This window comes from Pelodiscus sinensis, chromosome 3, assembly GCF_052426305.1.
Source record: "Pelodiscus sinensis isolate ZL-2025 chromosome 3, ASM5242630v1, whole genome shotgun sequence".
NCBI lineage: Eukaryota > Metazoa > Chordata > Testudines > Trionychidae > Pelodiscus > Pelodiscus sinensis.
The window spans coordinates 85,997,221-86,068,947 of NC_143054.1; the positions used below are offsets into that span (position 1 = coordinate 85,997,221).

A 71,727-nucleotide genomic window follows, 5' to 3' on the forward strand; every position below is an offset into this window, starting at 1 on the left:
GATGGGGCTTGGGACCTGGAGGAGAGGGAGAGCGGGAGAGCCAGAAGGAGCGGAGTGGAAGCTGGTTGTGTTTTCCCCAGCAGGCGACCGGAGGGATGTGGGTGAGCCGAGAGGACCCCAACCCAGAGTGCCCAGCCCCGTCCAGAGCAGAGCAGAGAGACCGGAACCCAGGAGGAGAGTCCCGCTCGGACATTGAGTGACGGGTACAACCGGAACTCTGGGACATAGACATTGGGGGAAGGGAGGCCATACAGGGAAAAGAAGCATAGAAGGGACAAAGCAGGGAATACAGCACGGGTCGGACCCTGGAAGCTCAGCTGCTTCTCACTCTACACCAGCCCAGAGCTGTTGGTGTTGGTCAGAGGCCGGGAGGTGCTCCCAGGAGCCGCATCTCTGACCTGCACCATCTGGCCCTGCAGTGGTCAGGCTGCTGTGTGCCTGCAGCTCAGCCTCATGCTTGTGGGATGTTGGTAGCGGAGCTTGCTGCAGGGCCTTCCTATGCAGGAAAAGAGCAGCAGGGGGCACAAGGGATCCCAGCCCTCCCTTCTTTCCTTTGGTATTTGAATCCAGTCAGTCCCCTCTGGTCTTCCCACCCTGGCAACTCCAACTGGCCCTGTCTTTTCCTCCTGACCTTCTCCAGCTTTCTGCAGATCACTTCTCCACCAAGTAACCCCAGCTCCAGAAAACTAGCTGGCCCTAGCCTACAATCCCCCCTAAACTATCCAGCCACACCTGAAACCTTGACAAATCTAGCTTCCCTTATATACCTCTCATATTGACCCCACTATCACCAATCTGCCACAGTCTCCAGACACCTCCATCTTCTACACAAACCTGGCTTTCTCCCCACACAGCACTTCCCACCTTCCCTGAAGCCCTTCAGCATGCACTCATCTGTCACAGCTGACAAATTTTGTGCAGCTCCATGTTCTGTTCCTACCACTGTTTGGGGAAGAGTTCATTGACTTGAGAAGCCACAGTCATGGTCATATGCGTATTATATGTATAATTTAATTAATGAGCTATACTACATCTGTAAGTTGCATAAAATGTCACACATTGAAATGCACAAGACTTGGCAGTTATGTCTGTTTTGTGTATCAGTTTCCACATCTGTAAAATCTGGTTACCTCACAGGAGGAATTAATGTTTGTAGTACCTTGAGAACCTTGGATAAATGTGCTGAAGAAGAGCAAATGCTTAGTATTGTTACAATATCATTACTGTCTGGTAATTACCAATTGCCAAGAACCAGCCAGTTCAAACACCTAATTCTGCAATCCATATTCAAACAAAAACTTGATTTCAGGAAGGAGATATTCTACAGAGTGCATACTCCATGATTAGGTTCTGATTCAAAAGGGATAATTTTGTTTGTGGAAGGACTGAAGATCCAGTCCCAGACTTTGATATTCATGTGCTACCATCTGTTGGTGGCCAGAAGTAAAGGTATGTATTGCAACTATTTTCAGAACTGAGATTTAAGATATAGAGCAGGGATGGCCAACCCATTCCAGACAAAGAGCCACAATAGTAGTGGAGGCAGCATGAAGAGCCAGGGCAAAGTTGTTGAGAGAAAGAAAAAAAAACCCCGCCATGCGGACACTGTCCCACAGCTGCTTTGTTTGTTTGTTTGTTTGTTAACAGCTTTTCCTCCAGTCTTCACAGCCCTGCCTTTTGTTTGTTTGTTTGTTTGTTTGTTGGCTCAACAACTTTGCCCTGCCTCTTCACACTGTCTCCACTGCTATTGTGGCTCACAAAAAAAGCACTGGGAAGGGGTGAGAGGTGCAAGCTCTGGGAGGGAATTTGGGTGCAGGAGGAAGTAGAGAAGAAGATGCTGGCTCAGGGAGGGGGCTCCAGGCTGGAGAGTGTTGGGATCAGGTGGAAGGTTGGGGTGCTGAGCAAGCCGCAAGCTTGTGGCTGTGAGGGTGCAGGAGTTTGGGCTGGGGTGCATGAGGGGCTCAGGACAGGAAGGCTGGGAGTATGATGGGCTCAGGACCCAGATTTGCAGTGTGTGGATGGTTCAAGAGTGTTGTGGCAGAAGACTGCGGCTGTGGGGGTGCAGGAGTTTGGGGATGTGAGAGGCTCAGGACAGGAGGTTCCAGTGTATGATAGACTCAGGTTTGCGGTTTGGGGGGTGCAGGAGTGTTATGATGCTGCAGCCAGATGGGGGCTTGGCCCCAATTGGGGGCTTGTTGGCCAGGCTTCATTTTTAAATAAAATATTATGTCAAACACAAAATGTTTCAGCGTTGTCTTTATTTATGAGAGGGGTGGGGTACCTGTTTTGAGTCAGGGGTCACTGACCCACAGAAAAGTCAGTCGGGCCACACAAGCGAGATGCAAAAAAAATCCCCTCCAAAACCCCCGAAGCCTCACTAATGTGGCCCCAACTGTGCTGGTGGAGGCAGCAGACAGGGTGCTGAGGCAGGGTGCTGGGGAGGGGGGATCTGGCCTGGGGGAGAGGACAGAGACAGCTGGAGCCAGTACCTGGGGATCCCAGGTCTGAGGAAGAGCACAGGCTGCTCTTCCCCTCCCCTAAACTGCTGGTGCACTTCCTGAAATGCCTGGTCTGTTGCTCTGCCAGGGACTTCCCAGGGGGGTGGGAGTAGGAATCCTGGTACTGCTTGCCAACTCCAACTTCTCAGGAAGTGCATGCTCTTCCTCTGCTCCCCATGACAGCTGCGTGCTTCCTGAGAAGTTGGAGCTGGCATGCAGTCCCAGGATTCCTACTCCCACCCCCCTGCACAGGCAGGCAGCAGGGGTAAAAGTTCCTGGTGGTGCGACAGACCCGGCATTTCAGGAAGCAAGCCAGCTGTTTAGGGGAGAGGAAGAGCAGCCTGCTCTAACCCAGTCTCCCTCCCCTTCCCCAGAGCCAGGCACACCCCCCCAACCAATCCCCTTCCCCCCGCTCTAACCTAATTCTCTGTTACCATGTGCACGCCCCCCCCCCAAGCCAGGCATCTCTCCTCCCCCACAACTCTATGCCTGGTTCTCAGTAGCGAACTCAGCCCGCTTGTGCAGGATATGACATAGTGCGTTGGGGGCCATGAGTGGAACGGCACGGGCTGTGAGCATGCATGTGGCTCACAGTGGCCTGGCCGTGAGCACAGGTGACCTGAGCAGTTCCAGGTTCCGTCCTGGTTTCATCAGGAGCAGCAATTTTTTTCTTCGGCTCAAAAGCCTCAGGTTGGTCACCCCTGATATAAATGTTTTGTGTCTAATCAGTTCTGAAGCCACAGTGAACTAGCCACACTCAACCGGCCAAATAGCCAAATGTGGCTAGTGGCTAGCATGTTGGATACCACAGATATAGAGTCTCTGAAGTATAAATATCATAAATCCAATGAGGATCAATTATCTTAGTGGTTCAAAAATCAATACCTTTTCTTCTCTCGCTGATTTAATGGTGAGGTTTCCCACTGTTGTCCTTTTTGTGAACAACTGGACAACAGAATGTTTAAAAAACCTTCCCTGACTTCTGGTGCACCCTAGCCAAAGAAAGATCTCTTCAAGAAAAATTGATTAGTTTTTGCATTTGTGCTACATCTTGTTTTTAGAATTTCTCCAAATCTTGCTGTTTTTTTCAGAATGAGATATGTGAGATATTTGATTTTAAAAAAGCATTGTATTTACTGTGAATCTTCATCCATAAATAAACCTGAGCACATCTAAGATGCCCAGTTAGATCTGTTTATTAATAATAGACCTCTTTTTAAAGGGGAGAATACTCTCTCCCTGGTAAGTCTGATTAAGATTACAGTTCTGTTTTACTGATCCAGGATGAAAATATTAGATTCCTCATTGTCAGATTTATTATGTAGTGGAAATTCCACTGTGAGCCAAAAGCTTTCCTGCTGTAAATTGCATTAATAACTAGGGATGTAAAATCCTAATTACCCAGTTAAATGTTAGTCAAACTGTTTTACAACTCTATTTGACTGAAGACAAACTAGTTTGAAATGCTCCTGTATGCCCTTATAGGAACTGGGTCTAACTGACCTCCATCCAAATAACTGCATGTTTCAGAACAGCACTTTACAGGCAGTCCGCGAGTTACGCGGATCCGACTTATGTCGGATCCGCAGTTACGAATGGGGCCCTCTCCCTGGTCTCCAGCAGACCAGGGAGAGGAAGCAAAGCGGCGGAGCACGAGGGCAGCGGACAGCCCAGACGTGTCTGGGCTGTCCGCTGCCCGCGTGTTCCGTCGCTTTGCTCTGCTTTGCTCCCCGTCCCCCTGGTCTGCAGACCAGAAGGACGGGGAGCAAAGCAGAGCAAAGCGGCGGAACACGCGGGCAGCAGACAGCCCAGACACGCGTCTGAGCTGTCTGCTGCCCGCGTGTTCAGCCGCTTTGCTCCCCGTCCTTCTGGTCTGTAGACCAGGGGGATGGGGAGCAAAGCAGAGCAAAGCAGCTGATCAGTTTCAGCAGCAGCTGATTTGGGGATGCCTGGGGTTCTTAAGTTGAATCTGTATGTAAGTCAGACCTGGCATCCAGATTCAGCCGCTGTTGAAACTGATCAGTTTCAGCAGCGGCTGAATCTGGACGCCAGTTCCGACTTACATACAGATTCAACTTAAGAACAAACCTACAGTCCCTATCTTGTACGTAACCCGGGGACTGCCTGTATTTCAAAATTACTTTGAAATAAACTATGCAATTTGCGTAGTGCAAACTGCATAGCTTAGTTTGAGGTAAAGGTGCTGTGTAGATGCACCCTTAATTCCAGACATTGTTAGTGGTCAAAATATCAATATATTTTTAAAACTCCAGCTATGGCATCTGTTTTGGTGGTGGTCCTAGTGGCAGTGAATCCCACAGACTATGTATGGCAGAAAGAAATATTTCCTTTTAAGTTTGGAATTGCTGAATTACCTTCCCTGGGCTTTAAGAGGATTCCTGAATAACATACATGTATTGAAGAAGGTATTTTTCCTCCCTGTGTATGGACTTATACATACATGTTCACAGGAGAATATACTCAGTTACCTTATTGTTCCCTTGAACTAGTCTACACATGACATTTCTGTCATCACTCCTGGAAGCTCTAAACATGAAAGTAAATAGGATGTAGCCATAAAATTCAGTTGTTCATAGGACAATGATATCATAACTAGAGATTGGATAATGTTATATAAGCCTATAATTCTATAAGTCTGTAATTTGTTTTCTTACTTTTATATTGATGCAGGTATGTATTGTGCTCACTAAGGACTAACCCCCCAAAGGACTAACAGACTAATGGCACAGGCTGAAATGATACAGAACAAACATTACCACGTAGAGACATATACACACCAACATCTTTATGAGACTTGTCAACATTAAATTAATTAATTTAAAAGGTTAACATTTTGAAAGACTTACTGCTTTCTCTGCCTTCTGTCCAAAATTAAAAGAGAAATAGAGTGTAGTGAACTCTTAACATTGTAGAACACACCTGTACTAAGGAGCTAAAGTAACAGATATCTCAGAGCATAAAAGGCAAGAATTGCTTTCTTTTTCTTTCATCTCAGTTAAGGCTGAGTGTTTCCAGTCTGTTTCATTTGCTTATAATTTCCAAAAGCTTTCACTGTGGGTCTGGAATTCTCATGCCTGGTGTCTTTCTGAGGATGCTTAAAAAACCCTAATTTTGAGCAAAAGTTGGCCTGATCATGCCCACTCAAAATCTACATGCAGAGGGGAATCCCAGACATGGATTTTTCTCTTCTCTGTGGAAAGATGGCTCAGCTGTCTTCAAGGCAACACACCCCTCAATTGCCACAGGTAACATGAGGGACACTGTAAAGTTCCAGAGATCTGTTTGGAGGGGGAGTGGGCCAAGGATGGATCTTAGCTCTCAGCATAGGGGGAAAGACTTACAAATTGTTCCCCATCATTTGCACTAGTCCTGCAGAGCTCAAAGCAGAAATGTAATACTGCTCAAAACATAGCTCTGACAGGAAGTCATAGGACTTCCTTACTTTGTGGATCCCAGAGCCAGAAGGTAGTGAATTGACCTCCACAGCTTGTTCTTTAGGGAACATGATTTTCCTCTTTAGTTTCTATCCACCTGGGATGAGACAACAGGACTTTAAATTACTAATGCTTTCTTGGGCCTACACCACTGAAAAATGTAGTAAAAGTTTTCTCAAGTGCTTCACAAATTTTCAATTCCAAAAAGAATAAGTATCCAAACTTTGAATTCTGTGACAACTTTCTCCACATTATAGTTAATGCAAACCAGAAGGTAACCTTTCAAATACTATTGTCATCAAACTTTATAAGAACTTGTACCACCCTGTGTCTCTGAATTGCATCCAAAAGTTCAGAAAGTTAATTCGCTATTTAAAAAATAGCTGCTTGTTTTCATTTAAATAATGTGAAGGGAAGGAAAAGAAGCTGTTCTGGGTAGAGTGATTTTTTTAATGTTTTAAATACAGGGTCACAGAAGATACAGAGGTTTTATAGCCCCCCATAAAACAGCACTTTATCTCTTTTTCCACTAATTCCACAGTGTCACATTTAACAAAACTAGGAAACTGCAGATAATATGGATGTTTGCAGATTAGACATCAGGCAATAAATAACACTAATATCACAGGCCTACAAATATAAATGTCCCTTATCATTGTTTAAGCTTCTTACTCTTTGTAATGCTTGCTAACACTTTAACCCTAGCAAATGAGGGTATTGTTTTTGCTGCCTTCTCCCAAAGGCAAAGCACACAGTCATAATATCCTTTTATCAGATTTCCTGGTATAAAAGGACTTTTGATTCCTAAATTCATGCTGTGTTGCTACCAACAGGGTTGGTTTCAGAGTTCCTGTTTCGGAAGATGCATTTGTATTATGTTTTAATCATTTTGTTTCCTCTTTATAATAGTCTAAGTACCCCCTGCCCCAGAAGATGCAACTGCGACTCCATGCAGTCAGTGCAATGCTACAGGGTCCTACAAGTACCTAGAGAGATTCCTGCAACCACAAGGCGACTTTACATCAGCCACAGCAAAATCAAACACCTTCAGGTAGGATAAATACCAGTTTATATAACTCCCATTTTCACTTTAAATCAAATGACCTATGATGTTTCTATATGGTGGTGACTTCAAAGTCAAACTCAGTGAGAGGTTTATTCCAGCTGCTAATGGTTGGGTACAATTATGCCAGGTCTGAATTTGATTCTCCTATTCTTTATGACTACTAATTAATTATTGTTGTTATTATTATTATTAACATCATTTATTTATTCTGTTTCCATAACCATGGTATCTGACCTATTTTTACTGCTTGGCTGATTTGGTTATGCAATTACTAATCTAGTTATTAAAATCATACTGATCTTACATATATACATTTTATTAATCAATAAGAGAGCCAAATCCTAATCAGTTTTTAAAGAGTCAAACTCTCATTAACTTCTAGAGCTACCGTCTATCTTCACTTAGAAGATATGTTCTTAAATGTAATCAATTCCTTCTTCAGATAAATAAAGAGTCTTACATAAATAAGATAATTTTCTGTGATGAATGTAACAATACTTTCCTGTGAGTAGTACATCTACTATTAAAAACTGCATGGTGAAGGTTTGACTACTCAGGGCCTGATCCTGCATTTCTGAAATCAGTGGGGACTTTTGCATTTAATGTCAATAAATTGTGCCCTAAATGATTTTACTAAACAAAAGCAATCTATAAATGAAGTTACTATCTATTATTGTGCTGCTCATAAACTGTACAACCATCAATACCAAATGATACTTCAGAATGTGCCACAAGGAAGTATCTTTTCTTTAGTTCCGCAGCAAAAATATTGTTATAATAAATCTAACTTACATGGATAGACAGTAGGGAAATAAAACCATCCACTTTATACATGCTATATGTGCCAGTTGTGTATGAATAACTTCCTGAGAAACTGTTTAAAAGAGATACATTTTTATTGAGGTTCCTATTTTACTTTTATTTTTAAGATTCAATAAATTGTGCTAATAATGTCTTGGGATTCCTGTTGTTCAGACTGAAAATAATCTCTATATTGAGAGTAATATTGCAGTTTTACTAGACCACACAGTTCACATTTGCTGTTTCCCAGCCATTATTAGTCCTCCAAATTCCTTGGTCATAGATCCAATATCTAGAAGAGTCAAAGCTCACTAGTATACTTTTGATGTAGTGATATAGCCCAGTTAATTAGTTCCCTCTGCAAACATGTCTGTTTGCTCTTTATTAAGAAATATAACAACATACATGTGAAAGAAAAATTGTATTTACATTTCAAGACAAGTAAGAAAAATTGATCATTCTTTATCAGTTTAATTGCCCATTTCTGTCAAGCTAATGCAGACTTGGGCTATGCCTTTTGAGGAAAAAAACAGGTATTCTTTATAAGACATTTAAATGTTTGCTGTGAAACACGTAAGACAAGCAGCTATGCTGCAGTGTAATGAAAAAATGCCAACAAATTATGCCTGAAACCATTTGATCATGCATTTTGTCATTTTATAAATTTCCTGTGCTGAACAATCAGAATACCTTACTTTTATTATTAGGATTGCAATGAATATGGTATAAATTACAGCTTAATAGAATAAATATATTATTTGGGCTGTTTAATTAGGATTATTCTGAGCCTTGCATATCTCTTTCATTTTCCTTTCCTTGTGGCAAACTTTGTTTAAAATAAAACGGAGGCCCTGATTTTCTAAGCACATATGCCAATAAATTTCCATATATAAAGTTACATATTAGAGTAATTCCATTTGGGCCACATGTAAATTTTTACAGGGTATTGGTCCAAATTTTGTATTTAAACTAAATGCTTTTTTTCTATAGCAGCTTTAAAGGAAAGCTAAATTATTTTTGATTCCTTGTCTTTCTCACTTTATTGAAATGGAAGGAATTTAAAAAAAATTGAATATACATTTTTATTATTATTCTGTTTTTTCACCTTCTGCATTTTGCTCAGCATGAACAGTGATTCTAGACTGGCTGCTTTCATTTTAATTCATACTCCATTTCTAACTAGATTAATTTATGGTTTACATCTACTTGCATGATGTTACTCTCAGCCCATACTGCCAGGGATTGTGTTAGAAGAATTTCTTTCCACAACATAAAAGTAATAATGAAAATGTTTTTATTCATATGAAGTTTTGTAAAATATTGTTTTCACAAGAGCTAAATTTTTGGATCTCAAACTTGTTGATGATGTCTCTTCAAATTAAAGACTGCTTAGTTAAGCAATAAGAAGCACCATGTACCGAAGAGGGAGCTGGTACTATTTCAAATATGTCTAGATTTATTAACTTTCATCTGTTTGGTGACTGCAAGAAAGGAGCAATGTATAAGTGTCAGAAACAGAACTACAGATAATGATATTACCAAAGCACACCAAATGGATGCAAAAGACAATTATAATCCATGTTAAGAACCATAATATCTTTCATCAGAGAATGAATGTCTGTGCACTGAAAAAAAGCAAAATGTACTTATTTACTTAACTCTCTCACCTACTAAGATGAAATTAAGCTTAGAAATCTATAGGAATCAACTTAGCAAAAGCTGGAAAAAGTGCACTTGGACCAGAGGAATGGACAAGATATGTCAAGTTTGTGAAAGTTCAGATTTATTTTGACGTCAGTAATGAAGTAGGGTGACCATATTTCCCCATGCCAAATACAGGACACCAAGGTCGGGGACTGCTGTTGCTTGGGGCTTCAGCTCTGTGGGGAGGCAGTGCTTGGGGCTTCAGCCCTGCAGTGGTGGTGGGGCACTCAGGGCTTCAGACCTGCAGAGGAGGGCTAAGGGAGCTGTTGGTGCTCAGGGCTGCAACCCCACAGGGGAGAGGGGGGAAGGAGCTGCCAACACTCGGGAGTGCTCAGGGGTCCAGCCCTAGAGTGGTTGGGAGGAGGAGCTGCCGGCACTGGGGCTTCAGCAGCTGAAGCTCCAAGTGCTGGTGGCTTCCCGCCCACTCTGCTCAACTGAAGGGATGAAGTTCAGCCCCGCAGCATTCAGGGTGGGGTGGGAAGAGGAACCGCCAGTGCTGGGGCTTCAGCTGCTGAAGCTCTGAGTACGGACAGTTCTTCTCTGTCCCCTGTTGCAGGAGAAATAAGGATGATGTGCTAGGGTTGCCAGGTGTCTGGTTTTGAACTGGACAGCCCAGTATTTGAGCTTTCTGTTCAGGAAACAAATTGAGAATATATAAATGTCAGGTATTTTCTAAATAAGAAGTAATGTACACTGTGATGTAATGTCAAGTGTGTCTGGTATTTTTGTTTAAACCATCTGGCAACCCTATAATGTGCCTGTTTTTTTTTTTTTTAAAGTAGGATGCCAGGAACAGCCCTTAAATACAGGACTATTCCAGAAAAAACAGGAAGGATGGTCACCCTAGTATGAAGGGCCTCTATAAACCCTTAATCATCTGAGAGATGCTATTTATTTCAATGGTACACCTTTTGATTAAGGGAACAAGCTATTTTATGGTGGTAATTGAACTAACAGGAAGCTGATGGGAACATTTCCATGCTTATACTCTTTCAATGACTCTATATGAAATTTGTAGTCAAGGAATGACTTTGTAGGAGAGTCATTTGGGAGCTCATTCCTAAGCAGTTGGAAGTTAGCTGACAATTTTGATGAGAATGTAGAATTCAGGCAATATAAAATCTGGCTCACCTTTCAGTAACTCTGTGGTGTTAATAAAAGTAAAATTTGGATTTTGGAGGTAAATGGATATGATCCAAGGACACATAGGAATTAGATATGAGTAAAATGGTGTGTGGTTATAATTGTTTTTCTGACAACAGCTTTACTTTAAGATGCACAATGAATGTATGACTGTAGCCTGTCCTGTCAGGTTCAAAGAACAGAGAGCATAGATACTACCCAGTACATCCTCTGCAAACAATTCCTATTGACCAAGGCAGGATTTAACAGGGCCAGAGAGATGTGGTGTGGAGCATGTTTTTCTGAGTAGGAGCTAAGAGTATCTCTAACTAGTGAATCCTTGGAGAAGTGGTGTGCTTATGTCGCATTAGTTGGACATCTCTACCTACTGCTCTTGAACCAGCCACAAATTGGACCGAAATAATAAAATAGCATTCCAGACCTGCAGACAAGCAGCAGTTGAAATGCACATGTCTGCAGTAATATCTGTATTCATTGTGTGTTGTTTTCTGTGCAGTTTATCATTAATCATATTGTAGGAATAAACATTAGCAATAGTCAGATCATATACAAAAGTAAAAGCTAGTAAGGAGGTTCCATAAACTGGATAGTATATTATCACATTAATTTGCTCTGTTTTCTTTTTTCTTCTAAGATCACTGACTTCAGCAAAATATCTTGCCTGGAAGAGCTTATCTTGTCTTGCAGTGGAACAGAATTGGTAGAAGATAATACGTTCAAAGCTCTGAGCACCTTGAAGAGCCTAGAACTCTGGAAGAATAAACTAAGGCGTGTACCCACTTTCCTCCCATCAAGCCTTGAAATATTAAAACTTGGTGGCAATTCAATTAGTGTTCTGCATGAATCAGACTTTGAAGGTTTAAAGAAATTAAGAGTGCTTGATATTCAAAACAACTTGATTTTGGCAGTCTCTTTCAGCACACTTTCCCCCCTTTGCAGTTTACAGAGTCTGACTTTGGATGGCAATAATATAGAATCTGTGTCTGGGCCACTTAAACTTCCCAGACTGAAGTATCTGAGTATGGAAAATAACAAATTACATTCTTTCTCAGGCAGCTTCTTTGCATCACTCCAATATTTACAGTTTCTCAGATTAACTGGCAACCTTCTGACTAAGGTCCCTCTTAACCTGCCTAAGTCCCTGCTTTCATTAAAACTAGAGCGAAACCAACTCAAAGTGATACGATTCCGAGACATGAAACATCTGGAAAACCTGTCTGAGCTTTTCCTCTCAGAAAATCAGCTCTCATCAGTTGATGGCGCTCAACTTCTTCCTAACTTAACCACCCTGGAGCTGTCCAGGAACCACCTCCAAACCATGCCACTCAGACTACCAGCCAGACTACAGAAACTTGACTGTAGCAATAACTTCATTCGGAGAGTGACAGCCCAGGGCTTCCAGGATCTACGAGACCTCAAGCATTTGTTTCTTGACAACAACACAGTCAGCATGTTTGAGGCTGGAGCACTTCATGGGTGTGCACAGCTGTCTAACCTGGCACTGGAACAAAACCTGCTTATTTCTATTCCATTAAGGCAAGTGAATTGGAAGACTGCTGGGATTGAAGGTTGTCATCTTCTCTCCACATGCTGCCTTACTTGGCAGAAATGGGTTGGTAGTTGTAGAAGGTGTGGGAGCAGCAGCTCCCCTGCTTCTCTCCCCTCACTTCTGAAGTTTGGTTTCTATCACTATGGAGTGGGGAGGAAGGAGCTGCTTTTTATGGCATCATGCCCCTGCTAAGCTATTGGGACTTATCTGTGAGAGTTAATGCTGACCGAGTTGGTGTTAGCTCTCATTGTTCACCCCCTCTAAGACTTTCCTCTACTGTCCTGAAGTCCATGGCATTTCTCATTGATCTTTGGACATCTATATGTTCACTTAATCTCTTCCTCTTCCTGCTCCACAGATGTATGTGGGATGGGGAGGAAGCTCTGTCTCCTGATAACGAAAAGATCTGCAGTAAACTTGATAAACTGAAGTTAGTAGTTTTTTGGGACAAATGTAGGTACAGTTGAACCTCTCTGGTTTGGCAACATGTTACTGAATCAGAGAATCCTGGTGGCAGCCAGCAGGGGCTGGCTGGGAGTCCAGGAGCAGAGGGACCAGTAGCTGAAGCAGAGGTGGGCTGGGCGGCCAGGAGCATAGCTGGGCCAAGAGCAGAGCTGGGCTGGCAGCAGGGCCCATTTGGCAGCCTAGCTGCAGAGACCCAGCTGGGTCTAGCAGCAGGATTGGCATCTGGGAAGGGAACTTAGGAGCAGGGGCTGGCAGCCAGGAGAAGAGCCTGCTGGGAAGGCTGACTGCTCTCCACGGGTATGTCTACACTACCCTCCTAGTTCGAACTAGGAGGGTAATGTAGGCATACCGCACTTGCAAATGAAGCCCGGGATTTGAATTTCCCAGGCTTCATTTGCGTAAACTGGGCGCCGCCATTTTTAAATCCCTGCTCGTTCGAACCCCGTGCCGCGCGACTACACGCGGCACGAACTAGGTAGTTCGGACTAGGCTTCCTTGTGGAATGAGGAGTAACGGTAGTTCGGACTAGGAAGCCTAGTCCGAACTACCTAGTTCGTGCCGCGTGTAGTCGCGCGGCACGGGGTTCGAACGAGCAGGGATTTAAAAATGGCGGCGCCCAGTTTATGCAAATGAAGCCCGGGAAATTCAAATCCCGGGCTTCATTTGCAAGTGCGGTATGCCTACATTACCCCACTAGTTCGAACTAGCGGGGTAGTGTAGACATACCCCAGGAGAGCCTGGAGGTCAGCAGCATAGGTATGGGAATTGACCTCCCCTGGTCCAGCAAAATTCCTCATTTGGGACTGGTCAGGTCCTGAGAGTGCCGGACTAGGGAGATATTTAGGCAGGGATCTGTGAATCCCTCATAACCGTTAGCTCAGTAGTCAGAGTTCTTACCCTGCACATGGGAGATGCTGTTTGTAATCCCCTCTCTGCCTGATGAGGTGAAGGAAGTTGAACAAGAAATGTTCACCTCTCAGGTTAGTGCAGGGACAGGCAAAATATAGCCCATGGGCTGTATCCAGCCTGCCAAACATTTGGATCCAGCCTGCCACGCTATTCTGGGCTGCCAGTGCCCTGCAGCCCAGTAGGACCCTTGTGCAGGCTCCCTGCCTGCCACAGCCTCACACATCACCCAAAGCTCTTGGGGCCAGCATGTGCATTTCTGTGTGATGTATGCCATGGGGGAAGGGCCATCTTCATGACTTGCTTTCATCCACAAACAGCCCAGGCAGCTCCCATTGGCCAGTTTCTGCACCCCAATATCTTCCCCCAGGTCAGAATCCCCTCTTTCTCCAGGTCACAACCCAAACCCTTTGCACTCCTTCCTGGACCCCCGCCCCTGGTTACAACACCACTGCTGTAACCAAAAGGGTCAGGGTGGTGGAGGAAGCCTCCCTTGCAGCCGTTAGCCCAGTGGTTACTCACCTATAATGTGGAAGACCGCTTGTTCAAGGATTCTGTCTAATGGGAGCAGTGGGGAAAGCCTCCAGTTGAGCAGTTTCCTGTGATGCCTTTCCCCCAGCCAGGAGGAGGGGAAGCAGCAGCAGCGCATGGAGCCACTTCCTTCCCCCTGAAGATGGCACACATCTAAACGAGGCCCGCAAGGCTTGGGGCTCCCCCTATGCAGCAGGAAGCTAGCGCTGGCACTCCAGCCTCCGGGGGGGGGGGGGGGGGGGGGGCGGGTGTGTGTCAGTGTTCCCTCTAAGATTTTCCATCCATGAGCAGAGTGAGTTTTGTCTTGTGCACCAATACTGAGGTCACGTGCACTTGTTTAGATGTGTGCCATGGTGGCATCCACTAGTGACACTGCTTCCCGAGAGACTCTTCCAGCGCAGAGACCTCAGCCTGCCCTCCACCCGTTGCTGGGCCCCCAAGCTCTGTTTCCCAGGCAGCAAACCCCTCCACCGCTTAGGGAGAAAGCGAGACCTGTTTTCCCTTCCCCCCAGGGCAACCTAGGTGCAGGGAAAGGGCTGTCCTAGGCTGCTCCCCACGGGGCTGGCTGCAAGTCCCCACCTGGGCCAGAGTGGAGCTGCTGCCAGTGCCCAAGGTTTGCAGAAAGGAGGGTGCTGGAGCAGCAACATGTGGGGACCTGGAGGGGGAGAGGAGCCAGCAGGGGGCTGAAGAGGGCAGATGGCTCTGAGAGCCAGAGGGCAGTGATGGGGAAAGAGAGGGGAACAGGGATGCAGGGAGCCTCAACCCCAGGAGCAGCCACAACCAGCTCCACCCCCCACCCTGGCTCCAAGAACAGCCACACCACAGCCCAGCTCCAGCTCTGGCAGCTGCCTGCCATGTGGCCCACCCCAGGAGCAGCTGGGCAGCCACCATGCAGACCTGACCCCAGCTCCAGCCCTTTTCCCAGGGCTACCCAGCTGCTCCCAGGACAGAGATGCGTGGCAGATAGCTGCCCCATGAGCTGGGTCTGGAGCCAGGGTCGTGGTGTGGTTGCTCTTGGGGCTCAGGCCATAGTGAGGCCCAATGGGGAAAATACACTGTGTCTTCAGCCCCAGGAGCAGCCACACAGCAGCTCTGGCTCTGGATCCAGCAGCTGCCATGCAGCCTACTCTAGCCCCCCAGCTCCAGCCCCAGGGAAGGGCTGAAGCTGGAGCCAGGGCTGCATGGGGGGTGCCCAACAGCCCTGGCCCCAAGGGTGCCATTTTGGGAGGTTGGAGGGGGGCAGCAGCCCTGCACTCCGGGATGTGGCCAGCTTTTCATCCCGTCCTCTGGACGCTAAGGGAGTGAGGGAAAGTGCTTGCAATCCGTGCATGCCTCTTACTTCTGGTTGGTGAGTTCCCTTCACCAGCCAGGTATACCGGTAGTTCGAATTAGAGATCCTAATTTGAACTACCTATTCCATGCCGCGTGTAGCCACGGGCACGGAGTTTGGACTAAAGGGGATTTAAAAATGGCGGCGCCTGGGAATATGCAAATGAAGCCCAGGATATTTAAATCCCGGGCTTCATTTGCAACCCCGGTTGCCCTCATTTGCTTACCTAGCTCGAACTAACGAGCTAGTGTAGACATACCCTTAGTGTCTGGGGAACGGGATGAAAAGCTAGCCATGTTCTGAAGTTAACAGCTGCTGCCCCAACTTGCCTCTCAAAATGGTACCCTTGCCTGGCCCCCCACTTTCCTACCAAGCCCACCAGCAGCAGGTCTCTATCCTCAGAGACCAAGGAGAACAATTTTTCTCCCTCCTCCTTGTAACACCTTTTTCGATACTTGAAAACGGCTATCATGTGCCCTCTCAGTCTTCTCTTTTCTAAACTAAACAAACCCAGTTCTTTCAGTCTTCCCTCATAAGTCACATTCTAGACCTTTAATCGTTTTGTTGCTCTTCTCTGGACCTCCTCCAGTTTCTCCACATCTTTCTTGAAAAGTGGTGCCCAGAACTGGACACAATACTTCAACAGAGGCCTAATCAGTGCAGAGTAGAGTGGAAAAATTACTTCTCCTGTCCTACTCACAACACTCCTCTTCATGCATCCCAGAATGATGTTTGCTTTTTTTGCAAACATGTCACAAAGGTGAGTGCTGCTGTGTGGTTCTGCTGAGGAGGTGGGTGGGATTAAAATTCTTTGTGCAGGTGCACAAAGAGAAAACTTAGGTGTGTCTGGAGCTAGAGCATCAGTTTGTACTCCCTGCTGCAGGGATGGGAGCCCTGATCCCACAGCCCACCTGCAAGATAGTAGTAATCCACAGACAACGTAATTTTAAAAAGATATATTGGAGATTTTTATTTTTAACTGTGCAGTGAACATAAATTCCAGGGGAACACTTTAAAAACACCGATAGGGAGGATGAGTAGACTTATATTCTATATGCTTTATTTTGTGCACCTATCACTTAGTACCTGAGTATATGTACAAAAATGAAAATAAGATTTTGATGGTTATTACAATGATGATGACAGAAAATGCCATACTGGAAGTCTGAATATGTAGAGAGCTGATGACAACCCCAGTTCAACACTTTAGTATATGCTTAATAGATTTCAGCACTTGTTTAAGGCCCAGACCGACAAAAGTACTCAGATGCATAACTCCCATATTTAGGGGCCACTGCAAGCCATAATAAGATCCTGCTTAAGTGCCACCTAAGTGCCCCTTGCTTAAGTGTCACAGGCACCTGAACTCACTCAGCATCTAAGATTTTATAGTAAAAGAGTATTTCTGTAGGGTCTGTGTATTGTTGTCTCAATTTCAGCATTGGATGGTAATCTGTCACCTAAGCCACATTGAGATCCACGTACCAGTGGAATATAGCTGATCCTCTATTTAACTCACTTGCAGGGCTGACCCAGTAGGTGTGCTCAGAGGCGAACGTCACACAAAATAGTTTAACAGAGCAACAGGAAAGCAAACATCTGTCTTTAGTCCAGTGGAAGGGAATTTACCTGGGATGTGAGAGAGACAAGGCTCAAGGATCACAGCTGCCTGATGAGGAGAAAGCATCTGAACGCAGATCAGTCATTTCTCAGATGAGTGCCCTAACCCCTCAAACATGAGATGGATAGTCTGAGATGGGTCTCCCTCTATGGGTACGTCTACACTAGCCCCCTAGATCGATCTAAGGAGGCTAATGAGGGTGACCGGAATTGCAAATCAAACCTGGGATTTAAATATCCTGAGCTTGATTTGCATGTTCCCGGCCGGTTGCCATTTTAGTAATTGACTAGCCCGAAGTAAATGCCCGCGTCTATACGCGGCAGTGAAACGGGATTCTGATTTAAAGCCCTAACTCGAATTAGCTGGTATTCCTCCTGCAATGAGGTTTACTAGCTAATTCGAATTAGGGGCTTTAAATCGGAATCCCGTTTCACTGCCGCGTGTAGACGTGGGCAGTTACTTCGGGCTAGTCAATTTCTAAAATGGCAACCAGCTGGGAACATGCAAATCACGCACAGGATATTTAAATCCTGGGCTTGATTTGCAATTCTGGTCACCTTCATTAGCCTCCCTAGATCGATCTATGGGGCTAGTGTAGACGTACCCTATCTTTCATATTGAAGATTGATGTTACACTTTAATTCAATATTAATTGGGCCAAAGAGTGAGAATCACTCCATAATCTAGTGATTAGGATGTTTCCCCAAGGATGTTTCCCTTCCATCAAAAGAAGTTGGTCCAATAAAATATATTACCTCACCTATCTTGACTCCATCAGATTTCATTCAGTTACTCATGTGTTTTTAACAAATCAGGCAAGGACCATTTATATTTTTTCTTGTAGTTGTTTTTTCAAATAAAATATATCGTCATATACATACACAATTTCTTTTCATGTGCTTCCTACTTGATGTGCTCAAGCTCTGAATCGATGCTAACTCCCTTTTCTCCCACCCCAATTTTCTAATCAATGTATTATATTGCACAAATTTTCAAATGAAATAATCCAAAGAATAACAAAGGGAGCAAGCCTTCAGGCATCTCTAGACTTTTTTATGTTTGGCACTACTATAAATTGGCTTTGTGTATGTCTATGACATGGGACACCATGTATCTGCTTCTAAGTTTATTTAAAGCCCAGTTTGAATAAAATATTTTTCTAAGTAGGACTAAAATTGTTCTTTATTTCAATTTTATGCATTTAGTATACATCCAAACTGTATTAGTTTGGGAAAAAAATTCAAATGCAAAAAGATGGTAGACCTGCCACTTATCTTAACAAATCACGCCTAAGTAAATCTCAGACAAATAAAGCCCAAATTTTACATAAGAATGTTTCAGGACCACAACTCTTCTGTTACTGGTCAAATATTTAAATGGTGGATAACAAAGGGTGATTGCTTTTTCAAAGGCCATCTATATGTAACTTTTAGTTTCCCTCCCTGCATAATCAACACTAGCAGAATCAGTAAGAAAAATATATATACCTTGTTTTGTTTTTGTTCAGACTTCCAGATACTCTAGCCAGGTTGGATCTAAAAGGAAATGACATACAGGATGTTGGAGAACGAGAGCTAAAGGACCTGAAACAGCTCCAGGTTTTAAATCTACGGAACAACAAGATATCTGCCTTGGATCGCAAAGTCCTAGAATATTTGCCACGTCTCAGGTATCTGTATTTGGATGGAAACCCTTGGAATTGCACTTGTGACCTTCTGAGAACCAGAAGAGTGCTGATGGCCAAAGGGACTGATGTCAAAGGAGGACAATGTGCAGCACCAGCAGAAAGGCAAGGAGAAAGCTGGATGTCTTCCAAAAAGATTCTGCAGGGTTGTGAAGATAACCTATCTTCAGCTGAACAAAGCAAAGAGGTCAAAAAGAAAATGAAGGTTGATGACCTTTCCAATGAAGGTTTAAAGATGGATGATGATTATTATGATTATGAAATAGATTAATCATGTAATTACGATGAACTTTAGAGTTGTTTTTCTTAATTAAGCAATGATCTTTGCAAACGAAGAACCTGCTAGGCTACCATTGACATTTCATTTTTTATTTCGTATTACAAGACTTAGGGTATGTCTACACAGCTAAGTTATTTCAGGATACCAGAGGTATCCTGAAATAGTCTTTTGAACGCATCCGCTATTTCGAAATAGAGCAGACATGCTATTTCGCCATCCCTGTAAACCTCATTCTACGAGGAGTAAGAGATGGCCTGAAATAGCACTTTATTTTGATATTTGGCACTGTGTAGCTAGTGCCTAATGATGAAATAAACTATTTAAAAATAAACTTGAAATAAGCTACATAATTTGTATAGTGCAAATTGCGTCTCTTATTTCAAGTTTTAGGTGCTGTATAGATGCACCCTTAGTGGTTTGGAGCAGGTGGGGATGTAAGGTGTTCTGAAAATTGCAAGATGCTGCTTTTAAAAAAAACTGCTTTGCTGTGTGATTCATATTAGATGTTTGTAGGAAATGAATACCAATACTAGCAGCTAGAAAAGTGTGGCACAGTCAAACAAAATAGTGACAGTTAACAGAGTTTGCAGATTTGCTAATTCTGCATAGGGCTCAGTCAAGTGTGCAAATAGTTCCACAGAAGTCTTGTAACAAAAATCCTACCCTACTCACATGATGCTGTTAATTTGAGATTCAACCCATTTACAGGGGCATTGCTGTAATTTCCAGAACAAGAAGCCTGAAGTTGGAAGATTTTCTGTATGTACTCAGACTGGTAGATGCAGCTGTTCAGCAATGTTCAAATAAAAATTGCCTTTGAAAAATTAAATTTTCAAGAATGACTTGCCCTCTTTAATTGACCCATACCACTTGGTTTAAAGAAGAATTAGTTGAGGCTTATATTCAGGTGTAATCCACTTGTCTATTTTTATAGCAAATACAACAGAGAGAACAGTTGAATGGAACATGTACATTGTTCTGTTCAGTCACTTTTATTTACTGGCTCTAATTTTGTGTACATGAACCAAAAGTTTGGGATTAAATGTGACTTGACTATATCCCTTTAAAATAGGGATGTTAAAAATGGTCAATTGGGTAAACGTGTAACCACTGAAAATCTCAGTAGAGATACACAGCAATAAAAGGTGCAAAGGAAAATACCCCCTCACTTAGTGTAACAGATCCAGTATGTTATTTTATGAAATAAAAATAACACAACAAATTATTTAAATTGAGTACTAGGCAAGAGCTGAGGAAGATTGCAAGTACCAGGTTAAATAGCATAAGGTTAAATTCAGAAGTGATGCAAGTTACAAGTTTATAGATTTTTTTAAAAGATGAAATGCTCTCTATGCACTTTATCTTACACTTGTTACATTTTTAGTAGGTCCAATGGTATATATAGTTGACCAATTTACACATATAGTTTGGCTTCCAACAGCTAAATTTAACATGAAGGTGAAGAGGCTGTAATCTCTGACACTGTGAATATAATATATACTATTTGGGGGAACAGAAAATACAAACATCCGAATTAATGTGGGGATTATCCTGGATCAAGAAAAAATTATAATTTGCAACTTTAATTTTATTAAGGTGAGAGGCTTTCCATGGGTTGGAATGTCCCAGAATTGAGACAAAGGGACTTTATGATATAAACACCAGTTCTGATATATTCTCCTATGCTCCACTCCGAGCACAAGGGTTTAAGAAATGCAGATCTTACTGAATAGTTTCCAAAGTACTTGAAAATCAAACAGAACAGAAATAAAGACACTACAAACTAGTGAATTACAAGCAACAATGGGGGAGAAGGGTTTCCTGTCAGTTCATAAATCTCAGTTGATAACTGAGCAGTGATAGCAGCAAATTACTTTCCAAAAGAGTCTCAATTATCCACTGTTTGCTGCTGCCATTCAGTTACTGAATAATCACTCACGTTCATAAAGTCTGTTTTTTCAGGTGTCAGAGTTCAGTTATTTGGTTATGTCATCTACGAAAGTATCAATAGCATTCTTAATTAGAGTTTTATAGATTACATAACTAAATACAGTGACATGAGGAATTTGGAGGAGTGGTTCAACTCTTTTTAACAAGACAGACTAATAAATATTGTTGGTAAAGAGATGTTTATGGCAGCAATATGTTTAGGCAAACAATCTTAGTGGTTACTAGGTGACTTATCTGCTTATATTGGATTGTGTATTAATTTAAAAAGTCCAAAACTACTTTTTTCTGAATAAGAAAATAATTTTATTTTATTAATTCTCAATCATTGTTTATAATGATAAAACAAGTTGATAAAAGAATCTTAGTGACCGCGTAGTTATCTCAGGGCATCCAGCCCATCCTACTATTAGAATGTATCAGTCTGACAACAAAGGATTTTCTCAGTGGCACTTGCTCTCTCCTTTGAGAGACACAAGATATGTTACAGGCAGTCTACAGATTTTTGTAAGCACAAGTTGCAGGAATCCAGTAGGGATTTCTTTTGACAGACATTATTCATACAAAGTGTGGTATAATACCAGAGTACTGAATTCAATGGCACCATTTGCCTTTGGATCAGAACAATTAGTCTAAGTTTTTGATTCTGGATGAGAAATAGCAGTGGCATATGCAGACTGGGATACTTTGGTGGGGCCCGATTTTAGGGTGGGCAGGCAAGGAAAGGAAGGTAAGGCAAGAGCCATCAGGGCCAGTACCTCTCCCAATAAAAGTGCACCCCCACCTACGCTGTCCCCTCTCCCAGCACTCCAGCCAGGGAGTTGGACTGGGGGCTTGCCCTGATCCGTTTGAAATTCCAGGGCAGTGGAGCTTGCCCAGCTCCAGCAGCAAAGAGGGGGTCAGGTTTCAAGGGCTTGTCCTGCTCTGCCTGCCTGACATTCCCGATGGGGAGCAGGGTTGGACCGTAGGGGCTTGGCACATTCTGCCCATTTGGCACTCCTGCAAGATGAGAGGTCAGACTGTGGGGGCTTGGTCTGCTCTGCCCGCCTAGCGTTCTTGCTAGGGAGCAGGGTATTTACAATTATTTTTAAAAGCTCTTCTCAGTTTATCACTTTTTCCATGACTCAGTTTTTTAATATACTTCCCACTGTCTTTGTGTTGAGACACTTTTACTGTCAACCCTCAGCATGTGCTTCCTGGGACAAGATTCAAAGGCAAAACCGTGCATGTTGGACCTAAATCAGCAGCCACAAGGTTTTACTCCTTTTTAAAAAAAGAGCTCTTTTGATTAATTTTCTTTAAAAAGCGATGTTTTGTTTAACCAATAGAGAGCACTGGGATAATTGGCACATCTATTGAAACATATAAAGAGTAATACTCAGCTCTTGCATTGTGCTCTCAAAATGCTTTTCAAAGGAGGTTGATATCATTATCTCCATTTTACAGACGAAGAAACTGAGGCACAAAGACGTACAGGGCACTGCACATTTCTAAAGAATGAAATGGAAGAAAAAGCAGCAGCAGCTGCGATAGATGGGGGAAATAGACTGAACTTACAGATCTTACATTCAAGAGGGTAACACGGCTTCTCCGAAAACTCACAGGCTACGTCTTCAAAGTAAGAATAAGAGCCTCCGGAAAAGGGCACTTTTTCCGGAGGATCGGGGCCAGTCTAGACGCTCTTTTCCGGCTTTTTTAAAAGCTGGAAAAAAGCGGCGGACATTTTTATTTAAATGCCGCGGGGGATATTTAAATCCCCCGCGGATTTCCCTACGACGACTAGTGAAATTTACATGCCCCTTCCGGAAAAGGGGCCAGTGTAGACGTAGCCACACAGTCTGACATTATCAAAGAAACGAGATCTTTCAGCCTTTCACAAAAGGTGATTAGACACTGCAATGCTCAGCCCTACTAGCCCTGCGACACGAGCCTTTAGGTACCTAAAAAAAATCACTCAAAACGCGGACCACAAAAGCCAACATGCTGGACTGGGAACCACCTAAAGGGTGTCCCTTGAGCTCTGCTCCTCTCCTGGAGCCAGGTGCCGGACACAAGGCTGACACAGTGACCCACAACACGGGAGCCCCTTTTGCCGTGTCCAGCACCGGAGACACCTCAGAGGTTTCTTGTGACGATGAATTAAGCAGCAAAATTAAGACTCGCAGGGAAAATGCTGCATCCGCGGGGCTAGAGCCCCCGCTTCGGTCCCCCGCGCTGCCTTGCGGCGGGGTGCGAGGCGGGCTCTGGCACTTGGCAGAGCAGCTGGAGGGCCCGCTACAGACGATGCCGGGCGTGGCTATTCCGCAGCAAAGCGCTTGGTCCCGGGCTTCAGGCTGGGCTGCTGCTGCTGCTGCTGCTGCTCCGGGCCCCGCCAGGGGGCGCTGTGCCCAGAGCTCTGCAGCCAGGCCCTGCGGGCGCGGCAGGCGCAGCACCACCCGGACCTTGAAGAGCAGTTCTTTCCTCTGGGGCCACGTCACACTCGGCCCGCACGCGGAAGTGACGTCGACGCTAGGATTTCAGCCAATAGGAGCTCTGCGGCGCCGGGGTCACAGGGCCAGCGAAGTCCCAAGATGGCGGCGCTAGCGGTAGCAGTCGGGCAGACGAAGCGGTGTCAGTGAGGAGGGCGGTGGCCGAGCTAGGCGAGGCGGGAGTAGGGATGATGGTGCGTGGCGCGCGCTGTGGCTGAGGTTCCCTCTCGCCGCGCCCGCCCCTCTCCGCTGGTGCCCCCCTCCTCACGGCCTCGCGCTCCCTCCTCTCCATGAGCGGCGCGTGCGAGCTGGTGTGGCGCTTGCTGCACGCCCTGCTCTGCCTGCTGCGCGCGCTGGTCTCGTGGCTCCGCGGGCGGTTGCGGGGTGGCCCCCGCTCGTGGCTCTGGCGCTGGTGGCGCCGCGCGGCCTCTGCCGCCGCCTCGTGCGCGCTCCTGGCGCCCGCCGCCGGGGCCTTCGCCTTCCACAAGCCGGGCGCGGCGCGGCGGGTGCCAGGCGGGCGCGGGCGGTGTCGCGGGGACGGGCGGGCGCTGGAGAAGCTGCCGGTGCACATGGGGCTGGTGGTGACCGAGGAGGAGCCGAGCTACGCGGACATGGCCAGCCTGGTGGTGTGGTGCATGGCGGTGGGCATCTCCTACGTCAGCGTCTACGACCACCACGGTGAGCGTGGAGCGGGGGGGTGGGGGTGCGGGTGGGGGGGGGTTGGCCCGAGGGGGGGGGGTTGGCCCGGCGCGTGGCTGCTGCTGCTCCTCTGGCTAGTCGGTATTAGAGAAACGGTGCCCCTCACTTCCCGGGCCCGAGAGAGGAGCCGCCCGCGGGGGTGGTCTCTGCTTGCTCCTAGGAGCCCTGGCTGCTATCAATAGGCTTCCTTCCTGTGAGAGTTACTCCGTGCCCGCTCCTTAACAGGGGATGGCCTGGTGCTTCTCTGCCTGCCTGGCTCGGAGAGTAGCTGTGAAACTCCCAGCACCCCCTTGTCCCTGTTTGCTCCCTGAGACCGTGCCAGGTAGCAGCAAAGACCTCAGACCTGTCGGCCTGCTAACTTGGGAAAGCAGGGTGGCATTCTTCATTTCATCCCTCCCTAGATGAGCTTGACCCAGGGGCGGCCCTAGACTAGCTGCCAGCAACTGGCACCCTAGGCGAACCATGCAATCAGTGCCCCCACTTCCAAACCCCTCAATGATATTGTGCCACCATTTGGTGCCCCATTTAACTTGGCACCTCAGGCGACCGCCTAGTTCATCTACATGGACTGGCCGTCCCTGGCTTGACCCTTGCAGCAAACAAATCTATTGTGCCAGAGGAGTGGAGCAGCTTAATGGGTGATGTTTTAAGTACAGGCAGTCCCCGGGTTACATAGATCCGACTTACATGGGATCCCTACTTACAATCGGGGTGAGGCAACCCTGCACTAGCTGCACCCCCCCCCCCCAGCAGACCAGGGAGACGCGAAGCTAGCGCGCCCCCCCCACCCCCCCCAGCAGACCAGGGAGACGCGGAGCGGCTTTTCTCAGCACACACCTCAGCTTGAGAATAAAGGACTGAGGGAAGTGAGGTGTGGGAGAATAAAACTGAGCTCTGGAGAAATGTTTGGCTAGAGTTTCCCCTACAATATGTACCAGTTCCGACTTGCATACAAATTCAACTTAAGAACAAACCTACAGTCCCTATCTCGTACATAACCCGGGGACTGCCTGTATTCTGCACCCATACCATTGGGTTTCTTGACTTTGCATTTCTTACTTTGTGAAGCCAGTGTAGTGAGCAGAGGACAGGTTTCATGTTGCTAAGGATATGTACAGAAACAGCACTATTACTTAGTTTCTTAATGTCTGACTGCTTCATTCCCAGCTTGACTGTGTACCTCTAGTCCAGCTAGGAAGTAATAGGCATCAATTACTAATGGTAGCTAAGTTATTTACAAGGATAGGATGTTGTCATCCTGCCAGTTTGGAGATAACATACACAAATCTTTGCTGTATGAAAGCTAAATTGCATGCTGACTGAAACCAAAGGGGACTGCACTGCAATGGGGGACTCCTCAGTGTTTGTGTTATGGAGAATAGAAGATGTAAAAATGGGAAAACATTAACTGTGTAACTGACAAATTCTGTTGGTTACATGACTAACTGCTGCTGGAGGATAGAGCTTTTTACTGTTTGCATGTAATTTCTCACCAGTGTTTAAAGTGACTATGTATAGAGCTCTTAAATAGGACTTCAGAGAGAATTAGTCCCGGTGGGACTATCTTGGTAAGAGGTCTGGTGGTGGGTATATACTTTTCAGTCACTATCTTAAGTGTCACTTGAGGAAGGATTCAGAACATTTTAGTGCATTTCCTTGGACTCTTACCATGTCCAAGTGGGATAGCGATCTCTGATGATCAACTCTGTGAAGTTGTTGTATGGAAATGAATGCCTCTGCAAGTATGATATTATCTATCAGTATGATATTCCTGTTCCATCCAAATTGTGTGATTTTAAGATGTTGCCTTTAGATAGCTTCTTTGAACTTCCTTTAAGAACCGAAGGCTTTATATTTAGTGAGCTAGGCTACATATAGAGAGGTTTTCCACAGTGTGTTAGAATATGCTTTGATTAATATTCATTCTGGATGTGAGCTGGGAATCCTTCTATGCCTCTTGCCTCACCCCCCAGTACCAGCTCCTGCTCCCCACCCCTTCTCTCCCTGCGCCCTTGCTGCCTCTCTCTGACAGAGGCAGTGAAGAGGGGAAGTGACTAGTTAAGTCACTACTCGACTACCTGATAAGCTTATGCTTATTGGATAGTTGACTAGTCACTTACATATCTAGTCTGGTGACACTGAAGATATCTAGCTTTGTACTTCCAGCTAGTAATATTTTTGAAGGCCATATACAGCAAGGTTTAATTGAAATTTTTGACTACAGTAAAAGTATATGGAACTACTAATAAGGCTTTCTACAACAAGATGGCCTGTTTTTACTATGGATTTGTACAATGCTCAATGTAATGAGGTCTGGACCCTCAGGCCTTTTGGGTACTATTTTAGCACAAACAAGCAATACCTCTAAATAGACAAAACAGAGTCAGAGAAAAGAAGTGGTATTCCCTAATTACTGAAGGGGAAACTGAGTTATAGAATAGGGATGTTAAATACCAGTTAATTAAATAATCACTTAACCTCATAAATTCTTATCAGTTACTCAACTATTCTATATTCCCTGGGACTAGTAGTCAGAGCCCTCCGGCCTCACTCCCAAGGAGCCCCCTGCTACTCCGTGCTGCTGCCACTGTAAAACCAGCTCCCCTCATGGACCGGCTGCCTGTTGCACCGCATTGCTGCCTCTGATACAGAGGCAGCAGTGCAGTGTGGGAGCAACACTTGTCTGGGTGGCACGTAGCTGAGCCCCTGGACCTGGTGTGAGTTGAAACAGAGCAGGGCTGCCTGGCTCCTAATACAGTTTAAATGCAGAGCTGCATCAGGGTAGTTCTCAGACCCGGCATGAACCAGGAATGAGCTGGGCTGGTGGCCAGCATTCTAAAAAATTTACTGGCAGGGGATGGGGAATGTGTGTGGTCTATAGCATTAACCTATAATGGGTGGGCAATAATTTTTGGCCAGGGGAGCATGCTAAGCTTTTAGAGAGTGGTCAAGGGCCACACTTTCCTGTGGAGGAGGCATGGGTTCTAGGATGGACATTGGGTGCAGAAGGACACACAGGGTAAGGGTTGGGGTTCAGGAGACTTTGTGAGGTCTGAGAGGGAGTTTTTGTGAAGGAGGGGGTTGTGACCTGGGTCAGGAGATGGGGGTGGAGGGTATAGGATTAGGGAGGGTGAGGGGGTGCAGGAGAGGATTCTGGCCTGAGAAGGGTGTAGGAGGTGGTGCAGGATTTGGGAGGGAGTTGTGAAGTGGGTCAGGGTGGGTGCAGTGGGTTTGGAAGGTGACGGGCGAGGGAGTTGAGGTGTTAGAGGTGCAGGAATGCCAGAGGCAATCACTGGCTGAGAGGTGCTTATCTAAACATCTCCTGTTCTGCAGCACCTCCAAGGCAGGCTGGACTCCTTGCCTGCTGCAGCTCCAGAGCATTGAAAATGCAGTATGCTCCCTCCACATGGCTCTCCTCTCTGGGAGCGGGGAGAGGCTTTGTGCTGCCCCCATTTCCCACGCCAGTCTCTCAGATCCCATTGGCTGTCTATTTCTAGCCAATAGGAGCTGGGGATTGGGCTGGGAGTGGAGAGATCATTTGAAGCCTCCCTCTCCCTTCTGAGTAAAGTCACAGGGAGCAGCCCTGTGTTTAAAACAGTGGCTGCTGCATGCCTGAGGATCCTGGGAGGGGCATCTGCAGGCTAGATCCAGTGGTTTGGTGAACCGAATCCATCCCATAAGAGGTATTTTGCCCACCCTGACGTATAAGCTTTTGCTTATTGGTTAATCTGTTAATCAGCTACGCTATTACATCCCTAGTACAGAATACAGTACTTACCCAAGGTGATTTCAGTAGCCTGTGGAGAGAGCTGGGGATTAATACTCAAGACTGGGATTCAAAAGATGTGGGTTGAATCACAAGTCCATCTTTGTATTTAACAAGCATTCTAAGAAAGCTGCTATGTAGTAAATCATATAAACTTTCAACAAAATAGTTCATGATTTAGTTATCTTAGTGTGCCAATTAAGTGTTGGCAATACTCTTTTTCTTAGGTGTGTTTGCTAACTGAATTATTCAAGACTGAGAGAGGACACAACCATTTCAAGTACATAAAAGTTGTTACAAAATGAGAAATTAGTCTCAATCTCTGAGGATATGACCAGAAACAAGGGGCTAACATTGCAACAAGGGCAGAGTATGTTGGACATTAAGAAAAACTTCCTAACCATCAGGATGGCTCAGACCAGAATAAATTGCCTCCCCTTTAATGGGGGTGGCTTACTGATTCCAGTTAACTGGTAGGAGCTATTGTTTTATTTCCTTCCCTGGACACTTCAGTACTGCTGGTAGTTCCAAACCCTACAAAACACTTCTGTATCCTCTTAAATAGCAGCATCTCTTTCAACAGTGTTGGGAATAGCAGTGTTTTCTTTTGTTAGACATGAAGGACGTTAAAGACTAGTTGACTATCCGATATGCAAATTCTTATTGGATAATCAATCGACTGGTTGATTCTCCCCCCTGCCTTGCTGCCTCTATCAGGCAGTGTTTCAAAGCGGCAGTGCCGCCTGGGGTCAGCTGGGGACTCCAGAGCCTGGGATCAGCTGGGTGTAGAGCATTTCCATGGAACCTAGGATCAGCTGGGGACTCCCCAGCTGACCCCAGGTTCTGGGGAAATGTTGCATGGAACCCACATTCAGCTGGGGAGTCCCCAGCTCATCCTGGATTCCCCTGAAATTCCATGTGCAGCCTGGGGTCAGCAGGAGACTGAGTCCCCCTCTGATCCCAGGCTCCATGATTGTGCTTCTACTTTGAAATGCGCACGAGCCCCTGTGACTAGTTAAGTAGTGACTCAACTACCTGATAATCCTAGGCTTGGGTAGTTGATTACTCAAATAGTCTTACATCCCTAGTTGGAAGAGAGGTTGGAAATTGTGGAAACTTGGGTACTCTGTTGCCTCTCATTCTTGATGGAAACGTCTAAACTGCAGTCAGACTAATGTGCTGATGGTCAAATAACTTTAAAATATTTAACAGGGTGAAGTTCCCTTTAAGAAAAGCCCACAGGAAGAATAAAACTAGAAGGGAGAGAGCACTGAGCTTGTTACTGCTGTTTCGTTGCCCTACTAGTTTCTAGTCACTGTTATGTCTCCAAGTATAATTGTTTCCATAACATCAGTGCTTACCCTAGCAAAAGTTGCACAAAATAACTTTCAACTAAGGAAATATGTACAATGTGACTTTCTTGTTTAGAAACAAACCCTATTCTGAAAAGTACATGAAAGATTTTTAAAGTTGGCTTGAGGCAGTTTTACAGAGTCCAAAGACTTGCAGTTGACTAAATTTGCTTTCAGTTGTGTGCCACAAAGTAAGTCTAAAATATCAGCATGTTCCAGGATATTTAGAAATATACATTTGGAAGCTATATTATCACCAAACCTACTGCGAGTGCTGCAGCTGTGATAGTATTTTTATGTTGCCAAAACTCATCTGACTTCTTGCCACAGAAAGATAATGACCTGACACCGAAGTCATGAGTTTCAAATGATTCATTTAAAACTCCTGTCTATGGAAAAAAGCAAACGGGAAGCTGGAGGACATTGTACACATGGAATATATGTTGCTTAGATGTATTTTAACACATTGTCAAAAGGGAAATATTTAAAAAGGCATAAACATTTAAATATGCTGGATGCAAAAGAACAGAAGTTCTAAGAATTTGCCAAAATTTTGCACTTTTAAGATTGACTGGCTTACTAAACAGATAGTGTTTGTACCGCCTAAACTGAATGTTTCTAGTTGAGTAATTCAAGATTTCAGAACTAGTAGATCTCATCCTTTCATATCTATTTTTTAAAAAAATCCCAAACTCTTATCATAGAATCATATATTCATAGAACGCTAGATCTGGAAGGGACCTCGAGAGGTCATCGAATCTAGTCCCCTGCCCTCACAGCAGGATGACGCACCATTCTAGATTATCCCTGACAGATACCTATCTAACCTGCTCTTAAATATCTCCAGAGATGGAGATTCCACAACCTCCCTAGGCAATTTATTCCCGTGTTTAACCACCCTGACAGTTACGAAGCTTTTCTTAATGTCCGACGTAAACTTCCTTGCTGCAATTTAAGCCCATTGCTGCTTGTCCCATACTTAGAGGCCAAAGAGAACAATTTTTCTCCCTCCTCCTTAACACCCTTTTCAATACTTGAAAACCGCTATCTTGTCCCACTATCATGTCCTCAGTCTTTTCCTTTCCAACCTAAACAAGCCCAGTTCTTTCAGTCTTCCCTCATAAGTTATGTTCTCAGACCTTTAATCATTCTTGTTGCTCTTCTCTGGAACTTGTCCAGTTTTTCCACATCTTTCTTGAAATGTGGTGCCCAGAACTGGACACAGTACTACAACTGAGGTCTAATCAATGCAGAGTAGAGCGGAAGAATGACTTCTTGTGTCTTGCTCACAACACTCCTGTTAATGCATCCCAGAATCAGGTTTGCTTTTTATGCAACAGCATCACACTGTTGACTCATATTTAGCTTTTGGCCCACTATGACCACTAGATCCCTTTCTGCAGTACTCCCTTCCTAGACAATCGCTTTCCAGTCTGTGTGAAATTGATTGTTCCTTCCTAAGTGGAGTACTTTGCATTTGTCCTTATTAACCTTCATCCTATTTACCTCAAATCATTTCTCCAATTTGTCCAGATCATTTTGAATTATGACTCTATCCTCCAAAGCAGTTATAACCCCTCCCAGCTTGGTATCATCTGTGTACTTAAGTGCACTCTCTATGCCATCGTCTAAATCATTGATGGAAATATTGAACAGAACTGGTCCCACTTGTTATGCCCTTCCAGCATTATTGTGAACCGTTGTTAACTCTCTGAGAATGTATTAGAGGGGTAGCCGTGTTAGTCTGAATCTGCAAGAACAACGAGAAGTCCTGTGGCACTTTATAGACTAACAGATTTATGGGAGCACAAGCTTTTGTGGGCATGACATGCATCTGACAAAGTGGGTCTTTGCCCACAAAAGCTTATGCTCCCATAAATCTGTTGGTCTATAAAGTGCCACAGGACTTCTCATTGTTCTCTGAGAATGGTTATACACCCACCTTATAGTAGCCCCATCTAAGTTGTATTTGCCTAGTTTATTGATAAGAAGATTAGACCGTATCAAATGCCTTACTATAGTCCAGGTATACCATGTCCACCGCTTCTCTCTTATCCATAAGAATTATTTCCCTATCAAAGAAAGAGATCAGATTGCTTTGACATGATTTGTTCTTTACAATTCCATGCTGGTTGTTACCTATCACCTTATCTTCAAGGTGTTTGCAGATGAATTCCTTAATTACTTGCTACCTTATCTTTCCTGGCATAAGTTAAACTGACTGGTCTGTAGTTTCCTGGGTTGTTGTTGTTGTTTCCCTTTTTATAGATGGGGCCACTATATTTGCCCTTTTCCAGTCTTCTGGAATCTCTCCCGTCTTCTATGATTTTCCAAAGATGATAGCTAAAGGCTGATACCTCCTCTCTCAGCTCCTTGAGTATTCTAGGATGCATTTCATCAGGCCCTGGTGACTTGCAGACATCTAACTTTTCTAAGTGATTTTAACTTACTTTTTAAAATCTTCTAAACCTGCACTATTCCCACTAGCATTCACTGTTAGGCATTTCTTCATCAGACTCCTTGATGAAGACTGAAACAAAAGTCATTAAGCACCTCTGACATTTCCAAGTTTCCTGTTTCTCTCTCCTCACTGAGCAATGAGCCTACTGTGTCCTTGGTCTTCCTCTTGCTTCAAATATATTTCTAGAATGTTGTTGTGTTACCCTTTATGTCTGTAGCTAATTTGAGCTTGTTTTATGCCTTTGCCTTTCTAATCTTGCCCCTGCATACCTGTATTGTTTGCTTATATTCATCTTTTGTAATTTGTCCTAGTTTCCACTTTTTATAGGACTCCTTTTTGATTTTCAGATCATGTAAGATCTCCTGGTTAAGCCAAGGCAGTCTTTTGCCATACTTTCTATCTTTTCTACTCAGTGGAATAGCTTTCTTTTGAGTTCTTAATCCTGTCCCTTTGAAAAACTGCCAACTCTCCTCCGTTGTTTTTCCCCTTAGCCTTGCTTCCCATAGGACTTACCTACCAGCTCTCTGAGTTTACCAAAATCTGCCTTCCTAAAATCCATTGTTTCTATTTTGCTGTTCTCCCTTCTACCATTCCTTAGAATCATGAACTCTATGATTTCATGATCACTTTTATCCAAGGTGCCTTCCACTTTCAAATTCTTAACCAGTTCCTCCCTATTTGTTAAAATCAAATCTAGAAGGAAAAACAAACAAGTCTCTTGCTTTCCCAGTTGGTTTCTTAATTTTTAGTTCAACTAGCTCAGGTCAATGACTAGTTTAATAAAGTGAAATGAAAATATATTTTCTTTGCACCTGCATGTGAAGCTATTGATATCAAACTAGTTTAGCATACCTAAGACCTCTGCTTCTGGATGCTTGGCTATGTTATACTAACATAAGCACCAGTATGCCAGCACTGTCAGCTGGAGGGCTTTCTGTGCTGACATAGCTTCTGCTGCTTGTGGAGGTGGCTTGGCACTCTGTTCTGTCTGCAAAGTCTTTACCAGATGTGCTGCAATGTTTGTATAGACAAGCCATATTAGGAACTTTACGCAATATAGAGACTCTGGGAAGCTTTCACAGAGCAATCAAGGGCCATAAATACTGAATGGCTTTCCCCTGGTGGAATAGTGAGGACCATTGACTTTGAATGATGTATGCCCTGAAGTTGGTGGGATGTTGAAGCATGAAAATTCCTCTGTTGAGGAGCTTGGGCAAAGCAGGTGCAGAGGCATTGTAAGAAAAATACTTCCATAAAGATAGAAAACTAATTCACTGGTCCTGCTGCTGCTAATCTGCAGAGAGTGAAGATAGGGACTTTATCTCCCATGAGGATGCTGATCAAACCCAAGCCTTCACAAAAAGAGGGAAGGTCAAGCTAAGGCCTGATGTACACTACCCAGGGATGTGAAGAATATCTTTCAGCCCCAAGGCATAGTTAAGCTGACCTAACCTATGGTACGCAGTGCAAGTACTTCAGAAGCATTCTTTCATTAACTTTTTGCTCTTGAGGAGGTAAAGTACTTTGGAGGGGAACCACTCCTGCCAACATAGACATTATCTATGTTGAAGCACTGCAGCTGTGCTACTATAGTGTTTCTGGTGTGGCCTGTCCCCAAGGAAATGTGTACAGGAGCTTGCTTTCCATAGATCTGTAACACTCATTTTTGAGAATAAAGAGTGTTTGCTAAGCCTGTTTTCTTTCTGTATTTCTGTACTGCCTTTTTGAATAGTTCAGCTACAAAACCAGAGCTCCTGCAGCCAGCTGGACTCCTCGGGAAATGTCAAAACAAGTGAGAGGGTCTTCAGAGAGCCAGGAACTATCTTGAGGATCTAAGCAGCCAGACTGCAGGGTTCCAGTGCTTGAGATGTTTGTCAGACCTTGGCATCAACAACAGAGAGTGCACTGGAGCAATCCAAACTAGGAGCCAGTGAGCAGTCATTTCCCAGACACAGGGAGCTTAGCAGCAGGGGGGATTCAGTGGCTTGATCCCTCTGCAATTGAGGGAGGTCTGTTGAGAGAATGGTACTTGACTGTCTTGTGATAAAAGGTGTCAAGAATAAAAATTGGTGCTACAATGTGACTCCAAAGTTAATGAGCTGGAGAAAATCACTTACTTATTCTAATGTATGCATACACTCTGGCATACAAGCAGCAATAGCAGGCTCGCTTGCAAATATGCAAGTGGTTGATGGTGACACTTTGTGACCATTGAGCCTCAAAAGCATGAACAATCAAGCAATGCACAAACTTCAATAAATATTTTAAAGTTCTGTCTCTGGTTACATAACTTTTGTAGGTGTTTTCTGTCCCTCTTATAACAAAAATGCTGCTTTAACCTTGTATTGGTGCTAGTACCTTCCAATGTATTGGTGTATCATAAACTCTACCATTACCCTTATGTGACACAGATATAACTTCAGCACCTCTGTAGTCTAGATGGAGTCTGCACTGCAGGCTGCTCTGGCCAAGAAAAGGTGCTTACAGTAAGGCAGCTATGGAAGTTCCTTCCACAATAGGGGCACCTGTTTCAAACCCTCCAGAGTGAACAAACATCCACCTGAACACTAAAAAAGGAAATATTTATTTACAGGGAGATAGTTGGAATGATAAAATAGGGTTGTGTACAACACAAGGTCCTACCATACCCCTGTTTCAAGAGGCAGACAGAGAACAATCTGCTCATATGTAGAATTTGAGGCCTGGGCAGTATTCCAGCCCAGTAGGGTGTGTACCAGAGTACATGGTTAACTGATGAGCCTGGGCTCATTAGTGAACCCTCAGTTACATGCATGCACACATTCTGGTACTGCTGCCTCTATGGTGGGGAGGTGATAGGGCATAATTGCTCCTGATACAGCAGTGCAAGGAGGTGGGGCAGGCAGGAGCCAGCTCCTATGGAGCTGCCTTCCACCTTCCCCTCTCAGCTGACTCCCATATAGGCAGCAGGGGAAGTGGGTCCAGGTGGGAATCAGTGCTTGCCTCCCCCCCCCCCCCCCCCGTGTAACTTCTGAAAAGTTCAGTGGTTACACATTTAAATACATACACGTATTTTAACATCCCTAGTAGTGAGTGGTACTGGCTGTCTTTGGTGCCAACAAACTCCTCCACTGTTGTTCTGTGTGGCTTTGCAGAGAGCAACAACCTTCTCGTGTAACTAGTTAATGGCCTCCCTCATTCCCAATGCCAAGTCACAGTCCCACTACATGGACCCAGTATCACTGCTGCCTGTCCAGTTTGTCCTCAGGTGACTTCCTCCCTAGGGTCGTCCTCCGGTTTGTTCTGTGTGTTCCGTCTGGCTCCTGTCCTGGGGTATCCCCAATCAGCCACTTTGTCCTTCCCAGGCTTCATGCAGGTTCTCAGCTGCTTCACTGGTGAGGCTATCCAGGCTATACCCCTTCTGTCAGGAGCTCCAAACACACAAATAAGTTGTGCTCTCTGCTCCCATCTATGCCCCCTAACCTCACTTCTTCTCTTGAAACAATCAGTACTTATCTCCTAAGGAAAAAGATTTAAGGGATTCATGTTCTGAGCCCAAAAGTGGTTACACAAATTCAGTGTAATTTGGTCAAGAGATTCCCAGCATATACCCGCCCCACATTCTGAGCATATTTAAATTTTTCAATATAATCTCTCTGCATATGAAAACTGATGTTCCACAAGGGCTGGTTTGGACTTAGTGCTGTGGAGGAGAACATCTGACATACCTCAAACCTATTGCCAGGCAGTATTCATCTCCATGGCATGACATCCTACAGAGATGAGTGAGCCATTTCACATGTCTCTGCAGTCATCCTAAGCTGCAAAGGGTTTCGCTGAGTTCCTTCTTTCAAAAGGGAGTATAGAGGCTGGTATCCATCTCCTTGTACGTGTGCTCACAAGTGTTCCTTTGAAAGAAGGAACCCACAAAACCCTTTGCAGCTTAGGACGACTGCAGAATGAAATGGCTCACTCATCTCAGTAAGATGTTGTGCCATGGAGATGAATAGGATCTCCAGTAGGATGTTCTCAAAGGAACACACTATGCCTGGTGATAGTGTGTTTGGAGCTCCTGAGAGAAGGGGTTAAAGTGTGTGGGTATGGCGGAGAAATTGTATCCTCAGAGAAACTCTGCTTTTAGAGCAGGCTTAGTGAACGCAACCGCTATGCCTTGCCTGTACTTAATCTGTTCACAAAAGCAATCAGAGTTCCAGTTGCTACAGTTTCTTGACCTTTATCTTAGTGCAGGCAGTGTTCTCAAGAGACTTGCTTCCCCCTTGAAGTGCAGTGTCATAGATCATCACACTTACAAGTTCTCACAGCAAGAATTGGCTTTTATGTAGGTTACACAAGCATAAAAGCACAACTCAGCACAGAAATAAGGGGCCCATGATTACTTTGGGTGTAGATCAGTGTTTCTTAAATTGTGTTCTGTGGCATACAGGTGTGCTGTGGAGAACAGAGTTCAAAATGGCCACCCTTAAAGGGGAGGCAACTTTTTTCCCCTCTAACTCCTCCCTACCCCGGCTCCCACCCCCTCAACACACAATCCTTGGTGTTCCTCATTTAAAAAAAAATTGTTTGGCGTTTCTCAGTCTTAAGTTAAACACTGGTGTAGATGTACCTTTCCTCATAATGTGTGAACTGTGTTAAAGTAATCCTTGCACCAGTTGATGTAGCTATCCTTAACACAATGCGGTTGAAGTGCATGCAGATGAAGGAAAGAATACAATTCTGCAGGGCATACCACATAGCATAGAATGTGCATGCTCTCTTCATCATTCCATTCACACATGTGCTTATTGTAGAGTAGCTGTTGTAAGAGGTTATGCTGCACACTGTAGCTTGCTAGCTTAGCTTCTCACGCACTATTGTCCTGATCCTAAGTTTCATTTCTCTTAGGCCACAGAAGGAGTTGGTGCAAGGCTAGCACTAGAATATGGGAGTCCCTGACTTCTGCTTGTTAGAGAAAATGTGCAAACTTGCATCTGACATGGTAAATTTGTCATTTAGAGCATTCTATCAGTGAAGTTTGTGGTGTTCTTTGTAAAGAACTATCAGATGTCTTACTGGTTCAGTCATATCAAGAACAGTAGCAACATACCACAGACCTAAAAGTTGTATGTAGTTAACTTTATTCTCTTCCGAGGTCGTCATGAAGCCAGATTTATGTAGTACAGTCTGCCTCAATTATTTATCTTGTAGAGTCTAATTTAAAGCTAGCATTTTACTACCTGTTTCTTCTTTCTCTATTTTTATCAGTCTTTCTGATAAAGTGAAAACTGAAATGACTTGTCTGACTTGTGGATTTTTTTAAGGTATCTTCAAAAGGAATAATGCAAGGCTTATGGATGAAATTTTAAAACAGCAGCAGGAACTGTTGGGTCTAGATTGCTCCAAATATGCGGTGGAATTTGCAAATCAAGACAAAACAGACCAAGGTAGGATTATGGTGATGAAAGCCCTGAGGCCCTCAGTGCTTTATTCATTGAGGCTTGTGTATCATCCTGTATGTACATTCCTCCTCACTGTCTTCCCCTGCCCCAACTGCATGTTGTTTTCCCTCCCACCCTTTCCCCCTTCACCTCCTTTATAAAAACAGATGCAGAGAATGTTTGTAACCTTCCTGGGCTAATGTTGATTGTATGTGGTTGTTGTCTAAGGCAGTGGCTAGTAACCTTTCCAGGCTCCTATATCCCTTTTAGTAGTTTTTGTTTTGTGTACCCCTCAAAGTCTCAATTTATTTAAAGACTACTTGTTTACAAAATCAGACATAAAAATACAAGTAGTATGGCACACTTTTCCTGAAAAATGTATTTATAATTAGATGGTAAAAATAAGACAGTAAGCAATCAAAACAATATTTCACTTACATTTCAGTGTATAGTATACAGTATAAGCATAACATAAAAATAGCATACTAGGTCAGACCAAAGGTCCATCTAGCCTAGTACTCTGCCTTCCAACAGTGGCCAATGCGAGGTATCCAAGAGGAAATGAACAAAACAGGTAATCATCAAGTGATCCCTCCTCTGTCACCTGTTCCCAACTTTTGACAAACAGAGGCTAGGGACACCGTTCCTATCCATCCTGACTAATAGCCATTAATGGACCTGTTCTCCATGAATTCATCTTGTTCTTTTTTGAATCCTGTTAAAGTGCTGGTTGTCAACATCCTCTGGCAAGGAGTTCCACAAGTTGACTACATTGCATAAACAAATAATTCATTTTGCTTGTTTTAAACCTGCTGCTTATTAATTTCATATGGTGACCCTTAGTTCTTATGTTATGGGAACAAGTAAATAACCTTTCCTTACTCATTTTTTCCACACTGTCATGATTTTATAGACCCCTATCATATCAGTCTCCTCCTTTCTAAGCTGAAAAGTCCCAGTTTTTTAATCTCTCCTCATATGGCAGCTGTTCCCAAACCCCAAATAATTTGTTGCCCTTTTCTGAACTTTTTTCGGAAAATATGTCTTTGAGATGAGGTGACCACATCTGCACGCAGAATTTAAGATGTAAGCTTACCGTACATTTATATAACAGAAATAAGATATTCTGTCTTATTCTCCATCCCTTTTTAAACGATTCCTAACATTTTGTTTGCTTTTTTGACTGCTGCTGCACATTGAGTGGATGTTTTCAGAGGACTATCCACAATGACTCCAAGTTCTCTCTTGAGTAGTTATAGCTAAATTAGTCCCCATCGTATTGTATGTATAGCGGGGATTATGTTTTCCAATGTGCATTACTTTGCATTTATCAACATTAAAATTCTTCTGCCATTTTCTTGAGGTCCTTTGAAGCTCTTCAGATTCTGCTTCGGGCTTAACTATCTTGAGCAGTTTAGTATCATCTTAAAATGTTGCCGCCTTATTGTTTACCCCTTTCTCCAGATCATTTATGAATGTTAAATAGGATTGATCCAGTACAGACCCCTGTGAGACACCACTAATTACCTCTGTACATTATGAAAACTGATCATTTAGTCCTATTGTTTGTTTCCTATCCTTTAACCAGCTCTTAGTCCATGAGAGGACCTTCCCTCTTATCCCATGACAGCTTTCTTTACTTAAGAGCCTTTGTTGAGGGAACTTGTCAAAGACTTTCTGGAAATCTAAGTACACTGTGGGTACGTCTAGACTACATGCCTCTTGCGACAGAGGCATATAGATTAGACTACCCGGCATAGGAAAATGAAGCGGCGATTTAAGTAATCGCCGCTTCATTTAAATTTACATGGCTGCCACGCTGAGCCGATCAGCTATTTGTCGGCTCAGCGCGGGGGTCGACATCAAAGGCATCTGTCGACCTCTCAGGTATGCCTCATCCCAGGAAGCATACCTGGGAGGTCGACAAACGCCTTTGATGTCGACCCCCGCACGTCCAGACAACCGCGCTGAGCCGACAAATAGCTGATCGGCTCAGCGTGGCAGCCATGTAAATTTAAATGAAGCGGCGATTATTTAAATCACCGCTTCATTTTCCTATGCCGGGTAGTCTAATCTATATGCCTCTGTGGCCAGAGGCATGTAGTCTAGACGTACCCTGTATCTACTGGATCTCCCTTGTCCACATGCTTGTTGACCCCTCAAAGAATTCTAGTAGATTAGTGAGTCATAATTTCCTTTTACAGAAACCATGTTGACTTCCCCCAACAAATTATGTTCATCTATGTTTCTGACAATTCTGTTCTTGACTATAGTTTCATCTAACTTGCCTGGTACTGACATTGGATTTACCAGTCTGTAATTGTCCTAGAGCCCTTTTTAAAGATTGGCACCACATTAGCTATTTTCCAGTCATCTGGTACAGAAGATAAGTTACAAGCCACAATTAGTAGTTCTGCAGTTTCATATTAGAGTTCTTACAGAACTCTTAGGAGAATGCCATCTGGGACTTATTAATCTGTTTGTTCAAAAACCTTCTCTACTGACACCTCAGTCTGGGACAATTTATCAGATTTGTGACCTAAAAAGAAGGCTCAGCTCTGGGTATCTCCCTCACGTTCTCAGCCGTAAAGACCAATGCAAAGAATTCATTCAAAGTTTTTCTGCAGTGACCTTATCTTTTGAGTGCTTTTTTAGCATCTCGATCATCCAGTGGCCCCACCGGTTGTGTAGTAGGCTTCCTGCTTCTGATGTACATACAAATATTTTTGCTATTACTCTTTTTGAGATTTTTTTTTTTTTTTGGTCAGCTGTTCTTCAAATTCCATTTTGGCCTTCCTAATTATATTTTTGCACTTCATTTGACAGAGTTTATGCTTCATTCTGTTTTCCTCACTAGGCTTTAACTTCCGCTTTTAAACAATGCCTCTTTATTTCTCACTGCTTCTTTTATTTGGCTGTTAAGCCTTAGTGGCTCTTTTTTGGTTCTCTTATTGCATTTTTAAATTTGGGGTATACATTTAATTTGAACGTTTATTATGGTGTCTTAGAAAAGTTTCCATGCAGCTTTCAAGGATTTTACTTTTGGCACTATACCTTTTTAAATTGTTTAACCTTCTAACTTTCGTGTAGTTCCCCATTATCAGGGATTTAACAGGTTAATTATATTATGGTCACTATTTCTAAGTGGTCCACCTTGGGGATGCTAGAAATACAAAATTACTAAAATAAGCTAATTTCAACAATTGTTAGCAGTTACAGTTACTAAAATGTTCCAGGGGGGGACCCTCCCAGGGAGCCCTGTGCCATTCTGTGCTGCTGACTCTGTATCAGAGGCAGCAGTTTTGGGGTGGCAGGTGGGAGCTGGTCTGCGAGGAGAGCTGGCTTAAAAATTGGCCAAAAACAAACAAACCAGCAGCCACTTCTGGAGGGGGAGCACTGTGGTAGTAGCAATTACAGCTTGGTCTAAGACTGAGTCTATTAGGAATGTCTGAGAGCATGTAATTGAATAGTTGTGTAACAACACAAATGATCAGTTACACAACAATTCTCTCAGGGAGCCTGCTGCCACCCTGTGCTGCTGCCACTCTATCAGAGGCAGTGGCATGGGTGGTTTTTAAAACGAGCTTCCTGCGTAGACTGCCTCTGCCTGCTGTCCTGCACTGCTGCCTTTGAAAGAAGCAGCAGTGTGGTGGGGGAGGGAGGAATCCATGGCTGCCTGTGTAGAAGGCAGCAAGGGGGCAGGACAGGTCAGTCTGCTGAGGTGGCATTCACGAAGAATTGCTTAAAAGCTGGTTCACCATGTGTATCGGCACCTGAACCCACTCTACAGCCTCCACACTTCCCAGCAATACAGGCGTAGGGGCTGGGCATTGGTTCCCACATGCACTCCTCCCCCTTGCTGACTCTGATACAGAGGCAGCAAGGGGGGGAAGAATGCATATAGTCGACAGGATTACCCAATAAGCCTACTTGAATAGTCAATAAGAGGGTAAACAGCAGAGCTGTAGTGAAGTTAGCTCCCCATCCCGGCTCTTACTCCATTTTAAAAAGCAGAGGTGCAGTCGGGGACTTGCCATGAACAGGCTTGCGCCTGGTCTCTTCTCTCCTCCTTCCCCCTCCCCCTCGCCTCTTCCCCATCCTGCCTCAGAGATGGTACTGGGGGGAACTGGCTTTTAAGCTGGCTTCCCCCAGCACCATCTCCTCCTCCTCTCCCCTCCTCCCCACCCCGCCTCTGTTAGACTGCATAACTTTTTATGAACACAAAGCATTTGCTGGTAGTCCTCTAATTTAAACTGAGAACCTATAAAATAAACAGTTATACACCTTACAAAGCATATTTAATGATTCTTGGTTCTTTGGGAAAATGCATTGGATGCAAATAGCTAGTTGAGGCCTGATACAAATCTTCCCATCATGGATGAACTTGTAACTCAATATTTTTATTCGCTCTCGGGCAGGAAATGTGGAATGTGTATCGTCTTTCAAAAAGGGGCCGTTAGCTTGTGTAGTTCAGCATGGGTACCCTGTGTTCCTCTCTTCAATTTCTCAGTCTGATACAGGCTAAAATCTAGTGGCTGTCTTCCCGAGTAACCTCCTAACCCTTATAGTGTGTTTCTTAATTTCTCTATTTATAGCCTTTTCCAAATACTCCAGTGTAACAGTTACTTGCAGCCAAATACTTAAACTATACATTTATTACAAATTTCTTCCTGTGCCTTTTACCCACGTCTCACCTGGAAGTGTCACGTCCTATCTCCTGTTTTGTTCTTGGCAGTTTTGCTGCCTTGCTCTTTTTGGTGTGGTGTGTTGTGGTTGGTGTTGTTTTTTTTTTTTTAAATGGCCGTGCTTTCCTTTGTTCACTCTTGTTTGCTATGCTACTTGGGGCTCAGATGCCTCTATTTTCTCTCCTCCCCCTCCCCCCCCCACTTGCCAGTATCATAGCCTTCTAGCAGAGTGCTTCTAGCGGTCATATGAAGCAGAACAAATGCAGCCTTCTGAAGTGATCTTGTCCCTCTGTCCCAAAAGTTGGAAACTGGCCTGAGACTAGTGACACTGTTAAAATATAATGCTAAGCTTTTAGGCTATTACAGGTTACATCTAAGTCTTGTAAGATGTCCTGAAGTCAAACGGTAGGAAATACAAAGTTAAGGTAACAAACCTGAAGACTCTCACCACCATAAACTTCTAAAAAGATGTAGCTGTGATAGACACGTTAGTACACTGAGTGGCAATGTTCAGTGCATTGTATTTTTTAATTTGAAATGTCAAAATGTGCACATTGTTATTGATACAAGAACTTCCATCCCTGTCCTTTGAATACTTACTAACATCCTAGAACTGTAAACAAATAAGCTGTCTTGCACTTGCTTTTTAAAACAACTTTGTATTTTTTACTTGCAGTTTTAAATTGCCAATCTACACTGAAGGTGCTGTCCCCAGAAGATGGAAAGGCAGACATTGTGAGAGCTGCTCAGAACTTTTGCCAGTTGGTAGCACAACAGCAAAGAAAATGTACAGACCTGGATGTGAATGTCTTAGACAGTTTACTAAGTAGTAAGTATTATATTGTGTCTGGAACAGGAAGGGACCACTATGTTCTACTAAGATTTTTGGGTCAGAATGGCACTGGATTTACATCTGGATTTGAACTCCTAACCAGCACTGGTGACCGTTTTTAGAACATTTGCTCATATCTTGGTAATAGGTTTTGATTCAGATAATATTTTACATGTCTGTCACAGAACTGAGCAAACTATTGACTTTTAAAAAAAAATTTCAATGGTGGGCAGGAAAAAAAGGTTCATTTTAAATCAAAATGGACTAAACAAAAACTTAACCTCACAAATGTCTACTCAAAGTGACACTTTGAGAAAATGTGGACACTTCAGAAAGATTCCACCCTACCCTCGCCTAAAGTATTGGACACATTTGAAAATAGTTTGAGTTCGTCTCACTTTCTCAAACTGTGTGGCAAAATTTTTATTTAGTCAGAAAAATTCACCCATTTCTGTCCTGTGTGAAGATGCTGCTGCTTAACTCTTTTGCAGACCATTCTGAAAACACTGTATCCCACTGGTTTCCTCTCACCTTCTGCTTCAGTTTTGTCCATGCCTTCAAAGTTTGATTTAATTTCCTCCCCTCCAAGTCTTCCTCCTGTTTGTCCTGTATTGCCTCAGTCTTCATATCTTTGTATGTTTTATGGGGCGCTTTTCTCTTATCCTGCTCCTCCCCCCCCCCCTTGCCCTCACCTTTTGAATGCCACTGAACAGCTGATCATGGCAGCCACATGGGAGGTTTTGGGAGGGGAAGGAGAGGAGCTGCTCCATGGGGCTGACATTGGGTGCTAAGCACCCACTATTTTCCCTATGAGTATTCCAGGCTGGAGCTAGCATCTATACGTGAGGACTTCTACTGACACTTTATAAAATCTATGTATTACTACTTGTCCCAAGTTATTAAGTACAACGATATAGCAATTACAAGAAATTAAGCAGTTCGTGCTTGTTTTAGTGTGGAGGGGTGTGCGGTTTTTTTGGTTTGGTTTTTAAAGCATACTCTCTTCTCTTTCTGCTTCTCCTTTATTCCCTTAGTCCAGTGATCCCCAACACGGCGCCCGCGGGCACCATGGCACCCGCGGGGGCATTTGTGTGCACCCACTAAGTTCTTGGGGCTGGCCTGGCCCCGCCCCGGGTATGTGGCGCACGATGAGCGCCGGCCCCGGGAGCGCCGCAGATTGGCCGCCCACGCTCTGGGCACACGGTGCATGGGGGGAGCTCAGGCCCTGGGCGCGCGGTGCTTGGGGGGGGGGGGGGGAGGCCGCCAGCCCCGGGCACGCAGCGCCTGGGGGGGGCACCGGCCCCGGGCACACGGTGCTTGGGGGGGAGACGCTTGGAGGGGGCCCCAGCCCCGAGCACGTGGCTATGGGGGGGGGGGGGCCCGCCCCTGGGCATGCAAGTGTCCCTGCCCTCTGGCGCCCAGCGGGCGAACGGTCACGCCCCCTGGCGCCCAGCAACCTCTAATGGTTGGGGACCACTGCCTTAGTATGTGTCTAGGCTACATCCCTCTGTCAAAGTGTAAATTAGACACTTTGAAATTGCAAATAAAGTGCGGGATATTTAAATCCCCACTTCATTTGCATAATTGCGTCATGGCGCTCTTTCTAAAAAGCGCCATTTCGACAGAAACTGCGGTCTAGACACGGTTCTTTTGAAAATGGCAGGCTTTTTCGAAAGATCCTGTAGTCCTCAAAAAATGAGGTTTACAGGATCTTTCGAAAGCCTACTGTGAAGCTGTGCTGCTGCAGCTTAGAGGGAATACTGGTCAGTATGTCAGCTAATTTTGATTTTTCACAGTAGTATTCTAATATGTCTTCACTATAATCTCTTATCAAGTTCCCAAACTATTGTTGGTTCAAGGCACAGCAGCCCATTTTTGCCAATTATGACCTCAACCTCTCACTTCAGTTATCTGTTCAGAAAAAAGGTAGAGGACTGAACTTTTATTCTTAACACTTTTTTACTGTCTAATATCTTTTAAAGATAAAGAAATAACTCTCAACATTCTAATGAATCTAAATCTCTAATTCCAACTTAATTTTCCCTCTTGTATTTATTTATTTTGTAGGTAATAAAGGTTTCCCTGATCCTGATTTAATTTTGAAGTTTGGTCCTGTGGACAGCACCTTAGGATTCCTTCCCTGGCACATCAGACTGACAGAGATTATGTGAGTTGGTTATAAGTCATATATTTATGCCCTAAAATGACAGTTTTAAATGCTTTTTAAGTTTCCAAGCGATGCAAAAAGAAAGAAATGAAGTCACTCCAGCAGATAAAAAGCAAGTAATAAGTTTTGCTTGGAGACTGAGATTGTACAGAAAGTATCTTTTTAATGCATTTCTTTACTCTCCTATTAGAGAGATAATATTGACTGGTTTGGGCTTTGTCTGTCTCCTACAGGAAACATTTAATCTATTAGTTTGAGACATTTTTGGCCCTTCAAAGATAGAAGTTATGTGCACAGATATGTTTATGGTGTCTCAGTTAATTGATTATTCCACTTCTATTCCTCTTATGACTATGGTGTACAAAAAGCTTTTAAAAAAATGTCATGACCAGCTCAGTTGTGAGGATCCTGAATCTTAGTTGTATGCCCTGTTTGATAAGTTCTTCAAGATTCAGCAGCAGCTTAAATAAAATCCATTGGCTTCAGAGTTGAGACAGTAACAAACCATCAGATTTGTGAGACAGTATTTTGTATCAGCTTATCTCAAATTGTCTTTGAATTGTATTTGTTCGACTTTTCTCTTTACAGAGCATGTGTCTTGCTGTTGATATACTTTACACTTAGTTATATATGGCTCATGTATACACATGAAGGTTGTTAAAATATACTTATGATTCCTAGATTTAAATGAAGAGCTATTAATAGTTATTGGGTCAGAGGAATTCTTTGTGGATGTATTAGGGTTATTCTATGTCTAGGAGCATTCTGAAGGCAGAAATATGTCCTTAGGACCTAAGTTCCCTCTAAGTTAGGCAGCTCTGCGGCTGCTTAACATGACCCTTAAAAGGGCTCAAGGTGGGCAGGTCTGTGCTGGGACTGGGGGAAGGGGACGCCTTTCCCTCAGCCATGGCACCAACTCAGACCTGCGTCAGAGCTGCCACTTCTAGGGGGACAGGTGCCTCTTCCTGTACCTGCCCCTATTGGGGGACAAGCTTCCCTCCCCTAACTATGCCTGCTGGAACTGCAGTGGCCATCGGGAAGCTTCTCACCTGGACCTAAGATGCTTTGAGAGAGGGTTGTAGTAGACCTCTCTCCTTGGGGCAGCCTGCAAGTCGAATCCCTCATCCACAGCCCCAATCCAGAGTCTGCACCACCAGCCAGAGCCCTCACAATCCTGCACCCCAATCCTCTGCCCCAGGCCCGAGTTCCCTCTGACACTCAGAACCTCTTGGTCCCACCTCCACCACATGAATTTTGTTATGTGCATCAGCATGAAGACGATGATGCATATCACCTCCATATTGATGCACATAACAAAATTCAGACTGTTCAAGAATGGGAAAATTAGAAGGAACACTGCTTAAGACTCCTTCTGACACTTCATTAATAAGTCCAGTCTGTAATTGTCTTTGAGAACTTTAGTAGAAAAAGTGCTCAATCATACTTTCACTCAGAAGATTTAAATTTTTCTTCTGTGGTTTAAAAATGTCATAGCTGTCTCTAAGGCATGGTGCTGGCAGGAGCAAACTTCTTTCATGCTCTGGCATGCAAACTATCTCTGCTACTGCCTCCCAGTGTTATAAAGAAGTTAGGGATGTGTGTAAATGGGTAAACAATTAACCAATGAGCCTGGGCTCATCAGTTAACCTTCACAGTTATAGGCAGCACACCCCCCTCAGCCCTCTGCTGCTACCTCTGATACCCTTAAATAAAGGGCTTGAAAGCAGAGTGTCAGTAGTACTATATAAGTTGCTTAATTGTAGAGTTTTTTTTTAAAGGCTTTTCTCCACACACAATTTACACAAATAGCTAACCTGTCTGCAATTAACATGTCTTTATTTTGGCACAAGTCTATGTTGCACTTATTTCACTGTACATGGAGATTTCCAGAGCACTAACTTGTGCCAAAATAAAGTGTTTAATTACAGCCAGGTCAATTTTTTCAGTGTAGATTGTGTGTACTAAAATACCTTCATTGTGAGGGTTATTTGAGGAGTGTAAGAACTCTGCAGCTCAGTTTGTTGTTGTTGTGATTGTGATAATTGATCTTAAATTACATTTCTTTGCCCATCAAAATCCTTTACATAAAATAGTTGCCTTAATGACTCCTTCCTAACCTGTTTCTTCAGCTCTTTGCCTTCACACCTGAACATCAGCTATGAAGATTTTTTTTCTGCCCTCCATCACTATGCAGCCTGTGAGCAGCGTTGCGGAAAATGACTTCTGAATGAGCACTCTGTCAGGCTTTCCATGGAAAGGACCCAGTGTCTCTGTTTACAAGCACCCTGTGATCTGTACAAGTCTGGTTCATAATTTTCTTAATTTATCAAAAAACTCAATAAAGTGTCTTACCTTTCTGTAGAGTCTGTGCGTGTGAGTGTATGAGAATCCTTCTGTGGAAAGGGGGAAATGCACAGGTTTGTTCGTTCGTACAGATGACCTTGTAAAAATGTTTTAAGCAGAGCTGCTCAAACACTTCATGCCCCCACCTCTGTCTCCCCCTCGTGACCAAAACATTATTATGTAAGATTAATGTTATTCCTTGCTAAGGGAAAATATTCATAGTGTCATTGTGAAAACTACAGGGTAACATAAGAGGTTGCCACATGCATTGGAAAAGTGCAAGACTGGTCTGCCGCCATATGCCCGTCCATTTCTCATCCTCCCTTTGTTCCCCATAGTTGGACACTTGAGAGCTATTTGGCCTGGTTATCTTCAAATAATGTTATGCATTTGTGTATTTCAGTAATTGTTCTAATAACCATAAAAATGGAATGGAAAATTTTCCAGCTTATCTGCTAACAAGGCAAAGCATCTAATAGGATAAGAAGCAGAGGTAATCAGTTTCTGCCATCTAAAGAGGCCACAGATTTTTTTTTAACCTAATTTTGGGCAAGTGCATTAAGCAGCACTTCTAGAAAGATCTAGAGCAAGTTGTGGGTGGACAAGGATATTTTAAAAACTAATGTCTTCTAAAAAGGCACTGATAGACCTAGATATATTCCCTTATTCCTTAGGACCCAGCAAAGCCAAATTCCTCTTGAGTTCAATGGATATCAAATTGAGCATCCATATGTGAGGAGATGACACAAAATGAGATTTCCAAAATATAAACATTATAAATGAATGTTTGTTACACAAATTTGGTACTTTAAAAAAAATTAAAAACTTTAAGTATTAAGGCAGTAGCTGGAAAACATAAGCCTTTCTCAGACTGAGTTCAATTTAGATTTTGGGTTGTTGATTCAATTTTTTTAGTCTCTAATTATGGAACAATACGAATTGCCATTGTGCTTTTCTTAATAACGTTTAGCCAAAAGACAATTCTTAGTTGTGTGTATTTCTGGAAAGCCTCCATCAGACATAAAACCTGTGTACATTCTGAACTAGAGATTATCCTCAAGACTGAGTTTAGGAAGTCTGCAAATAGCAGTGAAGAGAAGGAAGGGATTAAGTGAACATGCGGTGCTCTTGTGTTTTATCATGTTTGCTTCATCATTCATGATCTCAATTTAAACAGAAGTAGAGCATTAGGCTAATAACTGTCAGAGTTGCTTATGCAGATAAGGGGAGGAAACTCCATGACAGACTGTCCTCATTTAATTATTTACATATTTTTAAAATCATTTGTTTAATAGAATTTATCATCCAATTGTCTAAATGTTTTTAAGTATGAAAGAATAAGTAGTACCTAAAAAGAAAGCAGTAATGTCTGTTGCTGAATGTTTGTCTTTTGAAACTCTATAATTCATTTTGTCCTTGAGTTATTAGCCAGTTCTTGAACAAGTGTTTCAAATGTGTGTCCCGCCTTAGAGATTTAGTTCTTTCACCTTCTTAAGAAGAATATAAGAAGGTTGTCAAGGCACTGTGGGAAATCTTTATTTCAGTTTAAAAAGGAAATGGACAGATTTTAAATTAATGTTTTTTTGTAAAATATCACACTTGATATGTGTTACCATTAATAGATATGTTACAGTACAGGTTGCAGAAGATATTACTTGTTTAGATGTTACTTGTTTTTTTTTCCTCTCCTCCTTTAATATCTCTGTACAGGTCCCAAAAGAACCTATAACAATGTGAACTGCCTCACTTCATGTTGTGTGAGAGAAAGGAACCTTTATCAAGTTGCTCACTGCTCTGAACTGATTCTTTCAAAGACATAAAGATGATATTCCAGATACACTGTACTGGCATTTCAATCTATTTAAACTCATTGATGGGGTTGGCTTTTTGGTGTTCACCCTATTGATAAAACAAAACAGACAATTTAACAGGTGATGCCTTCTTGGTGTCCTTGTAATTCCCCACTAAACGTTATAAACTTAGCTTCTGGGGGTAGGTTTAGTGACTTGCTTGAAGAGAGCTCTTTAGTATTGTGGAATAATTTTTTTAAAGCAAAAATCACCTTAATGAAAACATAAATATGTTGGTAGTAAACAGGGAAGAGGGGGGCTTAATTCTGTGGGTTTTTTCATCAACCTGCAGATTGGCAAAAATAGTCTTATGTTACCTGAGCTGGTTTTGGCCCTTACCAAATTCCTGCATATCTTTACTACAGCTAGTATTTCCTGTTTCAGAGCCAGACCTTAAAATTGAGTGAGCTGTGCCAAATACACTGTGTATATCCACAACTTGATCCTTGAATGTCTCATTGCAGTTAGCTTCCCCCATCCCAGCTTGTCATGTGTGAAGGTACATTGTATAGCTGTGACATTCTGTGTGGCTATAGTCTATGGCTACATGTAAATAGTGTGTAAAGCAAGTTTTTTATGATTAAGGAATTGATTTATTGAACTTTATTATTGAAAGTTAAATCTGAATCTGTAAAACAAGAAACCAATAAAAGAATATAATCTTTCTACAGACTATGGTATATGAACATTTTCTCTAGATTTTTGAACTAGGAGATAGGATATAAATTATTTCACAGTGAAATGGTATCACTTTTCTCTTTTGAAGTGTCCTGTTCCAAGAAGGCCTTAACACGTGGGTGAAACTTTTTGTGTACAGTTAATGTTCATTGTGTTTACATTCTCACACACAGCATTTGCACTGGAGAATTAGTGAGATTTTTTTGGGGAAGGGAGGAAGAGTGTGAATTGGGGGCTGGATCTGAAATGTAACTTTAAATCTTAACTCAGTCCTTTTATATAGAATGTAAACTTTCAGCATACAGTAGCAATATCTGGGAACCCAGATACTATTGGCTTGCTTTTTTTAAAAATTTTGTAAACAAGCTAGGAGATGCTAGGCCTTCAGCCACAAGGCAATTTTATGTGTTCTAGTGAATTTTGATATTAAATAGTAATATTTCCTTTCATAAATACCTCCAGTTTAGAGAAGGAAATAAAACAAGTTTGTGGCATGTAGTCATAGTTGTAAGAGCTGGAATTAGAATGCACTAACCCTTGGTTTGCCCTGTATTTAATCCACTAAATTTCCTCTCTGAATTATTTTCTGTAGCCCAGTAATTACATTAGCTGTTCAGATGTGGTGTGGAGTAGCTTTATTTGGAGTTGAAAAGGTATGTCTTCGTACCCCAAATTGTTCTTGAGAACACCTTCCAAAATCAGGAATCACTGAATATGGGCCCCAGAGGCAGTCTCTGATCAGTTGTGTGAAAGTAGATCCTTTGAAAGTAGATCTTTGAATAACCTGATGATCTGTTATAAATTGTGTATTTTCAACCAAAATTAGTCCTCAATCTAGTTCTAAAACCTCTTTTCATGGGGAAAGGTCTATAAACTTTCTTAAATTTTAAGATGATATTCACACTTAAAAGATCCTCAGTTAGGAACTGAATGCACAGTTGGATCAGTTTTTACTAGTAATGACAAAGTACATGAAAAATTTAAAGAACAAATAATAGACTAACAAACCATGTAGATAGTATCATGAGCTTTTGTGGGCACAGCCTACTTCAGATGACTTTTGAAAGTATTTGAAGTGAGACAACATTCCTTTCATGTAAGATATCAAAGTTTATCATAACAGGTGCTGGTAATGACTAGTGTGGTTGAGTTATAAAATACTCTTCCTTGTGATTCTGTTTCTACACACCTAATTTGTGAAACTGCCTGCGTGCCTGAAAGTTGGGAAACTTATCCCAAGCTCCTCTCTGAGGTATTGAGTTTCTGCAAGTTTCACTCAGTGGAAATGGAGGCTTTTCCATTTTAAACAATCCCTCTGTGTGTGCACTGCTGTCCTGTCAAGCATTTCATAAGTATTGATATCAGGTTTATTTGAAAACTCAAATGAGTCCCCTGGCCAGGGTCCAGTGGAACTAGTGATATTTTGCACTAGCTTTGCATTCACAAGGAGAAGGCTGTATGTTTGAGGGGATCAACAAACATGGACAAGGATGATCTAGTGAATATAGTGTACTTGGACTTTCAGAGAGCCTCTGATGAGGTCCCTCACAACAGGCTCTAATGCAAACTAAGCACTTGGGATGAGGAGGGTCTGTCATGGATCATAACTGCTCAAAAGACAGGAAACATGATAGGAATAACTGGTCCATTTACAGAATAGTGGGGTTCCCCAGAAATATGTACTGAGAAGTGCTGATAAACATTCATAAATGAGCTGGAAAAAAGGGGTAAACAGGTGGCAAAACTTGCAAATGATACAAAATTACTCAAGGTTGTTTAAATCCAAAGTAAGTTGTGAAGAGTTACAAAAGAATCTTACAAAGCTTGGTGACGGGACAATAAAATGGAAGATGAAATTCCACGTTGATAAATGCAAAGTAATGTGTTTTGGAAAGCATAATCCCCACTATGCATACAAAATGACGGGGAGGGAGGATGTCTAAATGAGCAGTTTCTATTCAGGAAGGACCTTTGTAGCCAGACAGCTTTCTCTCCCCCCCCCCCCCCCATCTCAAACAATCTTGCTTGCCCTCTGAGATGTCTGTATACAGAGCAGAGAAGAAACAATAAGATCAGCATAGCCATCAAGCTTTGATCTGCTTTGATGTTGGACCAGGATATGTGAGTCTCTCTGACTGAGTAATGATTAAAGAAATAAACTAAGCTCGAGAATGCAAGAAGTGCCCGGCTGGCACCTATGTTGATTCGAACACACACAGTCCCCGGGAGAGGAATTTCCCACTGAGAAAAGAATGTCCAGTATTTCCAATTTAATCATCTCAATTCTCTCTTACAAGTGTAAATTAAGTTCACAACTCCCTTGTAAGAACTGGTCTCACAAAAGACAGACCAGCATCATTTGGCATTACAGATAAGAAAGAGAAAATACGTGACCCAATGGGTATATAAGATGGGCCAGCACACACTCACTTTGAGTGTCAATCTACCACTTACCTGCTGGTTGGGTTAGGTGTTTGACCTCCTGAGATCCACGGGGACGCCCACCTCGTATTTTCGTCTTTCCGAGGAATTGAGGGACCGATCCTGGCCTGACACGCTGGGACCGAGTGACGCAGAAAGGGATAAAAATTGTACCTGTATGTGTCCTTTTGTTTTAGTGCATGCATAGAATAGAGCTCTTTAAAGATTAAGCTGTCATTTGGTACCATTATTTTCTATCTTTATTTTCCTTGTAACCATTTTTTTAAGATCGCTCTCTCTCTCTCTCTCTCTATCTATAAATTTGCCAGCAGTTAAGAAATAGAACAATAGCCATTGCAACCACATGATTTATAAGCTTCCTCAAATAAACCTGTAACTGTTTAAGCTTTAACCTGACTCCTTCAGTTGCTGTAATAGAACCAAGCACAATTTAAAAACTTCAGCTGGTCATAAAGGGACACAGTATAGGAAGAGCTTGGGCGTTTGGATTTGTGTTACACCCAGGTGGCAAAATCCATTGGGGCGCTTCTCAGCCTCCCTGAGGCTGCCCGCTGCGAAGGAATTGTGAATTCTAGCAGCTGAAATCTGAAGTGTAATAAGCTCTCCCTGTACACTCATTGGGGCGCCCTTCAACCTCTTCCAGGTTGCCCACTGCGTGCGCACACACACACTGCCCTGACCGTCGGCTGACAACCTTGTGCATAGTTCTCTAAAAACTTCTGCTCAAAGTGCAGTGGCAGTCAAAGAAGCAAACAATGTTAGGAAACATTAGAACAAGGATACATAATAAGACAGAAAATATCACAATGTTCCTATATAAAGCTATAGGACAAGAAGCAATAGGCTTAAATTACAGCAAAGGTGGTTTAGTTTGGACATTAGGAAAAGCAGGTTCATTCTGCACAGGAATAAATTGCCTAGGGAGGTTGTGAAATCTCCATCAGAGATTTTTAAAAGCAGGTTAGACAAATCCCTTCCAGGAATGGGCTAGATCAGAGCTACTCAACAGGCAGCCTACAGGCCACATACGGCCTGTGGCCCATTTGTTTGCAGACAGCAGCGTGGTTTGGATTTACATGGGGCTCAACATGTGGCTGCCTGGGGGATCCTTTGAACAGGGCCTCCACTGCGAACACACTTCACGATGATGACACCTCTCCCAAGTGGGTTGAACACTGAAAGACACAAGCGGACGGGCTAGCTGGAAGATGGCTACAGGGTATTGGCATCTCTAGCCCCCAAGGAGGAGGTGCTGGGAACGCTGGGGCATTGTGTGAAGTGCTGGCTGCTTAGCCTTGTGGGCAGAGCCTCAAAGCTGCTGACTGGCTCTCATTGGCCACGTTTGGGTCTGGCGCTGGGGCTTAAGGCTTAATCTTTGTATTAGTGTCTGTCACTGTGAAAAAGCTATTTGCATGTATACGCAACTACACTTAAGTTGTGGCCCTTGGCATGTGCTGTGAGTATCATTGTGGCCCCCGGGGCTTCCACAGTGGAGTAGCCCTGGTCTAGATGGTACTTGGTCCTGGCAAGTGCAGGGGACTGGACTTGATAACTTTGAGTTTCCTTCCAGTTCTTCTATTCTATGAAAAAGAAAACTTAAACAATGAATAGTGTAGCAGCACCTTAAATACTAACAAAACATGTAGATGGTAACATCAGACGAAGTGAGTTGTGCTCATGAAAGCTTATGATACCATCTACGTGTTTTGTTATTCTCTTAAGGTACTGCAAGACTGTTTTTGTTTTTGTTTTTCCAGTTACAGACTAACTCAGCTATCCCTCTGAAGCTTTTTAGACTAAGTTATTCAGGCACTTTCAGATATTTTGCCCAAAGTCTTTGGTCTCAATGGCATGCTGGTATCTCTTTTCAAAATAGTTGATCTGATTTTTTTTTCAAGGTTGCACTGAATTCCAAAGTGATTTGTTAGATGAGAAAGGTGTACCTTTAAAATAAATGAAATGTTCTTCTTCGAGTGGCCCCGTGGGTGCTCTATTCTAGGTGTCGGGTCTTGTCCCGGTGCCGCGGCTCGGAGAATTTTCATAGCTGTGTCCCGCCAGCCCGCGCATGCGCGCTCCTTCAAAGCGCTGTTCGCGCCTTTGATCAGCCGTGTACAGGCTGGCAACCGCCAGTTCCTCTCAACCGCCTCAGGTCATGGTCGGAGCACCCTGTGTTGTTATATCTATGTTCCTCAATAGCATTATTAGTTAGTTCTCAGTGTAAATAGTTAATTTTAGGGTTAGTCGTGTTCCTGTTTTACAGTTCTATTGGTCGGAAAAAAAAAAGTGTTTCGTCAGATCAGTTTCTTTAGCACTACAGCCAAGCACTAAAGAAAAGAAATTGACAAAGAACAAAAAGACAGAGACTGCCTGGGTTGGCATCCAGCCACCCTTGTCGGCTCCTAGCAATGCCGGGCTCTCTCGGTTTCAAAAAATGTTGTTTGCCGTGAAGCTATGCCGGCGGCTGATGGCCATGACGCTTTCACAAGGTGCCTGGGCGAAGCTCACGTTCCTCAAAAGTGCACCCACTGTTGCAAGCTCACATCCAGAGCCCACAAAGAGCAGGAATTAAAGCTCTGGATGTTATTTGACAAGGCACTACAACCTGATCCGATACCCTCAACAAAAACTCCTGATTTTAGAAGGAAAGCGGCTTCTCCCGGACCGGCGATTTCAAAGAAGGCAAAGCCATCCCCGACTTGTTCCCTCTCTCCGGCAGCCTCAAGGGCTTCGGCAGCCCCCAAATTGACCCCTGCGGGGTCCCGAGGCTCTGCTGACCGCGGTGATAGCGGATGGCAAATGCTGAGGGCTCGGGCTGCTTCAGTGCTGGCATCGGCGGCACTGACTTCAGCTTCGTCGGCTGACGATGCAGTGCTAACGCTGAAATGGACAAGCCAGCCGGTGCCAGGCTCAGAGGCATCAACGTCAGCGGTGCGGGCTCCAGGGGCACCGTTGGTAACGGCACCGGCGTTGGCGGCACCAGACCCAGGCGTGCAGGTCCCTGACATGGTGCCACTGGCAGATTTAATGACCTTGGCACTGGGCGCGCTATCGGCACCGGCAATAGAGCAGCTGCAGCTGATCTCTCCGGCACTGATCTGCTCTCACTCCGGGCAGAGCTCTCCAGTTGCCATAGAAACTGACAATGCCTCAATGCATAGGAAAGCTCTATCAAAAACTCATCGGAGGGACAGGTCTGCCTCCCCAGCTTTCTCACCAGGACCATCTCCATCGCAACCAAGGAGTGCACGCTATCGAGACTATAGTGTCTCTCCGATCCATGTCGCATACAGACGGCCCGATTGTATATTTGTATATTTAGAAGCACAGCGATCTCGTTCACGATCTCGTTCTCCGGGTCGGTCATCTAGATCTGGGTCCTCCAGACGTTCTCCACGCCGCGTGTATTACATTCAACACAGTAGTGCACGTTCATCACGTCATTCTTCTCCATCACGTTCTGAGCATTACGGGCATTATTATCGCTCCTGCGACGGAGGTACCCATCGTGAACATGTATTCTCCTCACATAGGGGATCATCCTGCAACTGCCGATCACCAGTTGCGCAATACTTACCTCAACAACCACAACAGTTAAACTCACTTCCTCCATCCGTGAGCCAATCTGTCCAGCAGGATCAGTCTGAGCTGGAAGAGGGTCAGCTGTCTGACGCAGAGGACCCCAAGCCAGAAACCTTGCCAGCGGAATCTTCATCTCAAGATGAGGCAATCTGCCCAGGTGAATTGTCTCCACCGGACGATCTAAAACAATTCCAAGACCTGTTTAAAAGAGCTGTATTTCCTGCGTGCCTGCTACTAGCAGATGTTCTGGTGAAGTCACACCATCTCTTAAAGAACCTCCGTCCACAGCAGCGTGCAAGGATCGCCTTACCAATTGATGAAGCGATCATGGAAGTGGCGGACGAGATATGGCAAATGCCAACTTCGGTTACTCCTATGAGTAAAAAAGCTGACATACTTTGTGCCAGCAAAAGGGTTAGATTTTCTATTCAATCACCCTCAGCCCAATTCGTTAGTGGTTGACATGGCACAGTGAAGGTCCAAAGCACCGCAGTACAAAAATGTGCTCCCTGATAAAGATAATAAAAAGTTGGATATATTTGGTAGGAAGGTCTATTCTTCAGCCACACTCCTATTACGTATTGCTAACTACTCGGCTCACTTATCAAATCACAATTTTGATAATTATGCAAAGCTAGCGGAGTTATTACATCATCTTCCGGATGCTAAGAAACCTCTACTAAAAGTAATAGTACAGGAGGGATACGCAGCTTGTAGCACTGCATTGCAGATTGCAATGGATGTGGCTGACACAGCAGCGCGGGCCACGGCTACGGGTATCGCAATGAGAAAATCATCATGGCTTTCGTCTGCAGGAGCACCAAAGGAGCTGCAAAGTAAAGTTGAAGGTCTCCCCTTTGATAAGCTTAAGCTTTTCGCAGCAAATACTGATGAAGTCCTCCATTCGGGCAAGGATTCTCGCACCACCCTACGTACACTGGGGATGTACACGCCCAATTTTAAGCGTAGGCGCTATTACCCTTATCAGAGAAGATATGATTTTAATTTTCCTAGGCAACAGACACGCATGTTGGATAATCAGCGTCCTAGGCAACGTCCTCAGCGGAAACGGCCCCAGCAAACTCGTTCAGTCAATCAATCTGCAACCAAACAACAGATTTGACTTCTCCATCGAGGTTGCAAGCACGCCTCCCTTGATCAATGCGGAAAACGAAACTCCTTATCTTTTCCACCACCGACTGAAATCATATCACCAGTGGTCCAACATCACCACAGACAGATGGGTACTAGAAGTGGTAAAGGACGGCCTCTCAATTCCTTTTCTCTCCATTCCCCCTCCCACCCTGTCCCTTTTCAGGGACCCTTCTCACGAACAAATGCTGAAACAAGAAGTTCTTCGCTTGCTCGCAATCGGGGCAATAGAGAGAGTACACAAACAATTTTGGGGAAAAGGTTTTTATTCCCGATATTTTCTCATACCGAAGAAATCGTGAGGCTGGAAACCCATCTTAGACCTTCGAAGGTTAAACCGCCATCTTCGAAAATGCCGGTTCAAGATGGTGACCTTATCAAGTATCATTCCGTCGTTGAACAAAGGAGATTGGCTTGCAGTCCTCGACCTGCAGGATGCGTATTTCCACATTGCTATTCATGTGGCTCACAGACGTTTTCTTCTATTCCAATTAGGGAACGAACATTTTCAGTACAAGGTTCTACCGTTCGGATTGGCGTGTGCCCCCTGGGTCTTCACCAAAACTATAGCCGTAGTGGCGGCTCATTTACACAGGACAGGAGTGACAATATTCCCTTATTTGGACGATTGTCTAATCAGGGGCTCAACATATGCGGAAGCATGTCATATGGTGCAGACAGTGTCCAGCAAGTTTGCATCCCTGGGCCTTCTCATAAATGTAAAAAAGTCATTATTAATTCCTTGCCAAGACCTGATTTTTATAGGTGTACGGCTCGACTCAGCCGTGGCACGGGCGTACCTACCGTCGGAACGTTTTGTGGCAATCCAAGACCTTGTACATACTGTCATGTATGCTCCGACAATTCCTACACGCGTCTGTTTATAGCTGATGGGCCACATGGCGGCTTCCACCGTAGTCGTACAAAACGCAAGGTTACGTTTTCACTGCCTCCAGCATTGGTTGGCCATGGTTTACAATCCGGCAAAAAACAGTATCCACAGACCGCTGGTGGTACCCCAACATGTCCGAGAGTCTATTCAGTGGTGGGTCAAACCAGGCAATCTTCTCGCGGGCATTCCATTTCATCGGCCGCAACCTACAAGGCAGATAACTACAGATGCTTCCCTCACGGGTTGGAGGCACACATGGACAACCTGACGATTCAGGGTCGCTGATCAACTCAAGAAATGATGTTACACATCAACGTACTCGAGTTAAGGGCGGTCCGACATGCTTGCAAACATTTTCAGTCGCATATACGGGGTACAACTACCAGAATCATGACGGACAACATGGCAACTATGTTCTATATCAACAGGCAGAGAGGTGCCCGATCTCGCGCTCTATGCGTGGAGGCTATCCGGTTATGGAATTGGTGTATTAACAACAACACCATTCTAGTAGCGTCCTACCTTCCGGGTACCAACAACTTAGTAGCGGACTCACTCAGCAGACGTTTCCCCCACGACCACAAGTGGGAACTCTGCACAGAGGTTTTAAGCCATATATTTGTTCGGTGGGGGTTTCCGACAATAGACTTGTTGGCCACAGAAAACAACAGGAAGTGCCCCACCTATTGTTCAAGAGCCGAATAGGACGTCATTCACTAGGAGACGCCTTCCTTCTTCACTGGGGACGGATGCTGTTGTATGCCTTTCCCCCAGTCGTGCTAATACCCAAGGTTCTCGAGAAAATCAGCATGGATGGGGCGCAAGTAATTCTTACAGCCTCAGCGTGGGCTCGTCAGCCTTGGTTCTCAATGCTCCATCAGATGTTGGTAAGAGCACCGTACCCCCTGCCTCTCCTCCCAAATCTCTTGACCCAGAACAACGGATTCCTGCGCCATCCAAAACCCAAGATTCTACACCTCACAGCATGGATGCTTACTGGTTTAGCAATTTCGAACAGCGTTGTTCCCAGCGGGTCAAGAGGGTATTGATACATAGCAGGAAAGATTCTACGCGAGCTACGTATTTAGCTAAGTGGTCCAGATTCCAGGCATGGTGTGCAGTTAATAACCTGGATCCCCATTCCACATCTCTACCGCGTATATTGGAGTACATTTTACAACTCCATGATAATGGACTGGCCATAGCTTCCCTACGGGTGCATTTGGCAGCGATTAATGCTTTTCATCACATGGACGATTCCTTCTCTATATTCGCACATCCTACTACAAAAAAATTCCTAAAGGGGCTCGCGAACCTTAATGCACCCCGCAGACCCCCTCCACCCACGTGGAATCTGGATTTAGTGTTGGAAGCTTTATCGCATCCTCCCTTTGAGCCTCTAGCCACTATCCCGTTACACATACATAAGTGCTGCATGTGCGGGACTGGGAGATGGGTTGGAAATGGGGGGGACTACGGCCTATAATGGCAAGGAGAAAGGAGGGTCAGGGCACAACAGGGAGGCAAGATCAAATCAGTATCTTAGATGCCTATATACAAATGCGAGAAGTATGGGTAATAAGCAGGAAGAACTGGAATTGCTAACCAATAAATACAACTATGATATCATTGGTATTACAGAAACCTGGTGGGATGGGACGCATGATTGGAATGTTGGTATGGAAGGGTACGGCTTGCTCAGGAAGGACAGACAGGGGAAAAAAGGGAGGAGGGGTTGCCTTGTATATTAAAAATGTCCACGCTTGGACTGAAGTGGAGATGAATGTAGGAGATAGCTGTGTAGAGAGTCTCTGGGTTAAGCTAAAAGGGGTAAAAAACGAGGGTGATATCATGCTAGGAGTCTACTACAGGCCACCTAGCCAGGTGGAAGAGGTGGATGAGGCCTTTTTTAAACAATTAACAAAACTATCCAAAGCCCAAGATTTGGTGGTGATGGGGGACTTCAACTATCCAGACATATGTTGGGAAACTAACACAGCGAGGCACAGGCTATCCAATAAGTTTCTGGACTGCACTGGAGACAACTTTCTGTTTCAGAAGGTTGAAAAAGCTACCAGAGGAGAAGCTGTTCTGGATTTGGTTTTAACAAATAGGGAGGAACTAGTTGAGAACTTGAAAGTGGAAGACAGTATAGGGGACAGTGATCACGAAATAATAGAGTTCATGATCTTAAGGAAAGGTAGAAGGGAGACCAGCACAATTGAGGTAATGGATTTCAGGAAGGCAGATTTTGATAAGCTCAGAGAACTTGTAGGTAAGGTCCCATGGGAAGCAAGACTGAAGGGAAAAACAACTGAGGAGAGTTGGAAGTATTTTAAAGGGACGTTGTTAAGGGCCCAAAAGCAAACAATTCCGCTGTGTAGGAAAGATAGAAAATATGGCAAAAGACCAGCTTGGCTTAACAAGGAGATCTTGCACGATCTCAAAATAAAAAAGGAGTCATATAAAAAATGGAAACTAGGACAACTAACAAAGGATAAATATAGGCAAGCAACACGGGAATGCAGGGGCAAGATTAGAAAGGCAAAGGCACAAAATGAGATCAAACTAGCTACAGGCATAAAGGGAAACAAGAAGACTTTTTATAAATACATTAAAAGCAAGAGGAAGACCAAGGACAGGGTAGGCCCACTGCTTAGTGAGGAGGGAGAAGCAGTAACAGGAAACTTGGAAATGGCGGAGATGCTCAATGACTTCTTTGTTTCGGTCTTCACCGAGAAGTCTGGAGGTGTGCCTAACGTAGTGAATACAAGCAGAGAGAGGGTAAGTTTAGAAGATAGGATACACAAAGAACAAGTTAAAAGTCACTTAGGAAAGTTAGATGTCAGCAAGTCACCAGGTCCTGATGAAATGCATCCCAGGATACTCAAGGAGCTGATAGAGGAGGTTTCTGAGCCTTTAGCTATGATCTTTGAAAAATCATGGCAGACAGGGGAGATTCCAGAAGACTGGAAAAGGGCAAGTATTGTGCCCATCTATAAAAAGGGGAATAAGAACAACCCAGGAAACTATAGACCGGTCAGTTTAACGTTTGTCCCAGGGAAGATAATGGAGCAGGTAATTAAGGAAATCATATGCAAACACTTGGAAGGTAATAAAGTGATAGGGAATAGCCAGCATGGGTTTGTGAAGAACAAGTCATGCCAAACTAATCTGATAGCTTTCTTTGATAAGATAACGAGCCTTGTGGATAAGGGAGAAGCGGTGGATGTTATATACCTAGACTTTAGTAAGGCATTTGATACGGTCTCGCATGATATTCTTATTGATAAACTAGGTAAATATAACTTAGATAGGGCCACGATAAGGTGGGTGCATAATTGGCTGGATAACCGTAGTCAGAGAGTTGTTGTTAACGGTTCTAAATCCTGCTGGAAAGGGATAACAAGTGGAGTTCCTCAAGGGTCTGTTTTGGGACCCGTACTGTTCAATATCTTCATCAATGATGTAGATATTGGGATAGAGAGTACGCTTATTAAGTTTTCAGATGATACCAAACTGGGTGGGGTTGCGACTTCTTTGGAGGATAGGGACATAATTCAAAATGACCTTAGCAAGTTAGAGAAATGGTCAGAGGTAAACAGGATGAGGTTTAATAAAGAGAAATGCAAAGTGCTCCACTTAGGAAGGAACAATCAGTTCCATACATACAAGATGGGAAGCGACTGTCTAGGAAGGAGCATGGCAGAAAGGGATCTAGGGGTCATAGTGGACCACAAGCTGAATATGAGTCAACAGTGTGATGCTGCTGCAAAAAAAGCAAATATGATTCTAGGTTGTATCAACAGGTGTGTTGTAAGCAAAACTCGTGAAGTCATTCTGCCGCTCTACTCTGCACTAGTTAGGCCTCAGCTGGAGTACTGTGTCCAGTTCTGGGCGCCACATTTCAAGGAAGATGTGGAGAAATTGGAAAGGGTACAGAGAAGAGCGACAAGAATGATTAAAGGTCTAGAGAACATGACCTATGAAGCCAGGCTTCATGAACTGGGCTTGTTTAGTTTGGAAAAAAGAAGATTAAGGGGGGACATGATAGCGGTTTTCAAATATCTAAAAGGGTGTCACAAGGAGGAAGGAGAAAATTTGTTCCTCTTGGTTTCTGAGGACAGGACAAGGAGTAATGGGCTTAAAGTGCAGCAGCGGAGGTTTAGATTGGACATTAGGAAAAAATTCCTAACTGTCAGGGTGGTCAAATATTGGAATAAATTGCCAAGGGAGGTGGTGGAATCTCCCTCTCTGGAGATATTTAAGAACAGGTTAGATAGACATCTGTCAGGGATGGTGTAGGTGGAGCTTGGTCCTGCCTTGAGGGCGGAGGGCTGGACTCGATGACCTCTTGAGGTCCCTTCCAGTCCTATTATTCTATGATTCTATACTAACCATCAAGCTTTTGTTTCTCCTAGCCCTTACCTCAGCTCGTAGGGTCAGTGAGATCAAAGCCATGAACGCTGCTTCTCCCTATACCATTTTTTCTAAAGACAGTCACGTTGAGAGCTCACCCAGCGTTTATTCCAAAGGTGTCATTTGAGTTTCACATTAATGAACCAGTGGTTCTACCATGTTTCTTTCCTAAACCCCATGCCTCAGCACAAGAAGCAATATGGCATACGCTGGATGTGAGAAGAGCCTTGGCATTCTACATTGATAGAACGCGGGACTTTAGGAAAACGGTCCGTTTAATAGTGTCATTGACAGACTGTTCTAGAGGACAACCATTGACCTCTCAGCGTATCTCGAGACTTATCGTTTCATGCATATCTGTGTGCCATTCTGTTCAGCGAAAACCTCTACCGAACCCTCCGAAGGCCCATTCCACCAGAGCGGTTTCCACTACTACAGCCTTCCTGAAGGGAGTCCCGTTCTGGGACATTTGCAGGGCAGCGACATGGTCCTCTAATATCACTTTTGAGGCATTATGCTATAGTTGACCAGCTTGCTTCGGACTCTTCGGTAGCTACGGCAGTACTTAGTCGTGATCATAAAGTTTAATTTTGGAGCGCTCTGGACTCTTTTGGGTACTGCTCTGGAGTCACCTAGAGTGCAGCACCCACGGGGCCACTCGAAGAAGAAGTTACTCACCCTGTGAAGTAATGATTGTTCTTCGAGATGTGCCCCGTGGGTGCTCCACGACCCGCCCTTCCTCCCCGCTCCGGATTTCTTTCTTCTCTCTTTCAGATGAGAGGAACTGGCGGTTGCTAGCCTGCACGCGGCTGATCAAAGGTGTGAACGGCGCTTTGAAGGAGTGCGCATGCGCGGGCTGGCTATGAAAATTCTCCGAGCCGCGGCGCCGGGACAGGACCCAACACCTAGAGTGGAGCACCCACGGGGCACATCTCAAAGAACAATCGTTACTTCACAGGGTGAATAACTTCTTCTTTTCATGATCCTATGAATATCTTATTAATCTGTAATTAAAATAGATTGGGTTATGTAACTTAAATGTGCATACAGATGGTTTAAGTCTTCATCTGGTAAGCCAGATGTGCCATCTGTGTTGCTTTAGTTTACAAGCTTCATAATAATGTTTGAGAGGACTCTGCTTGCTAGCAGAGACTGCATCACAGCATTGTCACAAATGTTTTTGTGAAACACTGACTTGACAGCACATTTACAAATAGAGGAATATCAGATAAATCTGTTTCCTCACAGCTAACATTTTACAGGACACTGATTTGCGTGCTACTGCGCCTCTAGTGGATGGCAATTCCCAGCACTTGGAGCAGTGGCAGATTTAGAATCAGTGGTGCCTCCTGGTCGGTCTCTCTCTCACTCACGCGTTGGGAATAAAGGAGTTAATGTTAAAGCCATTCAAAATGGAAGCTGTAAACTTTTAACGTAAGAACTCCACTTTGATGAAAGTGCTTAGCAGCAGCTAGAGGACTCTGAACTGTGCTGCTTCTCACTGGCCAAAACTGGTTTTTCGTGCCTGAGTGGAACATTCCATCTCAGTTTTTGTGCCACAGAAGTGATTTAAGTCTGTCATAATCAGGAGTGCTGACCAGCACCTGGTGACTAAAGGGTTGCCCAATACCTGGCTAGCTATAGGGTTAATCAGCCAATAACAATGTAGGTAGGAATTTCAAACTAAGAGGGTTTTTTCTCTCTTCTGGGTTTGAGGGGCAGAGCAGTTTTTTCCAAGGCTGAGGGAGATGGGAGACACTTCTCTCTCCAAGAATGGAGTTCTTAATGTGTAAGCAGGGAAAAGTTTAGATAGTCTGTCAGTTTTCCTTGTTTGGGAATTTGGAAATAATGTCTGAGCTGTTAATTGTGAGGGGTTTTTCTTTGTAACTAAATTTTAGCCCAGGGGGTTTCCCTGAGTGTGTCTATCAATTGGTGGCTCTTCCAATCTAGCTACTTTACTATGCTTGCAACTGTAGTTTTGTTTTGATAAGTGATTGTTTTTCTTTTTCTAATTAACCGGTATTGGTTGATCTTTGTGTCCTGAAAGGTTTGTCTGTGTGTATCTGCATGCCTGACTGAGGAGTCAGCTATCACAGATTGCAGCTTGTTTCTCTTTTTTTCAAGCTCTTTAGGGGAAAAAGCTTGGGATACCGCTGGGGTTGGTTTCAAGTGTCCACCTTTGTTTGTGGATTCAAAAGCACTTGATAGTAGCAGCTGATTCCCCAAAATCTGTTAGGATTTTGCGGGGGGAGTTTTTGTACCAGAGCCTTGTAGAGGCAAGGTTTTGGAGTGCTCTTGAGGTCCCGCACTTCTGCATTCATCGTGCCAGAGTGGGGAACAGCCTTGACAAAGGCTCTGCACAGCTGCTGCGGGTATGGTCTTTTCCATCTACATGTGTCAGCATCGGACCACCCTAACACTATCACAGCTGTGAGGAGGGAAAGGAAAGAGTTACCATCAGTGATCCACCATCACCATAGAAGTTCCCTGCTGGGATCTCCCTGGAGTTCCTCCCCAAGAGCTTCCAATTGGCTCGAAGGCAGGATGTCCCAGGCCTTGGGTATGTACAGCACCCATCAGCACCTTTCAATGTAAAAGGGGTTTATTACTTTGGGGCCTTTACTGTGATTTGCTTTTTTCTGGCCAAAGAGGGTATTTGGGCCTAAGCTTCATGCCTGATTGATGGAATCCCTGCACTGTTATAAAGTTATTGTTGATTAAGGATGCTTATCGATACTCTGTTTTTTGTTTTCATTTGAATTTCCCTATTTTTCCCAGTTATTGTAATTTAATCCCTTAATAAATTTGTGAAATGTATCTAGAGTGTCCTTTCTTTATTCCACATCACACTGGGAGGGTGCACAGAGGAATTACTCCATACCGGTGATAGAAACAGGAAAAGGGTGCTTGTATCCTCTGAAACAGGTGACCCCTGTAACAAGGTAGCCATTTTCATTTCTATTTGCCTTGTTGCCTTTGTCCCCTGGGTAACACAGTCAAGAAAAAGAACATTTTCTCTTAACTTTCCCCATCCCATTTTTCATGTTTTATCTTCATCCTCATCCTCCTATATTATAAGTAATAGGAAGTAAATTAAAATAAAGTGAGGCACGTTGGTTGCTTTTTTTGTAGTCAAATGTTCCTTAATGGGCCATTCAACTTCACTATCTGCCCCTTGCCTTCGTGTGCTGGCTAAATACCTTGTAGGCATTACCACAAGAGAAAACATACCCATATAGAACAGAGCTTGAAAATGAAGCATTTCCTTTGTTGAGTGTAGCATGCCTCCTTCCCTATTACTTGTTCCATGATAAATCTTCTCTTGACTTAAGAGAAGATTTGATTTGCCCTCTTGTAACTTTCTTGAAAAGAGGTTCCCTCCTCCAGCCCAGAGAACCAATACAGCTAAAGCACAATGAGAGAGTTTATGGACAACTATCACAGGAGTATTACTAGTGACTGCCAACAAGTTTTGGAACTGTCTGGCAAGAGCTGAACCACACTGAAAGGTGCCACCTGACTTGTTTTTATTGAAAATATTGACATTAAACAAGGTGCCATAGTTTAAATATACACCAACTGTTCTCTCAAATCTGCTAAATTGAGAAGGTGTGTTTGTGCGCACATCTTTTGCTATGTTTTCTTAAATGATGTAAACCCTTAATGAATTCTATTGATAGATTTTATTGAGAGCCTGAGGGCTGTTCTTAAATTGTATCTGACCCAAATAGTCATGATCGATCTTCTATCACAGCTGCAAAAAGTAGTTACAATAATTTCATTTATGTATTTATTTAAAATATTTTTTCCCTGCCTCTCCATTTAGAATATTTGAGGCAGCATAAATAAATAAATCCTCAACAGAAATCTATGGTAAGCTCCAAGCAAAATATGTTTTTCAGACTAGGCTCACAAGAAATGGGGACCTCACACTCTCTAAATGATTACCCAGCTGAAGAAGTCAAATGTTGTAAATGCAAGAACACTAGACATTTTGCTGGTGTCAAAGGCAGTATGGGAAATAACTAGGACTGTCAAGTGACTAAAAAAACCCATGCCATTAATTGTGCTGTTAATAAGAATACTATCTATTTAAATATTTTTAGATATTTTCTACATCTTCAAATATATTGATTTAAATTACAACACAGAATAAAAAGTGTATAGTGCTCCCTTTATATTTATTTATTACAAAACATTTACATTGTGTGTATAAAAAAACCAACAACTTCAGTTCACCTCACTGAAGTATTGTAGTGCAAATTCATGAAAGCTGAACTTACAAATGTAGAATTATGTAAAGAAGAATAACTGCACTTAACACAGAAACAATTTAAAACGTTAGACCTCCTGGCTATGTCTACACTGCATTCCTCTTTCGAGAGAGGAATGCAAATACAGCCCAGTTAAATTGCAAATGAAACACTGATTTGAATTTCCCACGCTTCATTTGCGTAATTGTGTCCGGCCGCTATTTTGAAATACCCTATTTCGAGATAAAAATGCCTTGTAGACGTGGTTATTTTGAAAGAAACCCCTTCTTTCGAAATAATCCTTACTCCTTAAAAAATGAGGCTTAATGGTTATTTCAAAAGAAGGGGTTCTTTCAAAACCGTGTCTACACGGCGTTTTTTATCTCGAAATAGAGTATTTTGAAATAGTGGCTGGATGCAATTATGCAAATGAAGCATGGGAAATTCAAATCTGCGCTTTATTTGCAATTTTGCTCGGCTGCATTTGCATTCCTCTCTCGAAAGAGGAATGTAGTATAGACATACCCCACAAGTCCAGTCAGTCCTCAATTTTCAGTCAATCACTAAGACAAGCTTTTTTACATTTGTGGGAGATAATGCTGTGCGCTTCTTGTTTACAATGTTACTTGATAGTGAAAACAAGCGTTCTCATGGCACTATAGTAGCTGGCATAGCAAGATGTTTGTGACAGATGCACCAAAGATTCATATGCCCCTTCATGCTTCGACCACCATTCCAGAGGACATGCATCCATGCTGATGATGGGTTCTGTTGGTTAATGATCCAAAACAGTGCGGATTGAAGCATATTCATTTTCGCCATCTGAATCAGATGCCACCCGCAGAAGGTTGGTTTTGTTAGTGTGTGTGTAATGACATAGAGTCAGTGGGTTTTTTGTTTTTTGTGTGGTGGGTGTGTGGTGTTTTTTTTTTGTTTTTTGTTTTTGTTTTTTTGTGGTTCAGTTTCTCTAGTTTCTGCATTAGAGGACTGCTTTCTTAAGACGTCTGACAAAATGTTCCACACCTCGTCCCTCTCAGATTTTGGAAGGCACTTCAGAGTCTTAAACCTGGGCTCTAGTGTTGTAGCTATTTTTAGAAACCTCAGATTGGTACCTTGTGTTTGTAAAATCTGTTGTGAAAGTGTTCTTAAATCTAACAACGTATGCTGGGTCATCATCAGAGACTGCCATAACTTGGAATTTATGGCAGAATGTAGGTAAAATCACAGAGCAGGAAACATGCAGTTTCTCCCTGTGATGGGGCGAACAAGCCTCACACTAAAGGGCTGAGAGTAGCCCAGGTCCAGCTGGCTGAAAGGGCCCCGCCCTTACAGCCCTGCTGGGCATGCTCCCAGCCGGGCCAGTATATAAAGTAGGCAGTGGCCCAGCAGAGGGGAGAGCGGCTAGAGGTCAGGAGGAGCCAGGCTGCAAATTCAGTGTTCCTGCGTCATCTCGAACTCAACTGACGTGGGACCCCGGGAGTGAAGCCGACCCCAACCCTGCGGAGTAACGGACACACCTACCCTGCCAACTCCAGCCCCAGTAAGAACCGCTGCACAGACGGACAGGCTAGGAAAGGGGGGTGCTAGGGTGGTAGGAAGCGGCCCAGGGCAGAGGTTTCCTAATCCAGCTTGGTGCGTAGCGGTTGGATTCCCCACCAAGCCGGCAGGACCTAGAGTCCCTGCCCACAGGGCCCTGGGCCGGGACCCGGTGGAGAGGGAAGTCCCGGGTCCCCCTACCACTCCTTGCCGCACCTGGGGAGTCACTCGGGCCTGGAGAGGCTTTTCCCCAGAACTAGGCCGGGGTACCATATATGCCCTGAGAGCAGGGCCGAGACTTTTGGAATTTTGGCTACCGTATATGCCCTGCGAGCAGGGCCGAGACTTTGGGGATTTTGGGTGCCGTATATACCCTGAGGGAAGGGCCTGGATCAAGACATGGGCCAGTAGAAGGGGGCCGCAACCCCTGTCAGGGACGTCCCCCCTGACACTCCCCAAGGAGCTCAGTCACAAATCTGCAGGGCTCAAGTAATATTTCTATTTTTTTCAGTTTTTCAAACTCCGTATCTGTTGGCACTGATAGGTGGTGCTTTTGAAGAGCTAATGTGGATGTGATAGTGGCTTTATTGTGAAGCAGGCACTGAATCATAGCCAATGTGGAATTCCAACCAGAGGTTCTTGTTTCTGTCCATTTGCAGCTTGTATTCCTAGCTTTGTGCTGTTAGCTGGACTGTGTTTGAAATAGCCCACAAGTTTTCTACATTTTTGCCAGCACTTTTTCAAAACCACTGTCACTGAGTGCTACAGTAATGGATCGCTGCAGAGTGTGAGCAACACGTCATGTGTTCAAAAGGCAAGGGACTGGCCACTAATGCTGTATTACATGCACTATCAGTACTAATTGTTGTTACCTTTCCTTGAATATCCATTCTTTTGTAACATCCATGAAACACTCTGCACATGCTTCAGCATAATGTCTCTCTTCAGTATGAGTTATTGTTACAGCAAACAACTGTAGTGTCCATGCAGCATCAATCAGGGGTGCCATTCCACCAAGATAGCTGATTGCTCAAGGATGCCCAGTGATCATTAGTCAAAGCAACAGCCAGTGCATTTCTCAGAAGCTCCAACTTTATAGTCTTATCTTTGTCATATAGGTTATTTATTCCTGATGCAATGGTTCCTCGGGAAGGCAAAGTATTATGACTGATTGGAAAATGCTATTTGAATAATCTCTTAGCTCTCTGTCATTTACAATGTTGAGTAGTCTCCTGTCCATAGCTATCCACATAGCATTGGTTAAGGTGTTATATTTTGTTTGACCAGTGGGCTTGTAGCGATCCTGAAACTCTGTAATTGTACTCTGTCATGGCTGGCTGGACTCATTTGCTGGTGGTGGGTTATCTATAGCATAAGATCCAGAGGCAAAAGCATGCTTAGCATGCAGGTGACACTGCAGACTTGAAGTGCTTCCATGGTATTGGAACTCAGCCTTGCAATAGTTACAGATAAGAGTCCTTTTAGACAAAGAACCATCTGAAAGGATTTTAAACAAACTTCCCATTCAATAGACCTGAACTGTTGCTGCTTTGCTCCATTAACTTTGTCTGATACTCTATCACTATAGATCATGAAAACACAGCAGAACCATATCAGTGTCTGGAATAATTCAATAAGTTTTTCTATATAATCAATATATTTATATTCTGTTTAAGAGAGTCCTTTTTTATCTCAGTCCCAGCTGCAGGCAGCACAGGGCTGGAGTGGGGTAGACTCTACTGTGGGCAGTGCAGAGTTGAGGGGTGGGGGACGCTAGGTGCTCAACTGCAGGTGGTACAGGGCTCGGAGGGAGGGGGGGGAGATCCCACCATGGGCAGTGCAGAGTTTCAGGAGGGGGGGCTCAGCCCCAGAATTAGATGTGGGGGGAGGGTTAGTCCCAGCCCCAGGAGGCAAAGAGTGTCTTGGGTGAGCGGGGGGGGGGGGGGGGAGGATGGCTTGCCTGGGAAAGGAGAGGCATGGGTGTCAGGGTCTTTACTTTTCTTGTTTAGTTCTCTGCTAGAGCTGGGACCACATGTTCAGGGTCTTTCCTTTCTTGTGGCTTCATTTTTCTGTGCGCCCTCTGGTGGCAGTTTGCATTACTGCACCTTACCAGAGAGAGACTCCGGAGCAGCTCATGCTGGTTCCTCCTATCTGCGATTAACACACGTTAATTTTTTTAACATGTTAATTCTGCCCTGTGTTAATCACAGGCATCAACACGTGTTAATTGATAGCCCTAGAAATAACCATTGCAAGTAAGAACTGTTTTTCTGGGATTAGTCGTGTAATGACATAGAGCCTGTCTGGCCATGGAACTGAATATTTTAGGAAAGACTATTAATTTTAAAATAGAATTAGGTGCAGCTGTAATAGTCATCTCAGAAGGGACTTATAATCTACTTCAGTCTCCCTTGGAGCTGAAACCTGTCACTACTGTCCTAACAAGCCCTGGAGGTATTTTGAGCTGCATTGAACAACTTTCCACAACAACATACAAGAGAAAAGTTTTAACTGTCATCTGTAGGGCCTGGCCTACACTAAAGGAGAAAGATGATTTATGATACACAACTCCTGCTACGTTACTTTGACTCCAACTACATAATTATCTGAAATCACATTTTGGGGCTGTCTACACAGTGGAAGTTTGATGGGAGCGCACACTCTCATCGACTTCCCTTACTCCTTGTAGGAGCAGGACTACTGGCACCAACAGGAGAACCCTTTCCATGTGCTGCAGGAATATTTGTTGTTTTTAACGTGTTTTTTTCAGTTACAGACTAACACAGCTACCCCTCTGAAACTCTCAATTTGAATTAGCGTGAATTCACTAGCCCCGCTAATTCAAACACCAGAAGATCGACTGTGGAAGCTTCGATCTTCTCTGTAGTGTAGATATGGCCTATGCAATTAGAGGACCAGAGGCTGGCACTCAACTCCATTGCAGTGTGTTTGCCATGATGGGTCCAGTGAGGAAGGTGGACATTGATGGAATAATTGGTTAAATTGAACCTTTAAAATGAGATTGAATAGAAATAACCTTAACAAGCAATGCTGAACCATTGTACCATATAGTATATGCACCACATGGTGCACAAATGCCCTATAGAATTCCTACCCCTTACTTCATAAAGTAGCGGCTCAGATAAAGAAATGGGAAAGAATGGCATGATTGAAAAAATCTGAGCCATCTAACGGGTACATAGGAAAACAAATTAGTGTGGATGTCTAAAAGCTTAAAGATGCCTTTGTGAGAGAGAAACATATCTTCCTGTGATGTTTTTCAGGGTACTCCAGGACTTAGAATCACCTTGTGACTTCCCCCCTGCCTGTAGCAGGAGATCTTTCTAGTACAGATGTGGCAACTTTTGGCTTGTGAGCCACATGTAGTTCTCCGCCCCTCTCCCTCCCTCCCTCCCAAAAAATGGCAGGGGAGCCATCTGGTGTGGCCATTCAAAATGGCATCTTCAAGATGGTAGTAGCTGGCAAGAGTCATGTTTCTTAAAGGGGCAAAGGTCTTGCACCAGAAGGAGCTGTCTACACTGCCCCTTCTTGCACAAGAAAAATCCTTTTGCGCAATGTTGCTATGCTGATTATTTTCAGAAATAATGGCATTGCGCAGAAGGGCTTTTCTTGTGCAAGAAGAGGCAGTGTAGACACTCCTTCTGGTGCAAGAGCCTCTTGCACAAAAATGGTGGCTCATTAGGTATGCAAATGAGGCTCAGCAATATTCCACACTCAGCTTCATTTGCATATTTCTGG

The 71,727-nt window shown here is 43.9% G+C and overlaps 2 protein-coding genes and 1 pseudogene across 2 annotated transcripts; 2 read left to right on the forward strand and 1 right to left on the reverse strand.

Moving 5' to 3' along the window:
• Positions 1–6,556: 6,556 nt before the first annotated feature.
• On the forward strand, positions 6,557–19,967 carry LOC102445730 (nephrocan-like). Its single transcript, XM_006123058.4, has 3 exons — positions 6,557–7,004; positions 11,302–12,203; positions 18,577–19,967. The coding sequence occupies exons 1-3, from the start codon at positions 6,816–6,818 to the stop codon at positions 19,022–19,024; spliced, it is 1,539 nt and encodes a 512-aa protein (XP_006123120.3). The 5' UTR covers positions 6,557–6,815; the 3' UTR covers positions 19,025–19,967.
• A 3,539-nt stretch (positions 19,968–23,506) lies between these two features.
• Positions 23,507–47,185, forward strand: NUS1 (NUS1 dehydrodolichyl diphosphate synthase subunit). Its single transcript, XM_075924048.2, has 5 exons — positions 23,507–24,126; positions 37,024–37,146; positions 42,502–42,654; positions 44,725–44,824; positions 46,954–47,185. The coding sequence occupies exons 1-5, from the start codon at positions 23,739–23,741 to the stop codon at positions 47,042–47,044; spliced, it is 855 nt and encodes a 284-aa protein (XP_075780163.1). The 5' UTR covers positions 23,507–23,738; the 3' UTR covers positions 47,045–47,185.
• A 21,213-nt stretch (positions 47,186–68,398) lies between these two features.
• On the reverse strand, positions 68,399–69,527 carry LOC142827703 (E3 SUMO-protein ligase ZBED1-like; annotated as a pseudogene).
• Positions 69,528–71,727: the final 2,200 nt, after the last annotated feature.

Coding starts and splice junctions, on each gene's coding strand:
- LOC102445730 (XM_006123058.4), top strand. CDS start 6,816: ATGCATTTGTATTATGTTTTAATCATTTTGTTTCCTCTTTATAATAGT. Junction 7,005..11,301: donor GCAAAATCAAACACCTTCAG/GTAGGATAAATA, acceptor TTTTCTTCTAAG/ATCACTGACTTCAGCAAAAT. Junction 12,204..18,576: donor CTTATTTCTATTCCATTAAG/GCAAGTGAATTG, acceptor GTTTTTGTTCAG/ACTTCCAGATACTCTAGCCA.
- NUS1 (XM_075924048.2), top strand. CDS start 23,739: ATGAGCGGCGCGTGCGAGCTGGTGTGGCGCTTGCTGCACGCCCTGCTC. Junction 24,127..37,023: donor CAGCGTCTACGACCACCACG/GTGAGCGTGGAG, acceptor GATTTTTTTAAG/GTATCTTCAAAAGGAATAAT. Junction 42,655..44,724: donor CTTAGACAGTTTACTAAGTA/GTAAGTATTATA, acceptor TTTATTTTGTAG/GTAATAAAGGTTTCCCTGAT.